Source organism: Pongo abelii, chromosome 4 (assembly GCF_028885655.2).
Source record: "Pongo abelii isolate AG06213 chromosome 4, NHGRI_mPonAbe1-v2.0_pri, whole genome shotgun sequence".
Classification (NCBI taxonomy): domain Eukaryota; kingdom Metazoa; phylum Chordata; class Mammalia; order Primates; family Hominidae; genus Pongo; species Pongo abelii.
In genome coordinates, this window is record NC_071989.2 from 12,330,752 (window position 1) to 12,402,840 (window position 72,089).

Below are 72,089 nucleotides of genomic sequence, written 5' to 3' on the forward strand. Positions count from 1 at the left end.
GTCTGGGAATTAGGACAGGAACATTTTGGAAGTGCGTCTCAGCCTACCAACCACCCTGAATTGTGCCATCAGTTGAGCTTTCTGTGGTGACTACAAAAGACAAGGGCCTTGACCTCGTGAACTTCACAGTAGGGCAGGAATTTTAATAAATCCTAACAAGGTGATGTAGGACAATAAATAATATATGGCAAGTGGTAGACACAAAATCCTTACCTAGTCATTAATATTTAAAGAAAGAAAATGAGAAAGGCAATGCTCTGCATAGTCCACACTAAAAAGTAATACTAATTTTAAAATGGAAAGTAATTAAAAATGTTTCTGTAAAACTTATATGGAGAGATGAGAACAATAGCAGAGAATGCCACTCCAGTAATAATTTTTATAATTTTTTCTGGTTAAGATTAAAGTAGGAACGTGTTTATGTATAATAAAATTAAGGAAATATATGTAGCAGATTTTTTTGAGTACTTTTTATTGGCAGAATCTATTATTTACCCAAACATTGGTATCTAAAAGATAGATCTACAATTTGGAAGATAAGCCCGTGAGCCTGAGAGAGCCCACTCAAAATGGTTGGGACCCAGGACTCAGCATGAGTTGGGCCACAGTATAAGCTTTCTGGGGTACTGCTCTTTTAAGAGCAAATTAGTTTGTGATGTTCTGGGTGAAGAACATGGAAGAAAATGTTAAAGCAAAATGAAACATCAATTAGCTGACAAATACATGTAATCAGGGGTGTCATGGTGATGGTGCTAACAAGAGGAAAACAAGAGGCTCCAGGAGTGCCACTGCCGTATTCAACATTTCAGTTAAGTCATGATTTGAACAGCTTTGCTGTTAACATTGAACCAAGTGATTTTCTTTACCAGAGATTTTTTTTTGACAGAAATCTGTGTTTTCAGCCAATTTATTCAAATATATAGAGAAAATTGCACCTGTACTTTTTAAGATATCTTGTGATTTCTTAAGAGTAAACTCCAAAAAAAATGTATTGCATTGAAGGGTCATCGTTTTAATGAGCTTTCAAATTAGTCTGACACTTTTTTTTTCTTTTTAACAAATTAAGAATTTTACAAGTATCTTGGAAAATTTGATGATACATACATTTTATTCTGCTTTCCCGTTGGTTTTTGTGTGTTATGAAGCCTGGGGAAATTGTCCTAAGATATTTAGTAGCCCTAGAAAGAATATGAGTTTATATTTTTTTATCTACAACTTATTATATTGAAAATTTCAGACATATAGAAACATTTAAGTGAATGGCTTGTGTCCATGAATGCTTTACCTACCACAATTATTATATTTTGTCATATTTATTTAACCTTTTGAGATATTATTTAAGATAATCTTTTGAGGTATTTTGAGATAATCATATTTTTCTTTGGTGAACCATTGGAGAAAAAGTAAGTTGTAGACATAATGACATTTCACCTCTAAATACTTTAGCAATAATTTTCTAAGAACCAGGATATTCTCTCTGATGTAGCCATAATACAGTTATCACATTCAAGGAATTTAATGTTAGTAACATATTCATGTTTGTTCAACTTTTTTTTTTTTTTTTTTGATACAGAGTCTCGCTCAGTCACCCAGGCTGGAGTGCAGTGGCGCGATCTCGGCTCACTGCAAGCTCCGCCTCCTGGGTTCACGCCATTCTCCTGCCTCAGCCTCCCAAGTAGCTGGGATTACAGGCACCCGCCACCACGCCCGGCTAATTTTTTTTGAATTTTTTTAGTAGAGACGGGGTTTCACCGTGTTAGCCAGGATGATCTCAATCTCCTGACCTTGTGATCCGCCCGCTTCGGCCTCCCAAAGTGCTGGGATTACAGGCTTGAGCCATCGCGCCCGGCCTGTTCAACTTTCTAATAAAATATTTTATAGTATTTTTGATACTGAATTCACTTAAAGAGTAAACGCTATCGTTAATTTTTACATTTATTTAACTTTCTTTAATTTAGAATAATTATCCAGGCTTATTTTGTTCATTGCGTTGATAATTTGGAAGTACCGAGGTCACTTGCTGCACAACTGGATTTTTCTCTCCTCATTATTCAATTCATACAGTGTGAGTTTGTGCCATCATTAGCGATGTTAAGTTGGATCCCTTGGTTTTCTTCATTGTTAAAAGTGTCATTTTCTCTTTGTAATGACTAAGTCATCTATAGGATATTTTGAGATTGTGATTATCCTGTTTGCCAACAACATTTTTACTCAATGGTTTAGTATCCATTGCTGATTCTTCCCTCATTAATCATTACTTGGATATTTGGCATTTATCATGCTGCATCTTTCTGAAAAAAGAAAGAGAGCTTTACTGTTTCTCTTTTTTTTTATAGTTTTTATTATAATTATGGATTCGTGAATTAAAAAAAAAATACATTGTAAACCATACTGTCATGATTCCTTTAGATCCTGGAATTTTCTCATATTTTGTGAGTGGGGACCCTGTAAAGTGATTCTTGCGTTTTCTGAAATGCCTGCATCAGTTTTTGAGTGCTTCCTTTTTTCCCAGCAAAACAGAATCTTTCAGATACATCAGTGATTGTTACTGCCTTACATCTGGAACCTGTTATTTCTTCAAGGAACCCTTCTTGCTTTTATTAGGGAATGATATTACAGCCCAATATCTAGGCACTAGGTGTGCTCACTCGTACTGGGATATCAGTGCCTCTAGGTCATTTCAGTCAACTAAGCTAGAAAAAAATACTAAAAATTGTTAAGTTCACACTGATACCTTCTCGGTCAATTTAACAACAGAGGATTATTTCTCTCCTTCTCTTTTCAACATTTATATGATATTTCTCCCACAATAATCTCTCTACTTTCCCAAATGACAGTATGTTCACTAGTCAACATTATAATATAAACAATACATACAAAATCGTTTGAATTTAGTAAACTAATGTTATTAAAACAATTTTAAATTTAGTTCAAGGAGTTTTTTTTTTACAATTAGAATGTATCTAACTGATATCATTTTGTAAGATCACTGTGTAAAAATTAATTTTTTTCTTTGTTCTCTTTTCAATTTTATATACAATTAGATTTTTATTTTTATGGTTATATTTAATTGTATTCCTCCTATTCTTAATTTAATTTTGTTTTATGAATATGTAAAACAACAAAATCAAAATCAAAACCATAGTAAAACATATCCTTATAAAGGTTTTACTTCACTTTTTAGAATTAGATTGCGAATCTATTTCAGGTCACTTCATTATTATGTAAAGTAAGGATTAAAATTTACCTATTATCAATTAGCTATCCTTTTGTTCAAGTACCATTTATTGAAAAATCCAACTTTTTTGGATTGATTGCAAATTATTCATATACATGTTAATGTGACGTTTTTCTGAATTGGTCCATATCTATATACTACTAGTACAAACATGCTTAGTTTATTTTAACAGACGAGTAAAACCAATGTAAATTTATTGACATAACTGATATCTTTAATCTGAAACGTCTTTGTCTCTATGTAGATTTAAATATATATGTATAAATGTACAAATATTCTCCTTTGATTTCTCCATATTATACTTCAAAAAATATTTCTATATTGTTCTGATATTCAGAAAGGTTTCATATTTTTTATTCTAATGCTTACCTTTATATTAAGACCTTACATAATACTATAAGTCCCAGTTATTATTAACTAGTTTTCTATTCTGTGGATTTCTGTTTTATCAGATATTCTTTGACACAAACCTATTAGCTATGGTGTAGTCAGTGAGGTTATCTTACTATACAATTTTTCTAAATTTTCTACTCGTATCTTGTATTTCTTTTCAGCTGGAGCATACAATATTTGTTATTCTTCCACTTTATCTCCACTTTGTTTTAATCTTATATCTGCTATAAATACATGAATTGCTTACTGTTAGTCTTTTTGCTAAAATTTTCCCCACTAACACCGGGGTGTCAAAGTTTGTTCTCTAGGAAATTTTTTTTTAAGAAATGGTTTCAGAATATGGTATTTATGGAGTTATTGCATATATAAAACTCATTTTCTAAGACCTTGGTGCTTGAAATACAGCTTTGTCTAATATATAGTTCTTGGCTTACCCTTTTCATGTTTTAATTTCTTGCAAATCTACCTCATTTCATTCTTGCAAAAAGTCTGATACCAAGTTGATTTTTATTTTCTCCTCCTCTAATTTCATTTTTCTTGGTGGGGTGATAAATGACTTAGCATCTTTTTCCTGGTGGACCTGACAGTTTTTGTTTGCTTGTTTGTTGTTAGCTTTAAATTCTGATCGTTTTATTAAGGTAGGATATATCACTGAGATGACCATTTCAGATTAATTTCCCTAGATATACTAAGAACACATTCTATATGGAGGTTCAAGTCTTAATTTATTTGCATAAAGCTTTCTTAGACAGTTTTAAATTATGTCCTATTCCACTATTTTGTTTTTAATGGACTCTATGCACATTATATAGCGTATATTCTTATCTTGTATATCGATCAATAAATCTTTTCACTTCTTTGTTTCATGTTTTTTTAACCTCGTTATTTCCTTCTCATTGTCTCGACTGTTGACTTTCTTCACTGACCCTCATAATTTAGTCATTATTTCTAAGATTATTTGGAGTTATTTAAAATTTCTTCATTTATTATAGACAGTTGTTAATTTATATCATCTTATTTCTTCTATTATCAGTTTTTGACACCGTAACACAAGGCATTCTATAGTATGCAAATTATTTAAGGAGTTTTTTTTGTTACAATTTTCTTCTGCTTCATGGGGAAGACTTTTACCAGCTGAAGTGTTATTTATCATTTTCTGTTTTTTCTCACAATGCATTTGTATGAATGATTTTCATCAATAAAAGTGATGTGCGGTTATGGTGAGGATTTGGGTTAGTTTATTTCCCAGGTTATGCCTGAACAACAGACTCTGAAGTAGTTTCACCTGCAGAATATTTATTAAGGGGCACTCGAGATTAACACCTGGGAAGTAGTGAAAAAAAGAATATTTATTAAGGGGCACTCAAGATTAACACCTGGGAAGTAGTGAAAAAAAGCCGTAATGGGTGGCAGAGGGAGAAAGAGATATGTAATTCAGGCTCAAGGACAGATTTGGCTGTCCCCATGGGGAGATTTGGAGCTAGAATGGCCTTTCAGAGTTGCCCGAAATTGAAGGAAATGGCCAGGTCTTTATACTCTTGCTTCAAAATGTCTTGGATGGGAGCCGCTGGGAAAGAAGTGTGACCTTTCATGAGGAATCTCTCTGCCTCTGGACACTCCCGAGAAGCTGACACTTGAATCCATCTGCCAATAACATTGATATAGCCAAGTATAGTTTTATAGAACTGATTATGCTCATTGGAGAAGGGTGAAGTGTTTTAGTATGTTTATGGCTCAGCATTCTTTATTGTTTTTCATAAGATATTTGACTTCGTCCATCTGCCTTTTTTTCCATTTACCACCACGTCTCCAAAGAGCAACTCACATTACAACTTACATTCATCCCCTGAAGCACTTCTTCCTCCTATGAACTCATGAATTTCAAGTTTCTTTCTTTGAATTCCCCCAGAAGCTAGTTATTTTGGCTTGGATTCTCCAGAAAATATATATATGCCCACACACGCAAGCACGCCTGCATACACGTATTCTGAAGGAAACTGGCAAGGAAGTTTAGAGAGCAGGACGGGAATAAAAAGGAAGCCAGGCAAACTTGTGATAACTGGCAAAGTTCCATGATACTCAGAAACGTCCTGATCATCAGCGGCAGGGCTGGGCTGGCACACTCCACAGTCTTCAATTCTTGGTGAAGGGCCACCTGTAGTTCTGTGTGCCCGCAAGCAAAGAGGGATCCAGAAGTCTGACTGAGAGTCTCTGGCAAAGCATCTATAAAGATGTTGGCTGTTGGATGGAGTGAGATAGAGGTAGGAGCACATAAAAATGCCATCAGAAGGAAGCTAAGAGGATCTGGGCGGAGTGCTGCCATTATCCAATGACATTATTCACTAAGCTCAGCCAAGTCTGAGAACTGTTCTCAGATTTTCTGTACTCATTCTGGATTCTCAATGTTTTGGGGTGACTGTATTTTTTCTCTCGAAGGTGTCCCTCCCCTTTTGTGTTTTCTACAAAGTGCCTCTTAGTCCATTTTCTGTTGCTTGTAACAGACTACCAAAAACAGGGCAATTTATAAAGAAAAGAAGTTTATTTCTTACGTTATGGAAGCAGAGAAATACAAGAGTGAGAGGAAACATCTGGTGAGAGCATTCTTGCTGGGGAAAACTGTCTTCAGAGTCCTGGAGCAGCACAGGCCATCCCGTGGCCAGGGGTCTGAGCATCTCATGTGTCAGCTCAGGTCTCCCTTCGTCTTCTTATAAAGCCACCAGTTTCACTCCATTAATAACCCATTAATTCACTAACCCATTAATCCATGAATGGATTAATCTATTCATGTGGGCAGAGCCCTCATGACCCAATCACCTGTTCCCACCTCTCAATACTGCTATATTGGGGATTGAATTTCAACATGAATTTTGGGAGGGACATTCAAACCATGCCAGGTTTGAATGAACTCCTACAACGGCTTTGCTGGATTAGGGTGTTTGATCCTTATTCACACATTATTAGAAGTTTGGAATCGTCTCTGTCTCTTAGCTGTGGTATTTACCTTGATTAAATATGCCTTTTTGTTTTGCTTTGTTTTGTTAGGTGAGTGAATTTATAAAAGATAATCCGTATAAGTGTTTGGAGTTTGCAAGGAAAGACGTGGATTTAGGCTATTATCAGTATTTTAGAAGATTTGGGGAATTGTTTTCTTAGTGTCTTCATATAATAGTTATTATCTCTGACATAAATTTACTGCTTTATGTAATATGCAAACATTTAAAATTCATTATTTTCTTCAATACACATAAGCAAATTTTTATATTTTTATTAATACTACATTTTCAAAATGAGGAACTTGTGGATCAATAAGCTTAAATTATTTGCTCTAGGAAGTATGAGTGAAACTCAATAATTCAGGATTTGTTACCTAAGGGATTATAGTAATCTACCACTGAGTTAAAACATATGTAGGCAAACTCATATGTCATGAATCTAAAAGTTTAGCATTCTGATTAGTGGCTCTAGTTTAAGCAAACACGTGAAAAGCTCCAGTTAGTTTGAAACGGACATCAATAAATTCATCAATTCAAGCAATTATTGAATTTTTAATTATAGTTTTTTATATTTCTAAATTTCTCAAAAAAGTTTTTTCTAGCCTTACATACTTCCAAAGTTTTACTAAAAATACTGCTATATATTTAGCTTAATTTTGTAACATCATTGGAGTTCTGGTTACATCACTTCTTCCTACATCGTCCTTGGATTTACCCTTGTAAGAATACGTTAGGGCCGAGTGTGGTAGCTCATGCCTGTTAATCTCAGCACTCTGTAAGGTGGAGGTGGGAGAATCACTTGAGGCCAGAAGTTCAGGACTAGTCTGGGCAACATAGTGAGACCCCATCTTTACAAAAAAAAAAAAATTAGCTGGGTGAGGTCACGGACACCTGTGGTCTCTCGGGCGGCTGAGGCAGGAGGATCACTTGAGCCTGGGTGGTCAAGGCTGCAGTGAGCTGTGATCATGTGACTGCACTCCCACCTGGGCAATAGAGAAAGACCCGTCTCAAATATATATTAGTTTCATGAAGTATTTATAAGATTATTTCGCTTAAATAGAATCCATTATGTAATCAGTCTTTGAAATTGTTAGCATTAATAATCAAACTCGATGTTATTATATTTTTGTATCATATGTTCTTATGATTTTTCCAGTAACCAAAAGATTTTAGTCCTCCCAATAAATCCATTATTGTAATTCAGCCAACATTTTTCTTATTGTAGATAAAAATTGGACTCAGCTTTAAATATAATCTTAGCTCTATTGAAGTTGGCAGATCCTCTGCTGGTTTCTAAAATTTAAAGGCCACATTTTGGGGGGGTTAAATTTTCTGCTATAGATTTCAATAGGGTGGATTTTATAAAAATGTAGGACAAAGCAATAATTATCTGTTATATTCATTTTCCCTTTCCGTTGAGTCTTCTCTCAGGTATTACAATTCCTACTACAGTTTTCTGGGATTGCTTCATTTCACAGATCCTTGATGAATCCCTGCTAAACTGTCAGGTGCTAACCACCAATAAAGACTTAAGTTATGCTCTCTCCGAAGTATGTGCAAAATAGGCAAATCCTAATGACTAAAAATTTTGAAAGCTCAAAGACCTAAATCATCATTATGAAGACTCCACGCTAGTAAAACTTTTCTTATGAAATGATGAATGCAAAAGGAGTGTTTTATAGTACCATTGTACTATCAAAAGTGTGAATGTCTGGAGCAGAGACACTGAGTTACATTTTTGCATAAACCTGGGACTAATACAAGCCAGAGTGGGTTGTTGAATAATTTATTGGATAAATAACTTCGTTAATACATCCAGATTCTTTATTGAGTGAGCCCTGTCTTCCAATATTTCAAGGGAAACCTATTTTTCTTCTGTTTTAATCAGTTTCAATAATATTAATGAGATCTAAAATCTGCCAATATTTCAAGTGGAGTTAAACATAAATTAATAGTAATGACTCCATTTTCATTTTATTCATTTATTAATGATCTTTTCAATCACATTTTTGAAAGGATTTTTTGCTCTAATACCATATGGCTTAAACATCTGCAATTAACCATTTTATTATATCAAATGCACAGTGTGAAGTGAATATACTAACCAAATCTAAATGCAACTATTCAGGGGGGGAGATGTATTATTTACAAATGTTTTAAGCAAATTTCCTTGAATATTATTCAAAGTATTCTGTTCAGTTCAAAAACCTTCAGTTCTCTTTGACTTTTTAAATAAGATATGTATTGATATTTTCAAGATTCTAGAAATATGGTTTAGTTTTCCATCTCAAATCTCCATATATCTGAAAGAAAATTAATTTTGTTTGTTGGGTATACATATAGCTGTTTCAACAAATATATTTTCATTTATTTAAGAAAATTAAATTCAATGGAATAACCTTAAATTATTTAATTTTTAATCTTCTGGATTGATTTCAATTTCATCCGTTATTTATTCCTAAGTCTGGTCCTTCTGCTTCTGTGGCAATAACATTAAAATTCTTTAAAATATTAAATAGCAGTCTAAGCTATTATGAGGAATTCAGCATATTGCATAAGAGACAGTTCCTAGAATTAGATCATTCTGCCATCAACAATCATCTCCAGGTGAACATTTGGATAAATCAAGTGACAGAGATCCAAAGCTTATGCTGTAAGTCTATTGTTCTTGAACATCTGATGTCTGTGTACATTCGAATCATCTGGAGTGCTTTTCAAAAGTACTTTTCACAGATGACAGCCCCAACTCCAGAGCTTCTGACTTAGTAAGTTTTGGTTGGAACTCAAAGCTTTATATTTATAATATGTTTCCAGGTGTTGCTGCTGATGCCACCAGTCCAGGGACCACACCATGGGTAAAAACTCTAAATCCAGGTGCTCTAAATAAGCCCCCTTTTCAGCTTTGCAGTAATTATTTGAAAGGGGCAAAGGGAGACTTTGGAACTCTGTGCTCCTGGCAAGTGTCCACTGAACACTCTTCACCAGTCAGTCATAGGCTTACTATCTCATCTGCCATAGAGAGACCACGAAGATTAGTCACATGAGTGTCACAATGATAAGGATGGCTCAGGACTCCAGGTCACCTGTTATTTGTTGCACTCCAATTCCCCTGCACCTCTACACTTTCCTGTTTCACTTTCCTTACTCTATCTTTCCCTAATTTCTGAAACCTTTCAAATGCATCCCCCGGAACTGAACTTTGAACATCAGAAAAGTACCCTCGGTTCTCAAGGGCTCCACTTTTACTTTTTGCTTTAACTGAAATTGGGCTTTTCACTGAAGCCATTGCTTTCTCTGTAGTGCCTTCAAGTAATATCTGTTTTTTCTCCCATACCTCCCACTATGTGGCCTGGAGGTGGAATAGCTACCTTAGTTTCTCTTCATTGCCGTTTCCAAATTATTTTCCCCTCCTTTTTCCTTAATTCCATCTCCACTTGTTTATGACACTGACATTACATTTTGAATACGGAAAACATTTGATGTGGCTTTTCTGTTGAGCCAGCATAAGAATCAGGATGTGAAGGACTATGTAAAAACTTTAAAAAATAGATAATTATAACCCGTGTGAGATCCAGAGTACCTCATACAAAGTGTGTTCACATGTGAGCACACACACCCCTCTCTGGGTATGGGTATATATGCCTGTGTGTATGTGCATATGGGTGGACATGGTGACAGTGATTATGTATCTGCAGTGACACAGAACATTATCCACAAAGTTTCTTGCCACCCAGTTTTTCTTTCCACAATGCCAAATCAATAGCCCAGTTTTATTTGTTTATTTATCGTGAAGTTGAAATATCTGTGTATCTGCACGTTTCCCATTCCGTTCCAGATACCTAGTCACTATTGTCAGTGGGGACCTTTTATGTTTATACACTGCTTTACCATTTAGCATAATGCTCAGCAGATTAGGCCCACTATAAACATATATTAATTGAATAAATACACTTCCAAAAATTCTAAAATGTTGAAAAGTTAAGATAAAGACAGTAAGAATTTTGTAACTTTTCATAGCATACTTTAAATATGTGCTTTCATTTCACCTAAATGTTTTCATTCAAAAACTAAAATTTTAAAAATATTTTTTAATTTAATTTTACAAATCCATGAAAAGTTATTGAAAGATGTTTAAGATACCTGGAATGTAGCATCAACTTTTTGGGACTTTCGGCTATTAATCTCATTCGATATATACTTGATACCATTTTCAGAATAAAGCCAATCAGGCAAATGGAAGATATGTGTTATTCTATGTGGAATTTACAATATTCTTATAATTCCAAGGGATACGTAAACCAAATTGTTTTTAAGCTCTGTATTTATTGACAGATATTTATATCTCATCGCTTCTGGAAAAATGTTTTTGCATTCTCTAGGAAATAACTCATATGGCATATTAAAGTACCATATTTAAATATACTCTCAAATTTATAGGATTTTTCTTACCAAGGATGTATAATGATTTTCATACATTTTTCAATTAATGGGTAATAGATTTGTTCCTATAATGATGCCTGTCTCATGGCAATAGCTGTTTGATCTGTATTCTATTTTTCATGTGTTTTATTGACAAACACTTTAAAATAGCTTCATCAAATATGAATTACAGTGATTAATTTAATGCAGCATCCAGAGTGAAATAGGAATAAGCATTTACATTTAAAAAAATTGTCATAATTCAACACAAGGACAAAGTGGTTTCCTTGGCAACAAGAGATAGTAAAAATTTATTTGTGAATTTAAAATTATATTACCTCATAATTTGATGCACATTCTCGTTGTTTTAGTTTTATTATGGGGAAATTCTTTTGTAATAAACAAAACTAGATAAAAGAACTCTGTCTTTATAAAAGAAAAAATGTTAAATTTACCCAGATCCAGAGACCACAAAAGAAATGTTGTTAAGCACAATAGGCTTGGTTCAATTTAAATAAAAACAGTCATAAAAATATTAACTGACTATTTTTGAAAACACTCAACAGTTTTATATGAATAAGTATGTAATCAAATGAACCTGAGATTAAGATTATGTAAATTTGTTGGTCTCCAGACACATGCTAGATGTAGGTTCTTTCACAAAAGAAAAAATAAGACAATGAACTTTAATTATTTTGATTATCAGTTATCATTATTAACTTTCATTGGAAAATAATATTACTGGCAGGGTGCGGTGGCTCATGCCTGTAATCCTAACACTCTGGGAGGCCGAAGCGGGCGGATCACGAGGTCAGGAGATTGAGACCATTCTGCTAACACGGTGAAACCCCGTCTCTACTAAAAAATACAAAAAAACAAATTACCCGGGCGTGGTGGCGGGCGCCTGTAGTCCCAGCTACTCAGGAGGCTGAGGCAGGAGAATGACGTGAACCCGGGAGGCAGAGGTTGCAGTGAGCCGAGATCGCGCCACTGGCTGTAGTGAGCCAAGATCACGCCACGCTGCACTCCAGCCTGGGCGACAGAGCAAGACTCCGTCTCAGGAAAAAAAAAAAAATGCAAAATAGAACTACTGTATCTGTGAATTAGTCAAATTTCCTCAGAAAAACAGAACCAGTAGGATACATATACTTTAAGAGATTTATTTTAAGAAATTGGCTCACAGGATTGTGTGGACTGGCAAGTCCAAAAATCTGTAGGGCAAACTGGCAGGTTGGAGATTCAATTAAGAGTTGGTGTTGTAGTCTTGAGTCTGAAGACTGGGAACTCAGGCAGAATTTCCACGTTGCAGTCTAGATGCAGAATTTCTTCTTCCTTGAGAAGCCTCAGTCGTTATTTTTGAGGCCTTTTCTGATTGAATGCAGCCCACTGACATTATGGAGGGTCATCTACTTTACTTAGAGTAAACTGAATGTAAATGTTAATTACATCTAAAAAAAAATAAAATATTTTCACAGCAACATCCATCTAGATAAGTGTCAAGTAAATGCTCACCAAAATCTAGTCAAGTTCATACATTAAATTAATCATCACATTAATAATAAGGATTTCAATTTCAAGTAATTGAAGCACAAACTCAAAGTGACTTGAATAGAAGGGATACTTACTATCTCTCACCAAAGTAAATCCAACATGACCCCAGTATTGGTTTAACCAGATTCTTTCTTTCCTTCCAGGCTTGGATTTTTTTTGACTTCATCTTCAGACTTATGACAAGATAGCTATAGCATTTTGAGGCTTCACAATCCAGAAGCAGAAGAAAAAGACTGTTTTTTTTTTGTTTTGTTTTTGGTTTTTCCTATATCTCTTTCTTAGGATTAAGAAATACTTTCCACTATCAGACTTCCTCCCACATCTCAATGGCCAGAATCAGGTCACATGCTGATTTCTGCTCAACACTGTCAAGAAGAATGACAAAACTGCATGGCTTAGACTGATCATCTGACGAGTAATAGGTATTTTGGAGTCATCCACAATGTCTTCCATAATCAATTATATTTTAATTTACTCTTTCATATTTTTTGGAGGTACACTTATTTGTAGCTCTTGCTGTTGATCTAAAATAAATGCTGATAACTCACAGATACGAGTTACATATCTTGCACTTTCTTGTGTCTGCTAAGCATTTTTACCTGAATCTAACATACTTTCTGAAATTCAACATTTTGAAATAAGCTCTTAGTCTTCCTCTTTAATCTAGAATGACTTTTTGTTAGTGGGTAGGATCACTATCCACTCAGTTACTTTACAGAGAAAATTTAGAGTCAACTCAGACAACATATATTCTCACACACCTATACCTAACCATTTACTAAATCTAGTTGGTTTTGCCCCAAACTATTGACTCAGTCTTCTCTCTATTCCCATTACTGCTTTCCTGGTCTAGACCATTTCATTCTAAATGCTGAAGGGGCATGGTATTTTCAAATGCCTCCCACCTCTGAGGCATACTGAGGCATATATATATATACACACACATACATATATATGTATATATATATGGAGGCTGTAGGCTGTAAATAATATATACACACATATATAATATATATACACATAAAATGCATATGCACGCAAATATGTGCATGCATGTATATTTTATGTGTCTATATAACGTGTGTATACATATATTCTTTACAGCCTCCTATCTCATTACTGACTCTCATATAAAATAGTGCTTGAAACATGTAAACTACTACTACTAATTCCTTAAGCATAATTTGTGTCAGCTCTGGCTTCTTCTTAGGTTAAGTTTCAGCTTAGATGAAAATTCCCTTCTCTGGAATTGTCTATGTTCTTATTAGTAAATTTTATTTACACAATCCAAATAGATAATAGATAAGCTTCAGGTCACTTGCTAAATCTTCCTAAATTCTTTGCCTTGCTCCACAGAGAATAAAGAACTACTATTTCTCTTTGTTATCTATAGATTTCTACTTCATCTAGTAGGCTGTGGCAAACCCGAGGGCAGAAACGAACATTCAACTTTGCATCTCAGAGGCTAACATAGTGTCTGCCACATACCTATGTTTTATTGTATCACAACTTTTACTTAAGGTTCAGGGGTACATGTGCAGGTTTCTTATATAGGTAAACTGCATGTTATGGGGGTTTGGTGTACAGATTATTTCATCCCCCCAAGTAATAAGCATAGTACCCCATAGATATATATTTTTTTCTGATCCTCTCCCTTCATCCCTCTACTCTTGAGGATGCCCTGGTGTCTGTCGCTCCCGTCTTTGTGTCCATGTGTTCTTGTTGTTTAGCTCTCAACTCTTACTTATAAGTTAGAACACACAGTGTTGAGTTTTCTGTTCCTTCATTAGTTTGCTTAGGATTGTGGCCTCCAGTTCCATCCATGTTGCCGCAAAGAACATGATCTCATTCTTATTTTATAGCTGTGTAGTATTCCAAATGTGGAATATGTACCACATTTCTTTACCCAGTCCACTCTGTGTATATGTAGCACATTTTATTTATCCAATCTACTCTGATGAGTATTTAGATTGATTCCATATCTTTGCTATTGTGAATAATGCTTCCATGAACATAGCATGCATGTGTCTTTATGGTAGAATAATTTATATTATTTTGGATATACAACCAATAATAGAATCACTGGGTTGAATGGTAGTTCTGTTTTGAGTTCTTTGAAGAATCATCACACTTCTTTCCAAAATGAATGAACGAATTTACAGTCCCACCAGCAGTGTATAAGCATTTCTTTTTCTCCATAACCTCACCAGCATCTGTTATTTCTTGCCATTTTAATAATAGCCATTCTGACTGGTGTAAGATGATATCTCATGGTGGTTTTGACTTGGATTTCTCTATTGATTAGTAATGTTGAGCTTCTTTTATATGCTTGTTGGCCACATGTATGTCCTCTTTTGAGAAGTGTCTGCTCATGTCCTTTAACCCACATTTTAATGCTGTTTTTTTCTTGTTAATTTGTTTAAGTTCACTATAGGTTCAGGATATTACACCTTTGTTTGATGCACAGTTTGAAAATATTTTCTCCATTTGTGTATGATGTCTGTTTACTCTGTTGATAGTTTCTTATGCTATGTAGGAGCTCTTTAGCTTAGTTAGGTCCCATGTCAATTTTTGCTTTTGTTGCAATTGTTTTTGGCATCTTCATCAAGAAATCTTTGTCAGATCTTATGTCCAGAATGGTATTTCCTAGGTTATCTTCCAGGGTCTTCATGGTTTTAGGTTTCAAATTTAAGTCTTTAATTCATCTTGAGTTGATTTTTGTATATGGTGTAAGGTAGGGGGTCCAGACTCAATCTTCTGCCTATGACTTAACAGTTCTCCCAGCACCACTTATTCAATAGGGATTCCTTTCTCCATTGCTTGTTTTTGTGGGCTTTTCTGAAGATCAGATGGTTGTCGGTGTGCACCCTTATTTCTGGTTTCCCCATTCTGTTCCTTTGGTCTATGTTTCTATTTTTGTACCACTACCATGCTGTTTGGATTACTATAGCCCTGTAATATCCTTTGAAGTCAGATAACAAGATGCCTCCAGCTTTGTTCTTTTTGCTTAGGATTGCCTTGGCTATATGAACCCTTTTTTGGTTCCATATGAATTTCTAAATAGTTTTTTCTAATTCTTTGAAGAATGTCATTAATTTTTTGATAGGGATAGCATTGAATCTGTAAATTGCTTTAAGTAGTATGGCCATTTTAATGACATTGATGCTTCCTATCCATGAAGAGGGAATACTTTTTCATTTGTTTGTGTAATCTCTGATTTATTTGAACAATGTTTGGTAATCATCATTGTAGAAAGCTTTCACCTCCCTGGTTAGCTGTATTCCTGGTAATTTTATTCTTTTTGTGGCAATTGTGAATGGGATTGCATTGCTGATTTGGCTCTCAGCTTGGATATTGTTGCTGTATAGGAATGCTACTAATTTTTGATGTTGATTTTGCATCCTGAAACTTTGCCAAAGCTGTTTACCAGCTAAAAGAGCTTTTGGGCAGAGACCACGGGATTTTCTAGATATAGAATTATGTCATCTGCAAACAGGTATCCTTTGACTCCCTCTCTTTCTATTTAAACGTCTTTTATTCATTTATCTTATCTGATTGCTGTGGCCAGGACTTCCAGTTATATGTTGAATAAGCGGTGATAGAGCTCATCCTTGTCTCGCTCCTGTTTTAAAGGGGAATGCGTCCAGCTTTTGCCCATTGAATATAATGTTGACTGTGGGTTTTTGATAGATGGCTCTTATTATTTTGAAGTAAGTTCCTTCAATGCCTAAGCATGAAGTAATGTTGAATTTTATCAAAAGCCTTTTCTGCATCTGTTGAGATGATCATGTGGTTTTCATTTTTAGTTCTGTTTATATGATGAGTCATACTTATTGATTTGCATATGTTAAACCAACCTTACTTCCTAGGAATAAAGCCTACTTGATTGTGGAGGATTAGCTTTTTGATGTGCTGCTGGATTTGGTTTGCTTGTATTTTGTTGAGTATTTTTGCATCAATGTTCATCAAGGATATTGGCCTGAAGTTTTCTTTTGTTGTTGTGTCTCTCCAGGTTTTTGGTATCAGGATGATTTTGACCTCATAGAATGAGTTGGGGAATAGTTTCTTCCTTCCTTCCTTCCTTCCTTCCTTCCTCTTTCCCTCCCCCACTCCCTTCCTTCCTTCCTCTTTCCCTCCCCCACTCCCTTCCTTCCTTCCTTCCTTCTTTTTGTTTGACGGAGTCTTGCTTTGTCGCCCAAGCTGGAGTGCAGTGGCATGATCTTGGCTCACTGCAACCTCTGCCTCCCGGGTTCAAGCAATTCTCCTACCTCAGCCTCCTGAGTAGCTGGGACTACAGGCATGTGCCACCATGCCCGGCTAATTTTTGTATTTTTAGTAGAGATTGGGTTTCATCACATTGGCCAGGCTGGTCTAGAACTCCTGACCTCATGATCTGCCTGCCTCAGCCTCCCAAAGTTCTGGGATTACAGGCATGAGCCACCGTGCCCAGCCTAGTTTCATTTTTTTGGAATAGTTTCAGCAGTAATGGTATCAGTCCTTCTTTATACATCTGGTAGCATTTGGCAGTAAATTTGTCTGGTCCTAGTTTCAGCAGTAATGGTATCAGTCCTTCTTTATACATCTGGTAGCATTTGGCGGTAAATTTGTCTGGTCCTAGTTTCAGCAGTAATGGTATCAGTCCTTCTTTATACATCTGGTAGCATTTGGCAGTAAATTTGTCTGGTCCTAGTTTCAGCAGTAATGGTATCAGTCCTTCTTTATACATCTGGTAGCATTTGGCGGTAAATTTGTCTGGTCCTAGTTTCAGCAGTAATGGTATCAGTCCTTCTTTATACATCTGGTAGCATTTGGCGGTAAATTTGTCTGGTCCTAGTTTCAGCAGTAATGGTATCAGTCCTTCTTTATACATCTGGTAGCATTTGGCGGTAAATTTGTCTGGTCCTAGTTTCAGCAGTAATGGTATCAGTCCTTCTTTATACATCTGGTAGCATTTGGCGGTAAATTTGTCTGGTCCTAGTTTCAGCAGTAATGGTATCAGTCCTTCTTTATACATCTGGTAGCATTTGGCGGTAAATTTGTCTGGTCCTAGGCTTTTGTTTTGTTGGTAGGCTTTTTATTACTAATTCAATTATGAAACTTGCTATTAGTCTGATCAGAGATTCAATTTATTTCTGTTTTAGCCTTGGGAGGTTGTATGTGTCCAGGAATGTATCCACTTGTTCTAGATTTTCTGGTTTGTATGCACAGAAGTTCTCATAGTAGTCTCTGAGGGTTATTTTTTCTATTTCTGTGAGGTCAGTGGTAATGTCCCCATGTCATTTGTAGTTGTGTTTCTTTATATGTTGTCTCTTTTTTTCTTTATTAGTATACCTAGTGGTCTATCTTGTTAATCTTTTTCAAATAATCAACTCACAGATTAGATAATCTTTTGTATTTTTTTTGTGTCTCAATTTCCTTCAGTTTATCTCTGATTTTGGTTATTTCTTGTCTTCTGATAACTTTGAGGTTGGTTTCTTCTTGTTTCCATGGTTCCTCTAGTTATGATGTTAACTTGAAACTTTTCTCTGTTTTTGATGTGAGTATTTAGTGCTATAAATTTCTTTCTCAACACTGCCTTAGCTGTATCCCAGAGATGCTGGTATGTTGTATCTTTGTTCTCATTAGTTTCAAAAAACTTTTTGATTTCTGCCTTAATTTACTATCTACCCTATAGTAATTCAGAGGCAGATTGTTTAATTTCCATGTTATTGTATGGTTTTGAGTGACTTTCTTGGTATTGATTTATATGTTTCTTGCACTGTGGTTTAAGAGTATGGTTGGTATGATTTCATCTTTTTAAAAAAATTTGCTGAGGATTGTTTTATGTCTGGTTGTGTGTTTGATTTTAGAGTATGTGTCGTGTGGTGATGAGAAGACTGTGTATTCTGTTCTATTTGGGTGGAGAATTCTGTAGATGTCTATTAGGTCCAGTTGGTTCAGGGTTGAGTTCAGGTCCTAAAGATCTATGTTAATTTTCTGCATCAGTGTTGTGATACTGCCAGTGGGGTGTTAAACTCTCCCTTCATTACTGTTTGGGAATCTGTGTCTCTTCTTCATAGGTCTCTAAGAACTTGCTTCATGAATCAGGGTATTCCTGTGTTAAATGTGTGTATATTTAGGTTAGTTAGGTCTTGTATTGAATCTTTTATCATTATGTAATACCCTTCTTTGTCTTCTTTGATCTTTGCTGGCATAAAGTCTATTTTGTCTGAATTTAGAATATCAATCCCTGAATTTTACTGTTTTCCATTTTCTTGGTAGATTTTTCTTGATCCTTTTATTTTAAGACTATATATGTCATTGCATGTGAGATGGGTCTCTTGTAGAGAGCATAGCATTGGGTATCACTTGTTTATCCAGTTTGTCACTGTGTTTTTATGAGGGTGCTTAGCCTGTTTCCATTCAAGATTAGTGTTGACAGATGCAGATTTGATCCTGTAATCATGTTACTGGGTTATCATGCAGACTTGTTTGTATGGTTGCTTTATATTATTACTGGTCTGTGTTCTTAAGTATGTTTTTGAAGTGGTTGATAATGGTCTTTCCTTTTCATATTTAGTACTCCTTTCAGGACCTCTTGTAAGGCAGGTCTGGTGGTAATGAATTTCCTTAGCATTTGCTTGTGTGAAAAGAGTGTTATTTCTCCTTCACTTATGAAGCTTAGTTTGACTGGATATAAAATGCTTGGTTAGAAGTTATTTTCTTTAAGAATGTTGAATATGGGTCCCTAGTCTCTTCTGGTTTGCAGGGTTTCTGCTGAGAGATTTGCTATTAGCCAGATGGGGTTCCTGTTGTAGATAATCTGACCCTTCTCTCTAGCTCCTTTAACATTTTTAATTTCATTTCAACCTTGGAGAATCTGATGATTATGTGTCTTGGGGATGGTCTTCTTCTGTAGTATCTCACAAGGATTCTCTGCATTTTCTGAATTTAAATGTTGGCCTCTCTAGTGAGGTTGAGGAAGTTTCATGGATGATACCTGGAAATATGTTTTCCAAGTTGCTTGCTTTCTCCTTGACTTCTTCAGGGATGTCAATGAGTTGTACATGTGGTCTCTTTACGTAATCCCTTATTTCCAGGGGGTTTTGTTCATTCTATTTAATTCATTTTCTTTATTTTTTTCTGACTGATTTATTTCAGAAGCCAGTTTTTGAGCTCTGAGACATTTTACTCAGCTTGGTCTATTTGCTGTTCATACTTTTGCTTATAAAACTCTTGTAGTGTGTTTTTCAGCTCTGTCAGATCAGTTTTTTTTATAATAGCTATTTTGTCCACCAGCTCCTGTATGATTTTATTGTACTCCTTAGATTCCTTGGATGAGGTATTGACACTCTCCTGGATCCTGATGTTTTTCTTTATTGTTCATTTTCTGAATTCTTTTTCTGTCATTTCAGCCCAATTAACAACCTTTCTGAGGGACTAGTGCAGTTGATTGGAGAAAAAAAGCCAGTCTGGCTTTTTGAGTTGCCAAAGTTCTTGTACTTGTTCTTTCTCATCTGCGTGAACTGGTGTTCCTTTAACTGTAGCATAATTTGAGTACAGTCAGTAGACCTCTTTTCTGGATGATTTCAGAGGAACAAGGCTTTGTGCTGGGTCATTATTTGCAGCTGAATTCTTATTCTGGATTTTCTGGTGGTCAGGTGGTACATTTGCAAAGTATTTTTGATGTTGACGTTTTGGTCTGTGATGCAGTACATGGTACTTAAGCATAATGGCCAGTAGGCAAGTAGTATCTTGCTCAGCCACTTTGCTCCTCTGTATTTCTTATCGTTGCAGCCAGGCTCCCACTTAGTGCTCCGTGTTCTTAGAGTGTAGGCTCCTCTCCCACTCAAGTGCTGGCTGTAGATTTCATCTTGGCACTCCCAGGCTGTACACTGAGGCTCTGGGGTGAGCTCAGGCTTTATGTTCCCTCCTCAGCTTGGAGGCAGCAGGGGAAGGGACCTTAGCAGTGGTTGTGGCAGAGAGTCTTTCACTTGTCTCTTGTGGATCCACACCAGAGAGATGTGGAGCCACTGTCAATCGATGTGATCAGCCTGGAATGGGGTGGCTGCACTGTGGACCTAAGGTGGGGGGCTCTGCCTGGTAATAAGCAGGAGAGGTGGTTGGTTCATAGGGCAGATAAACTGGTCTATTTTCCTTAGGGAAGCTGCAGCTTATTGGAGGTGTAGTTAATCTTCCCAGTCTTTGCTCTTTCCCTAGTCCGAGAGCAGCAAGGGCAGTACCACTGCAGTGGCAGTGGGAGGGGGGCTTTTGGTTGCTTCTTGGAGCTCCACCTCAGAGAAACACTGAGCAGCTGCTGCTGGGAATGTTCAGCCAGGAAGTGGGGTGGTTGTGCTGCTGCCCTGAGCTGCCGGCTCTGCTTGTTGACGAGTGTGGAGGTCAAGGGCTCACAAGGAGGAGAGACTGAGCTCTTCTTCATATAGTGTGTGTGGCATGCTGGGAGCAGGGGTGAAGCCCTCAGGATCTTTATTTCTTCCCTATACTAAAGGCAGCAGGGGTAGAACCACAGCTGTGGCAGTAGCAGAGGGGCTCAGTTGCCACTGGAAGCCCTCCCTAGGGAAACTCAGAACCATTACCAATGGGAGTGCTCAGCTGTGGGTGGAGTGGCTGATCTGTGGTTCTGAACCAGGGGCTCTGCCTGCTGAAGAGTGGGAGCCAGGGACGCACAGGGACGAGGCACTGAACTCTTCTCCGTATGGTGGCTGCCGTGTGCTGGAGGTTCAAGTTTAGTGACTAGGCCCTTTGTTCCTTCTCCAGCCCTAGGGTTAGTAGGCAGGAATGACAGAGGGCCTGTGGGTTGTCTCTGGGATTTCCTCCTCAGAGAACTGCAGAGCTGTCTCCAACTAAAGTGTTCAGGTGGGGCAGGGTAGTTGTGCTTGAGTTACAGGTTGGGAGGCCCTACCCGGTCAGGAGAAGTGGGGTCCAGGACCTGCATGGAAAATAGCCTGGCTGCTTTTTTCTGTGGAGCAGCTGTGTTGTGCTGGGGATCTGTCCAGTCCCAGTCCTAGCACACAGTTTTCAGAGCCTGAAGCGAACAGCAGCAAGGTCTACAAGACAGCAAAAAATGAAGCTTGCCTCTCCATCCCAGAGAAGTGCAGAGCTGCTACTCGTCCAAGAGCCCCAGCGGGGTGGGGGCAGGAGTCCTGCGTTGAGAGGTCCTGCGAAGTGAGAAGCAGGATTGTGGACCCAAGTAAAAAAATCTGCTTGTTTTTTTTTTTTTTTCTTCCAAAGGGAAGCTGTGATGCGCTGGGGATCCACACCGGTCCCTAGTCACCATGCACTCTCTGGGGACTGAAGGCAGCATCAGCAAGGTGTGTGAAACAGCAAAAATGGCAGCTTTCTTCTCCCTCTAGGAGCTTCATCCCAGGAAAGTGCAGAGCTGCTACCAGCCTGATAGCCCCAGCAGAGGGTGGCTGAAGTCCTAGGCTAGTGGGCCTTAACCTGGGAGATGCAGTGGAGGTGAGGCCTGCAGTCCATCACTGCTCAGCCCTCTGGATCTGGAGTCCATCACTGCTCAGCACTTTGGATTTGGCCCCTTTCCTGTGGGTGTGCAAGGGAACCTGACTTCCCCTGTTGCTGGAGCTGTTGCCACTAAGCCAGAATGCCGGGGCATCCAAGGCTCCCTGGATTCCACATGTGCCTGAGCAAGGACTCTGCCCAGACTCTATGCAGCTCTGCATGTCAGTCTGAAAGCCCTGGTCAGGTGCAGAGATCTCCTAAGCCCAAGGTTGCAAAAGTCTATGGGAAAAGTGTGGGTCCCCAGGGACTCTCACTCACTCACCCACTCACCATTTCCCCACAGTGGGGAAGCCTCCCCTGTCTCTGTGCCATTCCTGAGTGAGTGGTCGTCCTGTCTCTCCTCTCATTCTCTTTGGGTTGAGTTGTTTCCTTGATTAATCCCATTGTGTCCTCCTGGATGTTTCAGTAGAAGATCTAGTATTTACTTGCCACTTTTTCTTTTCTCCATAAGAGTGGCACACACTGGCTCCTTCTAGTCAGCTTTCTTGGCTTTTGCCTCTGCTATATTGATAATGTAGATAGGTCCAGTGGATAGTTGTGATAACATTTAGAAAAATCTTATTTGTGCTTTCAGAGGCTATACAAATTGCTGAATAACTGTAATGGATTATACTATCTAGTGACCATAATAACCCTATGAGTCATTTGATATTACCCTTGGAAGGATCTAGGTGTTAATGTCAATTGTAGTAAAGGCAGGACTCAAACTAAATCCAGTGTCTGTGGACATAATCATGACCCTGGTTGTCACCATGAATAAACAAGTCATTGTGTAAATGGCTTTGCCCAGTTGTTTCAGCATCATCCAGAAAAATTCTCTCAAAACCACTAGGTGTCTGGCCAGGCGCAGTGGCTCATGCTTGTAATCCCTGCTCTTTGGGAGGCTGTGGTAGGTAGATAACTTGAGGCCAGGAGTTCGAGATCAGCCTGGCCAATGTGATGAAACCCCATCTCTACAAAAAATACAAAAATTAGCCTGGCATGGTGGTGCACGCCTGTAATCCCAGCTACTCAGGAGGCTGAGGCATGACAATAACTTCAGCCCGGAAGGCAGATGTAGCAGTGAGCCAAGATCATGCCACTGCACTACAGCCTAGACAACAGAGAGATACTCTGTCTCTACAACAACAACAAAAACATAACACTACATCTCTTTTCTAATTGCTGGTTGATATACTTGTCCTCTGATTTTCTAATAGTGTAAATAATTACAAATATAAAATAATTTTATGTAAAATTCTATAGCAATTAGCAGGTTGCTTGCATGCATTCATTCCTAAAATATTTGTTGATTCTGTATTTTTTTCTAAACACTGTACTTTGTGATTATCCTTCATTTCCCATGAATGACCTAGAAAAATCATGACTACTTCCTATTTCAAGCCTAAACTCATGTTGCCAGGCTACTGAAAGGCATTTACTTTATTAATTTTTTATTCTTTATACTCAGTCCTCTACCCCTTACATGAACATAGGTTACCATATTATCGCTTAGATTATTTAAAATTGAGGATTTGTGTGTATGTGTGTGTTATATGTGTTACTGCCTACATTTGGAAATATGTTTATGCTTATTGCCTTCAAATAATAAGTAATACTTTACCTGTTTTAAAACAAGAGCTGAAAGAATAAGAAAAATAGCCATAGAAACAACTGAACAAATACTACTTTTAAAAAAGACCTCTGTAAATGAACATTTTGTATGGAACTATAATTTATTTCTTTCTGGAAAATGATGATATAATCACCACTAGGGATAAATATTACCATGAGAAATACATCTTAATCACTTTTTCCAAGCTAAAGGAAGTTTATTAATGACTTTTTAAAAAAATAGCTGATGTGATCAAGACTAGCCAGTTCTTCAAGTTTCAAAAATTTACAGAAAGTAAAGTTGAGAATGGATCAATAAATTTATCTAGAAAGATACTTTGTTCTTTCTAAATAAAGATATCTTGCTCTTATTGTTTTATTTTTTATTGTTAGAATAAGATACCTTAAATAAGATTAATGTCTGCACTATGAAACATACTTTACTAGGTAAATGTGCACAAAAGTACCATGTTTAAACACAGGGAGTTCAAAAGTGTTTGTTATATGTCATATATGAATAAGGGTAAAGCAAAATCTAGACATTACTATAATCAGAAATTAAGAAAATAAAATTATTTTTACAGGAAACACATGAACAGAAGGTATCCTAGAATTAGATCAGAGGTTTCATACACTGAACATTCTTGGACTGCCTATCTCTGCCATCAATATCAATAATAAATTAACTGATCATTAACTCCTCTCTGTCTTCTAAGTGAAACAGCAAGTCAATGAGAGCAGAGGTTCCTCCTTTGAAGTTAGGCAAAGTGGCTGCTGCAGTCCTGTCTTCTGATCATCCTCAGACAGTGGCTGTCAACTGCCCCTACTTTTGTTACCTATCTCATTCAAACTATGGGAGTCCACTGATGGGAAAGGAATTCAGTGTCTCTTGGACAAGAGCTCGTTTCATTGCACTTCCCTTGTTTTCATCAAAGACAGCCACAAGCTCAGGACACTACAGGTGTCTCATCTATGAGGTTCTTCCTCATGGAGAAACCTAGGAAAGAGAGTCTTCAGAATTTCGTATCGTGTTACAGAGTTGGAGTGTTTCCCTCTACCTGTGCAGGTTCCATTGAAAAAAGACTTCTAAATTCTTCGTGCAACTTGCTCCTCATGGACTCTGCAGAAAATGGAAATTATATGTCCTTGATGACTTCAGCATCAGGATATGAAAATGGGCTATCTTTTCTTTCTGTCTTCTGATATCACAATGAAACTCTTGACCATGCCACAAACTTTGTAAAAAAGTTTCTGTAGCTATAGAAAATAAGATCAATTCAGAAGGTGTTAGGACCTTTTGTGTTGGCAAAGAACATTGACAACACAGTGTTGTTTTTTAAAATGAAATATGTAGAGAGGGACTGAGGATTCTGGAGTGGACAAGGTAGGCAGTATTCCACGTGTAGACACAGACCATAATAGTTCTTGACCTTGGCTTCAAATAACCATTTCTAGTGTGCAATACTCACTGCTGTTTTTTTTTGTTGTTGCTTCCATTTGAATATTTGGCTTCTACCCAGAATATCTAAGCAAGTGACATGCTGGGTTAAGGAAGCTTGTAATGTTACAATATAAAATAATAAGATATTTTTATATAGCCAAGAGGCTGTTTTTATAGTGTCTAGATGATATATGTAGGTTGTTAAAAAATATAGCAGGCAGGGCATATGAGACCTTAGACCAGCAGCAGAAAACCTGTCCTGGGTAGTGATAAAATAGCCCAAGGAATCTGGGGACTTTAGCTGGCACAAGATTTGTGTGCAAACTGCTGTGGCATGTCTAGAAACAACACATGTGCCTGTCTCAGTACATAGAGAAATAAACTGAGAGGGAGCTTTATAAGAATTCTGTAGTCAACACTGCTTTAATTAGTAAACAGCTGATTCAATTGAATCCTTGTGAATTTAAACATATATCAATAGAAAATGTCAAATTAAAATACAAACAGACAAATAGTTACAAATAATAACAAGAACAGAGTATCCAAGAGCTGTGGGACAATATAAAGTGTGCTAATATACATTCATCTAAAGTCTCAAAAGAATAAGAGACAGAGAAAAGGACAAGATAAATATTTGAAAAGATAATAACTTACATGTTTTCAAATATAATTAAAAAATCAAAGAAAAATTTAATAAGCATTTTTTCAAACATAATAATTGCATAAATATAAAAGTTCTAAAAGTGTCAATTTAAGTTAGCAATTTTTAGGTTTGATAAAAAAATCAAGACCCAACTATATAGAAGAAAATATATTTTAAATATAAAACAGAAAATTAACATTGCAAACATTAATCAAAAATTGATATAGCTATGTATCTGATGAAGTAGACTTCAGAACAATGAATATAATTGGAAATGACAGATCATTCCATAATATTAATGGGCTAATTTACCAGGAAGGAATACAATCATAATGTGTATGCACCTAACAAAAATAGCCTTAAGATACATAAATCTGGAACTGAAAGAAAAAAACTGCAGTGACATCTACAGTTATATTTGGAGACTTCAATACTCCACTCAGGTAATCACAAAACAAGTTGAAAGAACATAAGAGAATAAAAGACTGCAACGATACTTGAAGACAGTTTGACTGAACTGACATTTTTAGAGCAGCAATCACATTAGGATGCACATTCTTTTTAAGTGTACATAGAGAATTCATCATTTAAGGTCCATATTCTGAACCATAGAACAAACCTGGAAAAATTAAAAGAAATAAAATCATATAGTGTATGTTTTCTGATTATAGTGAAATTGCATTAGAAATCAAGAGTGGAAAAATATAAAAGAAAATCCCTCATATATTTGGAAATTAAATAACATATTTTTAAATAACTCACAGAATAAAGTGTCAGATCATCAGAAAGAAACTCATGAATTTTTTTTAATTGAATGAAAATAAAAAGACTCAAAATTTGTAGGATGCTCCATAAGCAGTTTGTAGAAGGAGGTTTATTGTACCAAATGTTCAGAACAGAAAAAAAAAAAAAAGGTGTTTTTGTTTTTGTTTTTGAGACAGTCTCGCTCTGTCGCCTAGGCTAGATAGAGTGCAGTGGCGCTATCTCGGCTCACTGCAAGTTCCGCCTCCCGGGTTCACGCCATTCTCCTGACTCAGCCTCCTGAGTAGCTGGGACTCCAGGCGCCCGCCACCACGCCCGGCTAATTTTTTGCATTTTTAGTAGAGACGGGGTTTCACCGTCTTAGCCAGGATGGTCTCCTCGATCTCCTGACCTCGTGATCCGCCCGCCTCGGCCTCCCAAAGTGCTGGGACTACAGGCGTGAGCCACGGCGCCCGGCAACAAAAAAGGTTTTAAATCAATAAGATAAATCTTAAGGAACTAGAGAAAGAAGAGCAAAATCAACTCCAAACAGGAAGAAATTAGGAAATAATAAGGACTATAACTCTATAAAATAGAAGACAGAACAAAAAAGTAGAGAAAATAAATGAAACCAAGGCTGATTATTGGAAACAATCAATAAAATTAATAAACTTCTATCCAGATACATTGAGTGAATATGGAAAGAATACACAACCATTATCAATATTATAAAGATAGCGGGCACATCTCTACAGATACTACAGACATAAAAGGAAAACAAGGGAATACTGTGAACAACTTTTCAAAATCTTTGCAAATTGAGTCACCCCTCCAGTAATCAGTAGTACCTCTAAATCTCTGTTATGGTCCCTTATAACTATAAGAGAGCTCATAACAAGAGGTTATAAGCTTACAACTTATAACACTAAGTACTGTGTTCTGGGATTACGAGATTCCTTGGGATAGCTGCTGTAAGAATTGGCCGTCAGACACATACTTTAAATTTGGTTAGTTGTGTCCTGAATTGGGAAATCGCTATACATTTATTAAAACTTTAGAAGTCCAATGTGCTATCCATAGCACCCTGTAGTCTAGACACTTTAAAAAGTGAAAAATGCATCTGGGTTTGGCATTGAGCTAATAAAACTTCTGAGACTATAAAAAAGCCATTCTTATCCAGTGAGATGTGGCCAGGCTGCAGTTGCTGTAGGGACAGCACCTCCCTTTAAGCATCACGAGAATTTCTGGATAAAAGTTAATAGAAGAAGAAAATGTTTCATGGGGGCAGACTTGTTTGTTTAAGATATGCATTTTTTTTTTTTTTAATTCTGGGGTTTACCTCATAAGAATGAGATAGTTTTATTTTGGACTTTAACTTCCTTGGATTTTCAGCACTTTAAGAGGCTATAATAATTACATAACAGAATCAAAAATTTGGGTATTTTTTAATGTAGTTGTGTTTTATTAAAATATCTTTATGTAGCATTTAACCTTATGGCAGGTCTCTGATTGGCTATCTACAACAATGTGGCATAAGATACAGTATGTAGAGCACATTTTCTATCTTGAATGAAGAGAGCATCAACATTTATTGATATACATTTTAGAACCATTTGGGAGTAAATAATTACTAACAAATAGCAATTCCTGGGAGATACGGAAGAATGAGTTGGTTAATTTGGGGTCAGTGGGGCTTTGTGAATGTTAGAACAAGATGGCCATGATATGGTTCTGATTACCTCTCCAAGGAGGATATAAAAAAAAAAACAGGTAAACATAGGAGAAGTTAAAGCCCATATTTATACATAATTAAGAATATTGTCTAATGTTAAAATGGGGCTTAGCTTTCTCTAAGCCTTATTATATCTATACAATAGAATTTTTATTAAACAATACTCGTTTCTGGCACCTTTTTACCTATGGGAGGAAGAGTCAGAGTCTGGCAGAAGAAGCTTTGAAGGTAGAGATCAGCTCCCTGGGAGCCAGCTGTCGAAATTGTTTTCTCCTGCAGGAATTCAGTTTTATAAGGAGCAGGTTCCACTATTAGGAGCCGTTAGGTTGTCCAGCTGTGCCCAAGAAAGGCTGAATATAGCACAATATTAAGACGCCTAGTGTTAATTTGCAACCAAGCCATGTTCTCCACCATAAGCTTTATGAACAATAATACAAATATATTCCTCCCCATTTTGACTTCTTATTCTTTAAATTTCAACTGGTTCAGATATTAGGATGTGGTGAAAGAGGGCTATTTAGCCATTTTCTTGTGACCTTTCCATTTTCTTTTCCATCTCTGAGCTATCCATTACCAAGAAATGAACGTGAGATGGCAAAACTTACCTCTGGGCTCCATAAGTCACATCAATTTGTTCCATGAAGGAATTAGTTTATTATCAACATTAATACTTTGAACTATATGTTAAAGGAATAAATGTCTAATACCTAGCTGTTAATGTATAATTTTAAAATTCAATAATATTTATCCTAAATATTTTAAAGTTAGTATTTTATATAACGATTAGAAACATACTATTTGTTCACATTTTATTTAGCTATCTTTTATTTGCAAAGGAAACTTTCTCAATTACTACATTGTAGAAAAGTTATAGTATCTTAGTTCCATTTTAACACTTGGACTTGTAATATATATATATATATTATTTTAAAAGAGTCTTTGCTTTCCAACCTTTAGCTACTAATTATAATTACCATACTTTGAAAGGATTCAAACTATTATCAATGTTTGTATCTGCATAATTTCGAACAATTGATTTTGCATCTTAAGATTTAAAAGAGGAGTATCAACACCTCAAACTTTCATGAGGAAAACTGTTATAAAAGTGTTTAGTGAGTATGCTTTGTATGGCACTATTATAAAAGATGTTATAATTATGTATATCTATAAGTGTATATTTTAAATGATAGTATTGCAGTGTGTGAGAAAATCCTACAAACAACGCATTTCCCTGCTGGCAGAAGTACTATGTAAACTTCAGTGGTAAACTCTTCTTCTGCCTCTTGTACTAGGCTGGCTATCTCAAGGTCAATACTCTTACTGGGCTCTTGAATGATCCACTTATTAAATAGTTAACTGGCATAATCAATCAATGCATTTTTGTGAATAACTTTATAATAATGTACAAATATTTACAATATTTACAATAATATACAGTTTTTAAATTTTAATATACATGTATTAAAGTATATTTTATATAATATACAAATATTAATATATGATCTACAAAATATTACAATATTGTATATTAATATTATACAATATTTTATTAATGTACAATAAACAAATATTAGTAACATGCAAATATTAAAATATAATAACATACAAATATTTTTAAATTTCTGCCAGTGCTGTCTAATACAGCTAAAGCTATGAGTAGGACAAGTGCTTTCTCTGATATCATGGAGCTTACAGCTGCCTCTTCATCCACTTCCTGCAAAAAATCCAGTTGTGCACCGAAAGTGAAAGCATTTTTGGCATTTGAAAAATTCTGTCCAACAATCATTTTTTTTTCTTTTTATGCAATTGGCATATTTTACAGATGGGATCACATTTTTCTTGAAAAATCATTAAAATAGAGAGGGAGCTACACAATAAAAAATATTTGTTTTGGATTTCCTACATTAGAGTAACATTCAACAATGTTTTGTGTATCCTAGTAAACATATAAAAATGAAGAAAATACATATTTTACCTTTGTTAATTACATTATGAGAAACTGCTTAATTTCTTTTAACTTACTTTTCCATGTAAATATTTAACTTAGAGCTATTTCCCTGTCAATTCATGTAGCACTCATTTATTATAACTACTGTCCTTGTAGTCCACAATGTGCTTGTACAGTAGACTTTTAAAGTCATTTCAGAGTAGCAATTTAGTATCTCTCCAAGGTTTTACTATCGCAAACAACAACATAGGGAATGTGGCTGTACAGGTCTCTGTGCACATTGCAAGTAGTTGTTTTGGATATATGCCTAGAAGAAGATTTGCTAAATCAAATGACACATATACTCAAATTTTGCTAGAGATGTGACGTTGCCAACCAGAAGAAAATCAGTATCAAATTAAACCTTTTGCCAACAATGTATGAAATTATGCACTTTCCATCACCATGTTCCATAATGAATTTTATCACATTACAAAATTTTGAAAGAAAAATGATGAAAGAAAATTATATACCATATTTTCTTGAAATACACACTTTCTTTATAAATACTGAGGTTGAATATCTTTTTATACACGTATTGGCCATTAACACATCTTGTGTATTTAATCTGTAAATTTGCTTTCATATTCCTTGCTTGTTGTTTTTACTTATCATTAATTAATTACTTAAAATTATAGGCAATTAAAATACCAAAAAAGAGGTAAAAATCAACCCAAATCCCACAAGGAAAGATAAAATGATTTTCAGCTTGATTTTAAATGTCCTTTTTATGCAATTACATAAATTAAAAAGGATCTTATTATGCATGTAATTTTTCAAGAGCCTTTTATTTTATTCAAACTTAAGATGTGGTCCTTTATTATATGAATTACCATAGAAATTCAACTATTTTAAAATGGTAAACTATTCACCTTTTGTATGGATGTACTTAATTTCTTTAACTAATGTCCTATGGATGAACATTTTGAATGTGGACATTTATTTGATAATATAGGCAGCATTTCATAGACAATCCTTATGTGTGTATGTATTTGTGTGTATACAAGCACACACACACACCCTTTCTACATTATCATCTTAGGAAATGTTCACTGACCAGAAGCAGCTGAAGCAAATGATACGCACATTTTTAAATTGGCATATATTATAGAACTGCTTTTTATAAAGCTTGCAAAAATTTGCAAATTACTACAGAACTCAGAACTGGTTTTCACGTCAAAATAACAAATTCCCGAACTACATAGTTACTTTTTCTCATTCAATGATCAGTTACAAAGCTAAAGTATTTCATTATTGTTTTTGCTTGAACTGATTTGTTAATGTGGTTAATACATGTTGAATATTTATTGGACAATTGAGTTATATTTATTTCTTTATGAGTTATTTATTCACGTTCTTTGGCTACATCTCTCTTTAGAATTGATCTTTTTAATACATATTTATGAGAGTGCTTAAAATTTTACCAGTGATAAGACTGGATAGATATTTCTCAGTTTATCATTTTTAAAACATATTTGCACCATATAGAATTTGGAATATTTACATATTTTCATCTAGAGTAGCATTACTAATAGGTCCAATTAGTATTTTCATCACTTGGACAACTAATTTTTCTGGCTCAGCATTTTAAAATTAAATAGCAATTATTTGTTGCTATATTTCCAGATTAATTACATCTATAGGTCTTGCACTAGTATACTATTATTTAATTAAATTTATTATAATGCATTTTGAGAACTGGGTAAAAACTTTTATTAGTGTTTCAGACTTATTTTTATTAGTTTATATTTTATCTCTATTTTTGTCTTCTTATATTAGTCTATTAGCCATATTATTTAATTAAATTTATTAAAATGTGTTTTGATAAATGGATAAATATCTCCCTATATTAGTCATTGTTTTAGAGATTTGAGGCTATTTTATATATTTTGCTTTCAAAGATGAATGTTAAAATCATTTACGATTGAAAAATGGACAAAGGATCTGAACAGACATTTCTGAAAAGAAGACACACAAATGGCCAATACATGTATGAAAAAATGCTCAACATCATTAATCATCAGGGAGCTGCAAGTCAAAGCCACAATTGAGTATCATCTCACTCCAGTTAGGATGGTTATTATCAGAAGCAAAAAATATTATCAGAAGCAAATGGTAGTGAGAATACGGAGAAAAGGGAACTCATATGCTTTCGGTGGGAATGTAAAGTAGTATGGGCACTTTGGAGAACAGTATGGACATTCCTCAGAAAACTACAGATAGAATTACCATATGGGTCCAGCAATCCCACTCCTGGGCATTCATCCAAAGGAAAGGAAATTAGTGTATCTAAGAGGCATCTGCACCCCCGTGTTTACTGGAGCACTATTCACAGTAGCCAAGATATGGAAATGAACCTAGGTGTCCAACAGCAGATGAGTGGGTAAAGAAAATGTGGTATATGTACACAATGGAGTACTGTTCAGCCATAAAAAGTATGAAATCCTGTCATTTGTGACAACATGGATGGAACTGGAGGACATTATGTTAAGTGAAATAAGCCAGGAACAGAAAGTTAAACACTACATGTTCTCACTCAGATGTGCAAGCTCAAACAAGTTGATCTCATAGAAGTGAAAAGTACAGCAGAGGTTACGAGGGGCTGGGAAGGGTAGGGGGAAGGGAGAGGATGGGGGAGATTTGTTAAAGGATACAAAATTACAACTAGATGGAAGGAATAAGTTCCAGTGTTCTATACCACTGTTGGATGAGTACAGTTAACAATAATTTACTGTTTTAAATAGCTAGAAGGAGGATATTTAATGTTCCTAACACAAACAAATGACAAATGGTTGAGATGGTGGATATGCTAATTATCCTGATCTAATCACTATACACTATATGTATAGAAACATCACCATGTACCCTACAAATATGTACAATTATTATGTGTCAATTTAAAAAAATAAAATTAAAAAAACATATTTGTAAAGTATCGAGCAAATCTAAAACTCATGAAAGCATTTTAATGTAGAAAAGTATTATTGGGCCAGGGGTGATGGCTCACGCCTGTAACCCTAGCACTTTGGGAGGCCAAGGCGGGCAGATCACATGAGGTCAGGAGTTTCAGATGAGCCTGGCCAACATGGCAAAACCCCATCTCTACTAAAAATACAAAAAAATTAGGTGGGCGTGGTGGTGGGCACCTGTAATCCCAGCTACTTGAGAGGCTGAGGCATGAGAACTGCTTGAACCTGGGAGGCAGAGGTTGCAGTGAGCCATGATCGTGCCACTGCACTCCAGCCTGGTTGACAAAGTGAGATTGTCTCAAAACAACAACAACAAAAATATTATTGACAAATTCAACGAAATCTCAATGAAACTACAACAGATTTTCTGGATAGAAATCCACAAACAAATTCAAAACTTATGTGAAAATGCAAAGTACCTGGAAGAGCAGAAACAATTTTGTAAAAAAAACAAAACAGGAAGGCTTATACTTCATTAACTTGTCTTAATAATGCTAAGACTTGTTATAAACCAAAATCATTGTGGCATTAGTGTAAAATAGACAAGTAGAGCGATAGACAGAATATATTGTCTAGATTGGTTCATGTCTATATAGTAAACTGATTTTTAACAAAAGTACTAAGATAATTCTATGGTGAAAATGTAATATTTTCAATAAATGATTTTATTTATTAATAAATGTTTATTTATTAAAATAAACAAAATACAGGGATGCTGGATCATCCACTGAATATCCTTTAGGAAAAAAAATAAAATTTTACCCTTACTTCATAGCATGCACAAAAATTAACTTTTAATGTGTCTTATGATGATCCTTGGACATAACACTTAGAAGCATAAAACTTTCCAAAGATTATATTTGCAAATTTAGGGTGGCCAAAGATTTCTTGACAAAACATAAAAAGCTCAAGCAGAAAAAAAAAAATGATAAGTTAAACTTGATCACAATTAGAAACTTCTGTTTTTCAAGAGCTACTGTTAAGAAAGCAAACGAGGCCGGGTGCAGTGGCTCACACCAGTAATCCCAGCACTTTGGGAGGCCGAGGCGGGCAGATCACAAGGTCAGGAGATAGAGACCATCCTGGCTAACACGCTGAAACCCTGTCTCTACTAAAAATACAAAAAATTAGCCGGGCGTGGTGGCAGGCGCCTGTAGTCCCAGCTACTGGGGAGGCTGAGGCAGGAGAATGGCGTGAACCTGGGAGGTGGAGCTTGCGGTGAGCCGAGATGGTGCCACTGCACTCCAGCCTAGGCGACAGAGCGAGACTCCATCTCAAAAAAAAAAAAAAAGAAAGCAAACAGGGAAGCCCCAGACTTGGAGACAATATCTGTTACACATGTATCTGACCAAGGGTTTGTATCCATAATACATAAATAATTATTTTTTACAATAAAGAATTCTTACCAGTCAGAAAGTGAATTTCAAATTTTAAAAATTGGGTAAAATATCTGAACAGAAATTTCACAAAATGAGACATAGAAGTTGCCAATAAGCACTTATTATTCTTCAGGAAAGTGAAAATTAACATAATGAAATAAAACTGCACAGTGATGAGAATGATTAAAATGAAAATGACTGGTGAAATGTTGTGATTGGTAGATCTTAGATGACCCCTAAGTGTTCTCACATTTTCACATAAATGCTCTTGTGTAAACTCCTACTCTTGAATAACTTCCTTCTAATCAATAGAATACGGCAATGTGGAAGCAATACAACTTTCAAGTTGTGAGGAGAAGGGCTTATACCGTTGTAGTCTTTGTATTAGTTACCTAGGGCTGCCATAACAAATGATCACAAACTACGTCATTTGAAATAACAGGAATGTATTTTCTCATGGTTCTGTAGGCGAGAAGCCTAAAATCCCAGTGTCGCAGGGCCCCGCTCCCCCTGAAGGCCACAGGGGACAAACCTTCCTTGCCTCTCCCAACTTCGGTGGTTACTGGCCACACTTGATGCCCCCTGGCTTACAGCAGCATCATCTAATCCTGGTGTTTGCCATCATATGATGTTACCCCTTTTGGGGATGTGTATATGGCTAAATTTTCCTCTACTTATAAGAACACCATTTGTTGAATTTAGAGTCTACTCTAATTCAGTGTGACCTCATCTTAACTGACGACAAAGCCCCTGCCAGGACCCTATTTGCGAGTAAAGATCCAACTCAACAGGTTCCGGGTGAATGTGAATTTTGCTAGGATTCTATTCAGCCTGTTATAATCTCCTTTCAATAAACCTATGATCCCAGTTTAATAATGAGAAAAACATCAAACAAACTAAAACTGAGGGACATTCCACAAAATATGTCACCAGTACTCCTCCAAACTGCTAAAATTGTGAAAAACAAGACAAAATAAATAAATAAATAAATAAAAATAAAAAATAAAAAAAGCTGTCACAGTTCAGAGGAAGGAAAGAAAACATAATGACTAAATATAGTATGGTAACCTGGTTTGAATCCTGGTACAGAGAAAAAGGATATTAGTGGGGAAATTGGCAGAATCTCAATAAAGCCTGGAGTTTAGCTGATAGTAAGTTTTTAAAGTGTTTGATAGAGAGCCGTGGTGGCTCAGGCCTGTTGTCTTGGCACATAAAGAGGTGAAGCTAGGCGTTTGAGGCCAGCCTGGGCAATATAGAAACCTCTCATCTATATAACCAAAAGTTTTTGACAAATATAGTATGGGTATGGTGAGGGTTATATGGGAACAATCTTATTCTTTCTTTTAAATACATCTAAAATGATTCCAAAAGAAATGACTGATTTTTTTAAATGCAAGCTATAGGATAGACTTGAGAAATTTAATTTAGATTGGATGGTTTCAGACAGCTTTTTTGTGAGAACTTTAAGCTGCAAATAGAAATACAAATCCAGCCAATCCTACCAGTAGTGGGGGATGAAGTCTCCTGGGCAGAACACATGGCCAGTGAACAGGTACTGTGAGTGAAATATGCTTGCAGTACTGGAAAGGATGAAAAAAACTCAGAGTGACAGAAGACAAGTAGGTGAGACGGAGCCTGGCATAAAATTAAACTGAGCAGCAGGCTTCGAACAGGCCACATAAAAAATTAGAATTAAAAAGAAAGAAAGAAAGACATTGCTATAGCACTTCCTATGTGCCAAAACTATTTTAAGCATTTTTCACACACTAGCACTTTTCATTCTTGCCGCAACTATATATGGTGTGTACTCTTATTATCTTCCATTTCTCTGGTAGAAAAACTGGTTCAGAGAGTTAGTCACTTGTCTGAAGTCATTCCATTACTAAAAGGCAGAGCTGTGGCCATCTGGCTCCACAGTTTGTATTTATCCACTACACTCTTGCCCTGAATATAATGGAAGCCATGCTGACTCATTCTTCCTTAAAAGACTAACCTATCAACTCAGAAGAGAGATGAAGGTGATTGGGGTGAGATGGAGAGAAGTGGATGAGCTTGAGGAAACTTCCAGGTAAAATCAAATGCAACTGATGATATATTAGAGGCAGGTAATGAGAGAGAAGACCATATCAAGAATGACCATCCAACTTCCGGCTTGATTGGGTATTTACTAAAGTAGGAAATGGCAAAAGAAGATGTTTGCTGAGGGACCTTATGTTATCAGTGGCAAATCCATGTGGGTCTGCACAACCTCAATTCTTGACTCTCAGAAGAAAGAATTTGACCACGGGGGCATAAGGCAGAGGGGGAGACTGGGATAAGTTCTAGAGTAGGAATGAAAGTTTATTAACAAGTTTTAGAGTAGGAATGAAAGGAAGTAAAGCACACTTGGATGAGGGCCAAGCAGGCAACTTGAGAGAATCAAGTGCCTGGTTTGACCTTTGACTTGGGGTTTTATACACTGGCATTCTGCGTGTGTGTCGGCATGCCAGCGCTTAGGAGAGGCTGCATGTGCAGTGTGTTTACTGAAGTTACCTGTATGCTCACTTGAGGTGTTCTCCCCTTACCAGTTGAGCATTCCTAGAGGAAGTTCACGTACCAGTCAAACTCCACCATCTTGCCTCTTAGCGTACATGCTTGAGTCTGCTTGCCCCAATTCTGAGATCTTATCATCTTACCAAGAAGCTACTGATCATCAGTTCCAGGTGTTTTCTATTGGGAGACTGCCTGTCCGTGGCACAGGTTGCAACCAATTATTATTTTGGAGAGAAAGTTTAACCAACCACCTGACCATCGCCTGATGGTCACTTGACATTCCTTGAGGCGGGGTGGGGAGTTTGGGGGGCTCTCTCTTGCCCAATAAAACTTATATTTGACTACCTACCTATTCTGACAATTACAGATTTCTTTTCCATTAAGTCTGAGATGCTAAAGAAACATCAAGATAGATGTGTCTCAAGCCCAAGTATTGGATCATTTTCACCCTACTTTCCCAACATGAAGTAGAAGTATGTGAGAAGTATTGTCTGACTTCCCAGAGGATGGGAAGGTAGCCACAGTCTCATGGACAGGTGCTCAGACTGCCCTCCAGGTCACCGCAAGTCACTGTCCCTGGTAGCTCCTCAGGTGTATTCTCTGAGAGCTCTGTCTATAGTGGATATAGTGAATTCTTTGCCTTGAGGCCGGCTTGCTTTGTCTCTCTGACTAGGTCATTTCTCCCTTATTGTTTGGGATGCAGCTCCTCATGAACACATTGCAGGCATGTTGATTTATGCATGAGGTCCTCCTGTGACCTATTTAGGAAACAGCATCCCTTTCTCGGATGTAGGAGTAGAGAGAGGTTCCATATACATAAGAATTTTCCAGACAAACAGAACCAGGCCGGGAGCATTGGCTCACGCCTGTAATCCCAGCACTTTGGGAGGCTGAGGCAGGTGGATCATGAGGTCAGGAGACCAACACCATCCCAGCTAACACGGTGAAACCCCGTCTCTACTAAAAATACAAAAAATTAGCCGGGCGTGGTGGCGGGCACCTGTAGTGCCAGCTACTCGGGAGGCTGAGGCAGGAGAATGGCGTGAACCAGGGAGGCGGAGCTTACAGTGAGCTGAGATGGCGCCACTGCACTCCAGCCCAGGCGACAGAGCAAGACTCCATCTCAAAAAACAAAAACAAAAACAAAACAAACAAACCAGAACCGATAGGAGATAGATACGGATTGATAGATCATTAGATAGGTAGATAATAGATCGTTGGGGCCTAGCGCGGTGGCTCACGCTTGTAATCTCAGCACTTTGGGAGGCCGAGGAGGGCAGATTACCTGAGGTCAGGAGTTCGAGAGCAGCCTGGCCAACATGGTGAAACCCTGTCTCTACCAATAATACAAACATTTAGCTGGGCATGGTGGTGTGCCCCTGTAGTCCCAATTACCTCAGGGAGGCAGGAGAATTGCTTGAACTCGGGAGGTAGTTGTTGCAGTGAGCCAAGATAAGCCACTGCACTCCAGCCTGGGTGACACTCCATCTCAAAAAAAAAAAAAAAAAAAAAGAATGTTGGATAGATAGGTAGATTCATTTTAAAGAATTGACTCATAATTATGGAGGCTGAAATGTTCTAAAATCTGCCTTCTGAAAGCAGGAAACTCAGGAAAGCTGGTGCAATTGTCTGATCTTGAAAACCAGAGAAGACTATGGCGTAAATCCCAGTCTGATGACAGAAGATGACATGAGCTGTCTTAGTTAAAGCTCTGAGGGAGGAAAAAAGGGATAAAGGTCTCTTTTCTCTGTCTTTTGTTCTATTCAGGCCCTCAAAGGATTGGATGACGCCTAACCGCCTTGAGGAAGGCATTCTACTTTACTGAATTTACTCATTCTAATGCTAATTTCAAAGGTGGTTGGTTCTCAGGATGTGAGGGGAAATGGTGGGGAAGGGGAAAATGTTGATGAAAGGGTGTAAAGTTAGAGTTAGTGTGGAGGAATGAGTTTTAGTGCTTGATTGCATTGCATGGTGACCACAATTAATTTAATAGTATATTGTATATTTTTAAATTGATGAAAGAATAGATTTTTAATGTTCTCAACACAAGAAAGTTAAATTGGTGAGGTTATGGATATGTTAATTAGCTTCATTGACTCTACAATGTATATGTAGATCAAAACATTACTTTGTATCCCATAATATACACAATTATTATTTGTCAATTAAAACAACAACCACAATAACAAATGCTAATCTCACCTGGAAACATCCTCACAGACATACCCAGAAACAATGTGTACTCCGGGCACACTTTGGCCAGTCAAGCTGACACGTAAAATTTACCCTCACAGGTTCAGAGGTGCTTAATCAGGTCCTCCCATTAGACACAAGGCCATTGTTAAACTGTGATGTAGGCAACCCACGTGTAGAGAGCCAGGGAATGAGACCATTTGTTGTCAGCTGTGCCCTCAACCTATTTTCACTCTGAAGGGGGAAATCAGAACACCTAGTGAACTGCCTGACTTCCCTTCCTCTCTACTCTGGAATCAGAGAGAATTAGTTTCTCATTCCTTAATGCCTGGGACTTCACTGTACCTTATGTTCTTTTTTTCAAAGCTCATAACCCTCATCCCTTCTCTCTGGGTTACTGAATGCTGAAATATCTTTAGGAGAACATGAATCACTGAGAGAATGAAGATACACATCTCCAAAAATACAGTTTAGGCCGGGCGTGGTGGTTCACACCTGTAACCCCAGCACTTTGGGAGGCCGAAGCGGGTGGATCACCTGAGGTCAGGAGTTCAAGAACAGCCTGGCCAATGTGGTGAAACCCCGTCTCTACTAAAAATATAAAAATTAGCTGGACATGGTGGTGGGCGCCTGTAAGCCCAGCTACTCAAGAGGCTGAGGCAGGAAAATCACTTGAACCCAGGAGGTGGAGTTTGCAGTGAGCCGAGATCGCACCATTTCACACCAGCCTGGGCAACAAGAACAAAACTCAATCTCAAAAACTACAAAAAACAAACAAACAAAAAAAAAAGTTTAATTATTTCAAAATAATTTTTTTATTGCACCGATTATTCACAAATGTGTTTTCATTATCATCCCTTCATTACTCAGCAGGAATTTAGATATTATATTAGAAAGATGTTTTCTAGCCATTGTTACTACTCCTCAGTTTTAGGTACAAATTAGAAAATTGGATGAGTCTTTTAACTTCCCAAATAAGAGAATGTTTAAAGGAGTCCAGTGAATTTAGAGAGTGGATATACTTGAGTAAAAAGGTCTGTAGTTTACAGACTGAAGATGAGATGAGACAAATGGTATATATCTTGGGATATTGAGAAGTTAAATTTATTCAACACAACGTTTTGATGTTTGATGATTGCTGTATTTAACTCAGCATCCTACTGTGCTTTGATAGAGATACCCTGTAAGAACTGCTGTTTCAAACCATAAAATACAAATATAAAATTTATTTTGTTAGTTTGTGAAACTTCAAATCATGTGTTGAATTTCTGTGATTTGATATGTTTTCAGATTTCTCTGTCAATAAGGTATCCTAGAAATCTCTACAGACATTGATTAAGTCAATCTTGGCTTATTCAACACAAATTACATTTTATTTCTATTGCATTATGTTTATACCCAACAGTAAGATATAAGGCACCTTTGTAAATAATCTCCTAAATTCTGTTTTCGTGAATCTATTAAAATCTAACAAACTTCCTGAGATCAACATTCACGGGTGTCTGCCTATCCTCTAATTTTGCATTACTTTCATTACGTCTTTTGGCTTCAACCTCCTTCCTCATTTATAGTAAAAAGAAATCTTCCTTAGGCTCATCATGCTACATTATCTTTTTTGAAGAAAGAAAACTGTATTTATTTTACTGAGGAGACAAATAGAAGGTAGTGAAGTAATTTGTTTACAGTCATAGGTTTTCCATGCTAGGAATATTATTTCTTAGTTCCTCTGGTAAGTCAATTCCATCATTCTTTCATCATCTAGTTTTTCTAAATCTAAAACAACTCTCATGCTCCTTTACCTTTCTTTTAAAAAATATTTTTAATTTTTAATTTTTGTGGGCACATACTAAGTGTATATATTTATGGGGTACGTTAGATATTTTGATACAGGAATACAATGTGTAATAATCACATCAGGATAAATGGGGAATTCATTACCTCTAGCATTTATTTTTCCTTTGTGTTAAAAACAATACAATTATACTCTTAGAGTTATTTAAAATATACAATAAATTATTGTTAACTGTAGTCACTCTGTTATGCTATCAAATACTAGGTCTTATTCATTCGTTCTAACTATATTTTTGTCTAACTATATTTTTGCACCCATTAACCATCTCCACTTCCCCTCACCATTACCCTTCCCTGCCTCTGATAAACAGCCTTCCTATAACCATGGGTTCTATTGTTTTAGTGTTTAGCTCTCACAGATAAGTGAGACCATATGATGTTTCTCTTTCTGTGCCTGGCTTTTTTTATTTAACATAATGAGCTCCAGTTCCATCCATGTTGTTGCAAATGACATTCTTTGTTATGGCTGAATAGTACTCCATTGTGTATGTTACCACATTTTCTTTATCCATTCCTCTGTTCATTGACATTAGGGTTGCTTCCAAATGGTGGCTATTGTGAATAGTGCCACAATAAAACGAGAATGCAGACTTCTGGGGGTATATGAGTGGGATTGCTGAATCATATGGTAGTTCTATTTTTAGAGTTTGAGGAACCTTCAAACTGTTCTGCAAAGTGGTTGTACTAATTTACACATTCACCAACAGTGTAGGCAGGTTCCCTTTCCTCTATATCCTCGCCAGCATTTGTTATTGCCTGTCTTTTGGATAAAAGCCATGTTAACTGGGGTGAGCTGATATTTCATTATAGTTTCAATTTGCATTTCTCTAATAATCGGTGACGTTGAGCACATTTTCATATACCTGTTTGCCATTTATATATCCTCTTTGGAGTAATATCTATTTAGATATTTTGCCTATGTTTTAATTGGATTATTAGATTTTTTTTCTATAGAGTTGTTTGAGAGCTATATATATATATATACATCCTTATATATATTAATACAAGGGTATTAATCCCTTGTCAGATAGATTGTTTGCAAATATTTTCTCCGATTCTGTTAATTGTCTCTTCACTTTGTTGACTGTTTCCTTTGCTGTGCAGAAGCTTTCAAATGATGTTATTTCATTTGTTCATTTTTGCTTTGGTTGCATGTGCTTGTGAAGCATTACTCAAGAAATCTTTGTCTAGTCCAACTTCTTGGAGAGTTTCCCCAATGGTCTCTTTCACTAGTTTCAGAGTTTGAGGTGTTAGACTTATTCTTTAACCCATTTTGATTTAATGTTTCTGTATGGCAAGAGATAGGGGTTTAGTTTCAGTCTTTTGCATATGGATATCCAGTTCTCCCAGCATGATTTATTGAAGAGACTGTCCTTTTCCCATTGTATATTCTTGGCAACTTTGTTAAAAATGGTCTCACTGTAGACCTGTGGATTTATTTCTGGGTTCTCTATTCTGTTCCATTGGTCTATGTCTCTGTTTTTGTACCAGTACCATGCTAGTTTGTTTACTATAGTTCTGTAGTATAATTTGAGGTCAGGTATGTGATTCATCCAGTTTTGTTCTTTTTGCTCACAATAGCTTTGACTATTCTGGGTCTGTTGTGGTTTTGTATAAAATTTTAGGATTCGTTTTCCTATTTTTGTGAAGAATGTCATTGGTATTTTAATACGGATTGCATTAAATCTGTAGATTGCTTTGAGTAGTATGAAAATTTTAACAATGTTGATTCTTCCAATCCATAAATATGGAATATCTTTCCATGTTGTGTGTCCTCTTCAATTTCTTTCATCAATGTTTTATAGTTTCATTGTAGATATATTTTATTTAGTCAGTTAACTGGTAGATATTTAATTTTATTTATAGCTATTTAAATGTGATTACCTTCTTGATCTCTTCTTCAGATTGTTCACTGTTACCATATAGAAATGCTACTAATTTTTGTATGTTGATTTTGTATCCTGCAACTTTACTACATTTGTTCTAATAGTTTTTTGGTAGGTTCTTTAGGTTTTTTCAAATATAAGATCATATCATCTGTAAACAAGGATAATATGACTTATTGTCTTCCAATTTGGATGCCTTTTATTTCTTTCTCTTGTCTGATTACTGTAGCAAAGGCATTCAGTCTATGTTGCATAACAGTGGTGAAAGTAGGCATCCTTGTTGTGTTCCAGATCTTAGAAAAAACCACTTTTAGTTTTTCCTCATTTGGCATGATACTAGCTGTGGTTCTGTGGTATATGGCTTTTATTGTGTTCAGGTATATTCCTTCTATAACCAGGTTTTTGTGGGTTAGTATCATGAAGGGATGTTAAATTTTATCAAATGGTTTCTCAGCCTTCAGTTGAAATGATCGTATGATTTTTGTCCTTCATTCTGTTGATATGATGTATCACATTGATTTAATTGTGTATGTTGGATCATCTTTGCATCCCTGGGATAAATCTCATTTGGTCAAGATGTGTTTTTAATTGTTTTGTGGAATTTAGCTTGCTAGCATGAGAATATTTGCATCAATCTTCATCAGGGATATTGGTATATAGTTTTCTTTTTTGGATACGTCTTTGGTTTTGTTATCAGGTAATACTGGCCTCGTAGAATGAGTTTGGAAGGATTTCCTCCTCTATTTTTCAGAATAGTTTGCATAAGGTTGGTATTAGTCCTTCTCTAAATGTTTTGCAGAATTTAACAGTGTAACCATTGGGTCCTGGGCTTTTCTTTGCTGGGATACTTTTTATCACACTTTCAATCTCATTATTTGTTATTGGTCTGTTTGGGTTATTGATTTTTTCATGCTTCAATCTTGTTTAGTTTTATGTGTCCAGGAAATTATCAATTTCTTCCAGGATTTCTAATTTATTGGTACATAGTTGCTCATAGTAGCCACTAATGATCCTTTGAATGGTTGTAATATTTCATTTTTCATCTCTGATCTTATTTATTTGGGTCTTTTCTATTTTTTTTATTATTTATTGGCAAAAACCACAATTACTTTTGCATCAACCTAATAGTCTGGCTACAGGTTTGTCAAGTTTGTTCATCTTTTCAAAAAAGCAACTTCTCTGTTCCTTGATCTTTTGTACTGTTTTCTTCACTTCAATTTCATTTATTTCTGCTCTGATTTTTATTATTTCTTGTCTTCTACCAATTTAGGTTTTGGTTTGCTCTTGCTTTCCTGATTCTTTAAGATGCGTCGTTAGGTGGTTTATTTGAAATTTTTCTACTTTTTCGGTATATGCACTTATAGCTATAAACTTCCCACTTTGTACTGCTTTTGCTGTATCCCATAGGTTTCAGTATGTTGTGTTTCCATTATCACTTGGTTCAAAATATTTTTTAAATTTCTGCTTAATTTCTTCATTGACTCAGTAGTCATTCAGGGGCATATTGTTTAATTCCCATGTGTTTGCATAGTTTCCAAAATTCCTCAGTTATTGATTTCTAGTTTTATTCCTTTGTGGTCAGAGAAGATACTTGATATAATTTTAATTTCTTTTGAATTTGTAAAGATTTTTATGTGGCTTAACGTACAGTTTATCCTTGAGAATGACCCATATGCTGAGGAGAACAATGTGTATTCTGTAGCCATCGGATGAAATGTTTTATAAATATCTATCAGTTGCATTTGATCTGTAGTGCAGATTAAGTCCAATGTTTCTTGGTTGATTTTTCTGGGTAATCTGTCTAATGCTGAAAATGGGGTGTTGAAGTCTCCAGTCATTATTGTATTGGAGTCTATCTCTCTCCTTAGCTCAAATAATATTTATGTTATCTATCTGGATGTTTTATCCTCTTGTTGAATTGAACCCTTTATTATTATATAATGAACTTTTTGTCTCTTTTTATGTTTTGTCTTGAAATCTATTTTGTCTGATATAAGTATACTACTCCCGCTTTTTTCTGGTTTTCATTGACATGGAATATCTTTTTCCATCCCTTTATTTTCAGTCTATGTGCATCTTTATAGCTGAAGTGTGTTTCTTGCATGCAACAGATTGTTGAGTCTTGTTTTTTATTCATTTAGCCACCTATCTTTTGATTGGGGAGTTTAACTCCCTTACTCTCAATGTTAGAATCAATAAGTAATAAGTTATTCATGCCAGTTTGCTATTTGTTTACTGGTTATTTTGTTGTCTGTCTGCCTTCATTCCTTCCTTCCTCTGTTCTGTGTAGTGAAGGTCATTTTTCTCTAGTAGTATGCTTCAATTTCTTGCTTTTTTATTTTTTGTGTATTTTTTGGATTTTTTTATTTGATATTACCATGAATCTTGCAAATAATATTTTATAACCCATTATTTTAAACTTATGATAACTTAACACCGATTGCATAAGCAAACAAATTACCACACAAACAAAGAAAAAACTAATAAAAACTCTCACTTTATCCCCTGGCTTTTTAACTTTTTGTGGTTTTTATTTATATCTTATTACATTGCCTATGTCTTTAAAAGTTGTTGTAATTTTTTGATATGTTCATCTTTTAGTCTTTCTACTCAAGATATGAACAGTTTATATATAACAATTACGGTATAATAATATTCTGTGTTTTTCATGTACTTACTGCTACCAGTGAGTTTTATAACTTTAGATAGTTTCTTTGCTCATTAACATTCTTTTCCTTGAGATTGAAGAACTCCTTATAGCATTTCTTGCAAGAAAAATTTGGTGTTGATGAAATCCCTCAGCTTCTGTTTCTCTGGGAAGTCTTTATTTCTCCTTCATGTTTGAAGGATATTTTCACTGGATATATTATTCTAGGATGAAAGATTTTTTATTTCCTTCATCACTTTAAATATGTCATACTCCTCTTTCCTGGACTGTAAGGTTTCCACTGAGAAGTCTGCTGCTGGACATACTGGAGATCTGTTGTATGTTATTTGTTTCTTTTCTCTTGCTGCTTTTAGAATCCTTTCTTTTTTCTTGACTTTTGGGAATTTACTTATTAAATGTCTTGAGACAGTCTTATTTGAGTTAATTTTTCTTGGTGTTCTATAACCTTCTTGTGCCTAAATATTGATCTCTTTCTCTAGGTTTGAGAACTTTTCTGTTATTATTCGTTTGAATACACTTTTTACCAATATCTCTTTCTCTGCCTCCTCTTTAAGGCCAATAACTTTTAGATTTGCTCTTTTGGGGCTATTTTCTAGATTTTGTAGATATGTTTCATTATTTTACAATTTTTTTTCTTTTTTCTCCTCTGACTGTGTATTTTCAATTAGCCTATCTTCAAATTTACTAATATTTATTTCCTTTGCCAATTCTGCCATTAAAATAACTCTGATGGATTCTTTAGAATGTCATTTGCATTTATCATCTCTAGAATTTATGCTTGATTATTTTTAGTTATTTTAATCTCTTTGTTAAATTTATCTTATAGAATTCTAAATTTCTTCTCTGTGCTATCTTGAATTTTATTGAGTTTCGTCAAAACAGTTATTTTGAATTCTCTGAAAGGTTGCATATTTTTGTTTCTCCAGGATTGGTCCCTGGTGTCTTATTTGGCCTGTTTGGTGAGGTCATGTTTTCCTGGATGTTTTTGGTGCTTGTGGATGTTCACTGATGTCTGAGCATTGAAGAGTTGGGTATTTATCATAGTCTTCACTGTCTGGGCTTTTTATACTTGTTCTTCTTGGGAAGGCTTTTAACTGCTTGAAGGGATTTGGGAGTTGTGATATAAGTTTTTGGTCATTACAGCCATATCTACATTAGGGGGAACCCCAAGACCAGTAATGCTATGGCTCTTTCATACTCATAGGGATACCACCTTGGTGGTCTTGGATAAGTTATGGAAGAATTATCTGGATTACCAGGCAGAGACTCTTGTTCTCTTCTCTTACTTTCTCCCAAACAAATGGAGTTTCTCTCTGCAGTGGGCTGCCTGGAGCTGGGGAAGGGATGACACAAACACTGCAGTGGACACCGCCACTGGGACTATGTTGAGTTAGGCCTGAAGCCAGCACAGCACTGGTTCTCACCAAGGCCTGCATTAACCACTGCTGTCTACCACCTATGTTTGTTCTAGGACCTAGGGCTCTACAGTCAGCATGTGGTGAATGAAGCCAGTCAGGCTTGGGTCCTCCTCTTCAGGGTGGTAAACTCCCCCTGGTCCTGGGTAGATCCAGATATGCTGTGCAGGAGTCAGGGCCTGGCGTTGGAAACCTTTGGAGTCTACCTGCTATTCTATTCTATTGTGGCTGATGTGGCAATGAAACCACAGAAGGAGCTCCTTCCCAATTTTCTATATCCTTTCCACAAGAAGAGACCACCACCATCCCAGGACTGTGGCAAATACTGCCCGGAGATGACCGATGTTCCCCCATGGCCCAAGGGCTCTTCGGTCATCTTGTGGCGAATGCTGCCAGACCTGGGACTCTCCCTTCAGGGCAGTGGGCTCCCGTCTGGCCCACGGTAGGTTCAGAAATGTTATCCAGGAGGCAAGGCCTGGAATCAAGGATTCCAATTGCCTGTTTGGTGCTCCATCCTACTGTGGCCAAGCTGGTACCTATGCTGCAAAACAAAGTTCCCTTTACTCTTTCCTCTCCATTTCTCAAGCAGAAGGAGTTTTTTCCCATAGTTACTATAGCTGGGAATATGTTGGGTCAACCCAAAGCTAACACATATCTGAGTCTCACACAAAGCCCATATCAGTACCATCTGGCTACTGCTGCTTCTTATTCATGGCCCAATTGCTCTTTAGTCAGCAGGTAATAAATCCTGCAAGGACTAGGCTCTTCCCTCCAAGGCAACAGATCACATTTTGGCCCAGGGTGTGTCTAGAAATATCATCCAGAAGCTATGGCCTGGAATGGAGTCCCCAGGACTCAGCCTGTTGCCCTATCCTACTGTGGCTGAAGGGCTAGCTAAGTTGCAAGACCAAGTCCTCTTTACTCTTCCATCTCCTCTCCTTAAGCAGAGGAAAGGGGTCTACCCTGGAGAGGCGAGCTGCGCTGCCTTGGGTTGTAGGAATGGTGGTACAAGCACTCCCTTGGCTTCCCCGGCTGTTGTATCACGAGTTTGTGTGACTGACTGGCTCTCAGTCTGGTACGGCACTAGGACTTGCCAAGGCATTAAAGTTCTTGTTCTCTAGACTGCGTTTCAAGATTATCTGGGACTCCAGAACACTTTGGTTCTCAGTGGCAAGGCTTACCAGAAATCAGGTTCTTACCACTGGGATGAATGAGCCTCCTCTGGCTACAGACATCATGGAGCTCTAAACGCTCCTTCCAAGGGGCTCCAGCTGAGTTCTTCCTGGTGTGTTTTCCACTGTGACAGGCAGCACTAAGTACCAATGCAAAATCTCACAATCACTGTGCTCTCCCTCCCTCAAGCATACAGATTCTCTCTGCATGCCACACAGCTACTCCCAGAGAATTGGTGGTGTTGGCAATTGAAGACTTTCTTTCATGTCTTCTTCAGTGCCTCTTTTTCATATACATAAAGATATTTCCATTAAAAAAAACAAAAAGGATAGAAATACAGAATAGGTATCTAATTTATATTAATTCGATTGCTATTAGTCTCAATTGCTTTCCCAGGCTCCTTAATGCTGATGTGACTGATATCTACCCCCTCCTATGTGGCAACATGCTCAAAACAATCTTAGTTCCTGAGGCAGCCTCAAATGCTGTAGAACCTGTGTCAATGGGCTTACTGCCCCTGACTCCCTCTCAAAATACAACAAAAACAAAGAGAACAGGGACCTGAGATCAATTCATTGTGTCTGGATATAGATTAATGAAATTGCTATGGGTTTGTTTCTATATTGCTTCTGGTGTCTACTTTGCATTTGATCATTCCAAGTTCCCTCTTAATCTCCTTTTCCCCTTTGTGATGGCCAAATGAATACATGTAGTTCTAGAATAGTTTCTACTCTGAAGACTGTCAACCTGCTTTGTATGAATAGGCAATAACTTTCATTTGAGGGAATTTTATTCTTTATTAAATACCTTTTATATAAAAGAGAAATATCTCATTTTTGTTTGGATGGCTATGATTATGAATGAGAGTATATTTTAAGCAGTTTGAATACCCTTAGAAAATTATCTCTCTGACTTTCATCCATCCAACCCTAGCCATTTCTGGGAACTTTCCCCAAGGGTTTCATTGTACTTTGCTCTTCACATTAGAGGACGTTTTGCTCCAAGTGATGATTGCTTGGCTTTCTTCAAGTTTGCATTGTCTTGATGTCCAAGCCTGTGATAGATGCATCTGAATGGCTAACTCTAGCAATTAGGGTCTCAGAGGTGCTTAAAAAAAAAAAATGAGCAGTTGATAATTTCAGGTAAAGCCTCTTTTTGTCTTCAGCTTGCAGGTGATTTTATTTTCCAACATTAAAGAAATATAAATAAAGTTCCTTATTTAATTTCAAGCAGAAAGTCACTTGCTTTAATCAAATACACAGCACTACAATATAAACAGATAACTACAGAATGAATATTTGGAAACACAGTGAGTACTCTAGATGGATGTCTGAAAATAGAATACATAATTCTTAAATAAGTGATTTATGTGGTAATTTGGAATATATACTCAAGAGGAGAAAATGGACACATCTATTATAGAGCTATTAGTTTCTCAATATGGACAATTTTACTTGAAAATCCTTTTCATCTTCATTGATTTGTGCCTGTGGCTATTAATTGGATATAGAATTCTTTGAGAAACACAGATATGTAAACTGTGTGATTGTTCATAAAATTAATACATTTTTTGCAAAGATATTTTATATATATAACTATTTTATAGTTAAATTAGATCCTTACATGAGAAAATTGGTTAAATGACACAGCAAAGTCTTTTCATTGTTAATTCAGGGGAATCGACAACATATGCTTTTTATGATTTGACCAGAATATGGTTTTTTAAAGTTTTAATTCATGCTCCTTCTGCTTTGAAAACAGAATTATAATCTGTGCTTTTGCTGAGTATATACAATTCTTGCTTACTGTAAAAATTTTAAATGCCCTAAAATGTATTCTCTTGTTTATCCTCTAGAAATAACAAGTGTTATTTTATTATTTACAATGCTCAGACTTTGGCAATTGTGTGTACAACATACACAAGACCATTCTAAATATTCTTTAGTGTTTTACATTTTTCTTTAAATAAGGGGTAATTTTCAGTGCCAACACAAATATTTCTACCTTATAATTTTAATGGCTACTAAGTATTCCATTGAATAGAAACACTACAGTTCCTATCCACCTCCCAGCTCTTGAATGCTTAGACTGTTTTTAATTTTTCATTAAGAGTGGAGGGTGAGGACAGAGTAAGTACCTATTGGATACTATGCTTATTACCTGAGTGACAAAAAATTTACATATAACAAACTTGCACATGTACCACTGAACTTAAATTTTAAAAAATAATAAAATACACTTTGAGGCAATCTGAGTAAATTATGTTAATACTTTTAAATGGAGGGATAACATACATATAATACAGTACATCCCAAATGCTAATCTGAAGTGTGTAGCTTATTGATTTTACATATGTACACACAGATGTACACAGGCTTAACAACCACCAACATCAAGATACAGAACATATCCAGGATCATGTATGATTCACTCGTATGTGTTGCTATTTTATAGAATACACATACGCACCCCAAAACTAACAGATATTTTGATATTCTGACTTCCATGTTTTATTAGATATGTCTGTGTCTGAATCTTTCATTATATCATATATTATATACTTGTTTATATCTGGTGTCTTTCACCCAATGTATTTTCTGTGAAATTTACCCACGTTGTACGTACCAATAGTCCATTCCCTCCTGTTGTTGCTCTGTATTCCACTGTATAAATATTCCATTAATCTCTTTTTTTGGGTTTTTTTTTTTTTTTTTTTGAGACAGTCTCACTCTGTCGCCCAGGCTGGAGTGTAGTGGCGCGATCTCGGCTCACTGCAAGCTCCGCCTCTCCGGTTCACGCCATTCTCCTGCCTCAGCCTCCCAAGTAGCTGGGACTATAGGCGCCCGCCACCACACCCGGCTAATTTTTTTTTTTTTTTTTTTTGTATTTTTAGTAGAGACGGAGTTTCACCGTGTTAGCCATGATGGTCTCGATCTCCTGACCTCGTGATCCGCCCGCCTTGGCCTCCCAAAGTGCTGGGATTACAGGCGTGAGCCACCGCGCCCGGCCTCCATATAACTTCTTGATGGCTGCTTGGTTTTGGCTGAAGATGCTACTGCGGTTATGAGCATTCACGCTCAAGTCCTTGTGTAGATCTGGGCATTGATTTTTTGTAGGGGTAGACTTGTTAGGCCGTGGAATAAGAGTATGTTTCACTATATGAGACTCTCAGATTATTTTTACAAGTAGTGCTACCATTTTACACCCATGCTACATATGTAAGAGGTTTTGTTTTGTTATTCATACTCACCACTGCTTGACATTGTTAGCCATTTTAGCCACTTTGATGAGCGTAGTGAAGACGTACTTTTTTGCATGAGAGAAGGAATAAAAGCAAGAGTAGCTTATTAGGAGCATGTAAAACATGAGGTCTCTTTAGAGTTCTTGAGCTATTTAATGCTCTATACACATGTATTTTGAAGTTATTCCTGGCTTCCATGTATTTTGAGATTTTTAGAAACATTTTAGCCTTTGTGTTCTTCGGATTGAAAATGTTTCCTGCTGTTATTAGTTATGTGGCAATCACTTTACGGTCATCATTTCTTATCTGCACCGAAAATCTTGGTCCTAGCTGTTCATATTGGTCTCTACAGTTGAAGTTAAGCTACATACACTGTGTTTAATTGCCTTTCGGAAAAAAAGGGTTACACTGTTATTTGGTGCTAAAGAGAAGTTACTGTGTATAGTAATGGCATAGAAACAGAGCAGTGGACAAATATTGCTTTTAGTGACAATAATATTTATTGTAGGAAGAACATCTTCAATTGTCCCCCTTTTTGGCCAATGTCTAACATGTTTGTATTTTAATTTTTTTCTATGAAAAAGGGACATAAATGATAAAACTCTTTGTATAAATAATTCAAAAAGAGCTCTCAGGATAAGAACAAAAAATAAAAATCATCATAGGAAAATAGCATGTCACAGTTTGTTATGTTTTTCTTCTTAATGCTACATCAAAGAATGTGACGTTGTAAAATGTATGACATGTTATATTAGGTGAATTATCACATTGCCATCTACTCTTTCAAGTTATTTATGCTTTTCAGTGCCTTCTATATTTCCCCATCTTCCTTCCTCCAGGTTCAATTTGGGCTGGTGTCTTAGCAAAGAAATGCGAGCTCTCCATCTGGGAATGAGAAAATATATCTATTTTCTAGATAAAGGTCATTTAGCAAGTTGAGGACTGTCTACACACAGCATTTATGGAGTGAGAAATTCAGGCAAATGGAAAACCTAGTGACAATCATTCCAATTTGCTACTTTTCTGAATTCACCTGCCCATTTTTTTGTGTGATTCTTTTGGCTACTATGGCAACCTTCTCTCTCTGACTTCTTCAACTGTATGTCAGTTGTTTTCTGTAGTATTTATAATTGCAAGGGATAAAATTTCACATTTGGAGGCTTATATTTTTCAGAGGCATTTTGAGTTCAGTGTTGCTAATTTCTCTACTCTTTTACAACAGACCTCATGATTTTTCTCCTCATGTTGAATTACAGAATCTGCACTTCCCATGTGGTCTGAATAGCTGGTAACAAATCCCCAAGAAAGGTTTTTCCTTTTGCTTACCTGTGTGCAGGGCAGTGTGGTCATCATGTGACCCCACCACGTTTTTAGCTTGAAGTTAAATCGTACAAGGAATCTTCACTTGCTGAACTCTATACAAAACTCTATACATTGGAAAGCATTTCCATTTTTAGTGGGTGATTCTTGTTGATTGAAGAAATTGACAGATCAATCCAGAAATTATGTTTCAGAGAATTTCTTAAGCCAAAAATATTTTTCATATATTGGGCTTCATTATTGCTGTTTGGTGAATATTTTGTAATACAGTGTATTTTGACCTTTAATATATGCTGATAGATGCCTTTTATTTTATCCCCAAACTTTAAAATTGATCTACACATGGTATACAGTGTTGAGGTAGGTAGGGAAGAGGGAGAAAAGATGAAGATAATTACATTTCTGTTTATCCTTTCTTCCTGGTAAGTCTAATGTAGGTGAAATTTTTCATACTATGATGTCTTATTTTGAGGAATTCTGCATAATCTTGATATTATGTATTAGTTTGAGTCATAATAAATTGCTGTTTTGTAGGTCACAGATGATCACAAATGGCCATTTCAAATGGTTCAACATAACACAAAGGAAGAAAAGTTAAATTCTGCAAAAATGTAATAAAAATGATAAATACCAATGTTTTAATTATTATGATAGAGAACTAGAAATTAAGAGACTATTTGCTACTCATGTGGATATAATTTTTTTCTCTGTGTTATATATGTGTGTGTATGTGTGTGTAATTAGCAATTAGGTTAATACCTCTAAAGTAAAGAAATATGTTTATATAGCTAAGTAATTACTGTCAGAGTTGAATGTCTAATAACATTGGAAAATTCACTTAACTCTCCAGAGCTTGTTTTCCATTTTTAGTAAAATGATGAAAATAAAACTCTGCTTTCCTACTGTTGATAGTAGATGATAAAAGGAAATAAATCAAAGACATACATAACTCAATAGATAATTAGAATTCTGTCCTCCCTAACAGTTTATTTAAAGAAGTAAGATAAATTTGTGAACTTTTTGTTGATGTTACCTGGAGAAAACATTTGAAGCTGGCTAAGATTTATTTATCACTATTCATGTGTCAGATTTTGCTATAGATGATTCATTTAATTTAACCCTCACAATAACTCCATGATCATTATGATTCTGGTGCTATTAAGATTTCCCTTTTATAGATGAGTAAACTGAGTCTCAGAGTAGTAAGCAAATTTCTTAAGACTACACAGCTAGGAAGGCCCAGACTGCGGTCAAGCCTGGACAGTCTAACTCAGGAGATAGGCCCTTTAACCCCATGTCAGACAGATGTCCTTCCTGCCTTGCAATACTATTGCCCTCCATCCTTCATAATTTTCCTTTACAATTTTAAGTTATTTTTCTGTTCTTAACATTTCCTTCCCTTCCCATATACCCTAATTTACGCAGAAATATTTGAATTCAGTTATCACTAGACCGAATGTGGGATACCGGGTGTTGAAGCTTTGCCTGTGTCGCCACCCCAGCGCATCAGCTGAGATTGCTGCGATGGGCGGAGCTTTTGCCCGCGTGACTGCTTTCCCTGTGGTTAATAGTCAACAGAGAGATTTAGACCTCAGACTAAAGAAAATGGTGGGAGAGATACAGCATATAGAAAGAATTAGAGGTTAGAGGGACTGCTTGTGATACAAGCTACTCCCCTCTACACTTGTACAAGGCAAGTAACCCTTAGGGGAAAGGTAAACTGACATTGGAATGTATGTATGTAAAGAAGAACTTTTACATGGCTTGAAAGCTTTAGTGAAAAAACATTTCAAGAAAGACGAAGTGGCAAACTTCCAAAAATAAAATCAAACATGTTCTGTGAATTTTTCTTTCTCATTTTAGATGATTCGATAGCTGATCCACTAAACTGATGTATAATGTATTTTTAATGCTTAAAAATCATTTTTTTCAGTACTTCATAATTATCAGGCTAAATATAACAGAATAATTTACTTTATTGTTAAATTTCATATCTTGTAACTCATGGTCTTTTCCACCGGCAGCCTCGCAAGAGATTTTCATAGCTTCCTTCTGCATGTGAAGCTTATTCAGTATTACAAAAGCTACTTCTTTAAACTTGACAATCACAAAAGGGCATTGCAAGGTTGAGATCCTGGGTGTGAGAGTGTCTTCAACTTGTTATGAAAGAAGAATTAATGTCTTGGCTGAGATCGTCATTCTCAGATACTCTTACTTTTCTTGGCTTTTGAAAGTCTATAGCTGATTTGTGTTTCCAAGTGTAAGCCATCCAAAGCCATAACAAAGATCACAGGCAGTCTCGTCTGTGCCTCACTCTTGTGATGCAATGTTTTCAGCAACCCCCAGTGCCAACCCAGCATACACTAAGTGAGGTCACAGTATTTCATTTTACTTTTTATATAATTTTCAGCTGGAAAAATGTCTATTCCTAATCTGCAGACCCTCAAAAATGTTACCTTAAATTGCATTTTCTTTTTTCTTTTTTTTTTTCACTTGGATTCTTTGTAACCAGTGTTGTGTGCTCTTTTATTTACTGTGTAGCTTTTAGGTAATAAAAACACTATTTTATAGGCACTGCTTCCTGCATTAATTAATGTCTATATTCACTCTCTTATTGCTTTTTCTCTACTATGGTGCACTTAATTTGTGGTGGTGAGATTGCCTAGATTCATATTAGATGTTACATGAGTATTACCTAGTTAAGGACGTTAAACTTCCTTTCAGTTTGTCTCCAATGATAAGGGTGTCTGTGTTAAACCTCCTTTATGTCATCACCTAAGAATATTATAAAGCTAAAATAGTTATTAATCCAACTCAGGTATTGTATATAGATACAGGCAAGGTCAACAGTCTTTTCAATAAAATGGAAAAAAAATGATGGTGCATACACCTCTTGTGATTCCATTCAAATATTTATTCAACTTTCCAAAAATAATTGGTGAGCAGCTTCTTTGCCCCAGTCACCTGTATGGGGAATCAGGATTCAATTGTAGACACTAGAGATTAAAATCAGTCCCTTGACAGAGATTAGTGACATAGGAGTTCACTGTCCTAGAAGTCAAAGAACTGTGTTAGATGTTTCCTATATACCTTCTCTAACCATAGGGAAATATTAAGTAATAATATTACTAAAATTTTGGAGGAAAACATAAAAATAAACCTGAATATTATAAAAGGTATCAAAGAGTGATATTATTTATCCAATATCATCATAATGTGACAGATATATGCCCATTTATATTTTAAAATAATTTATATTTGGTTAAAAATTAATTTTAATTATAAATGGATGCATGCCATTTTTAAAAACTGCAATAAAATAGAGAAATATAGTTGCTGGATAATATTTTGAAATAATATTCCATGGTTTTGCACTCTCAGTAATTAATCTTAGCTTATAAAACTTCCATTATTATGACTGGATTATGGAGTTGTAAGTTTCTTTAGGAAAATGTTGACTCCTAAATCTTGTATCAAATTTGTGGCAGAGCACATACATGTCTTTCAGTTTATCTAGTTGCAATACTGCCACCTGAATGTATTTAGTTAAAATAATGAAGTTACGTTAACTGGTATCTAGATATCAGAATTATTAACTATGACAAAATTGATATCTTGGTGGCTATAATATGAGGCTAAGGAATGGAAGGTGTAGCTTGAAATCATCTCTTGCCATCAGTGGCATCCCATGTGGTTGTTGGTGGAGGACAGAGTTTAGAGCTTATACCTGATATTTTTCAAGAGCTTCTAAGGCATCTGCTTTTGGTTGTGTGCTCTTTTGTCTCTTTCATATCTTTTACAGTTAAAGAAACTAATGTCTGGAATATATTATGTTATATAAATCTTTTTGTATCATATAAAAAATTTTGATAATTTCAAACCAAGGACGGAAGGATAGCATGTCAGTGGTCATGTAACTTGTAAGTAAATTTTCCAAAACATTCACTTCATCCATATATAATAATTGTATCTAATCCAGGAAAATAAGATCTTGCAAAAAAAAATAGGTAATAAGTGTCTACAATAAGAAGAAAATAGGACATGAAAAATTAAAATATAGTAGATGATAAAAATTCTCCATAAATGTAAATCACAAAGAAGAAAAAAAAGTTACCATCCCTGAAACCAAATTACATAATTTTAAATAAGCAGTTGCAGATATGATAAAATTACTTATCCATTACTACAAAAACAAAAACAAAACCACTGGAAGCATATATGAACAAAATCAAAATAAATAAGCAAATTAGAAAGAAATGAAATGAAAAATTAAACAACCCAAGACATAAATTGGAAAAGAAGGCCAAATCATTATATTGTGCCAAATTACAGAATAACCAAAGCAGAAATAAATTTGACCAAAAATGTGATAAAGTCACTGAAAATAAAAATAAATGGAATACATTATCTTAAATGATATAAAATGTATCAGAACGATAATTTTCTATGTAGAAGATAAGTTCAAAAATCCATTATATTTTAAAAGAAACTTTGACAGAAAAAAACCCTACATCAACATTTAATACTTTAATCAAATAATTACTTTGGGAGCAAAATATGTGAATCTACATTTTATTTTATTTTTAATTTAAATTTTTGAGACAAGCTCTTGGTCTTGTTCTGTCACCCACAATGAAGTGCGGTGACTTGATCATAGCTTACTGCAGCCTTGAACTCCTGGGATCAAGGGATTCTCCTACCTCAGCTTGCCAAGTAGCTAGGACTACAGGCCTATGCCACCACTCCCAGCTAATTTTTAAAATTTTTTGTAGAGACGGGGTCTTGCTATATTCCCAAGTTGGTCTTCAACTCCTGTTCTCAAGTGACCCTCCCATCTCAGTCTTCCAAAGTGCTATTACAGGCATGAATCACTGCACTCAGCCAGAATCTACATTTTTAGAAGACTATCCTGTACCTTCAAAAATGTGTCCAGAGTTTTACAGTCAAGACATATATTTATAAAATTATTAGATGTTAGTAATAGATAGAAATAAATTATCAGGGCCCTACACAAAAAGACCACATTTTCCTCAATGGAAGGAAAATCAAGTTGGCATTACACTCTAATGAAATCAGCTCTTTCAATAAAATCAAGGGAAAATTTTGAAGAAAAATTTTATATCCTGCTAAGATGTCCTTCAAAGTTTAAGTCCGTAAAATAGTTTTCAGTGTGCACAAATAAAGGGAATATGGACTCATGAAAATGCCAAGAATTCCACTAAGAGACCTGGCTCTTTCAATCAGGAGTTGATGGGAGAAATTTTCAAAAGAACTGGTGGAGGGAAGTGAATATATGTAATTGCAGATATAATACTAAAACAAATGTGGGAAAATAATATATAAAAGTGATATAACAACACGGAAACATTGCAATGTAAAAACTGAAAATGTGTAGGGTAAACAAAAAGAGAAAGTAACATAATTCTTACTCATTGTCACATAGTTAAGAGATAGGAGTCAAGTAAGTCACATAAAACTGAAACCAGATTTTAGACGCAAAATAAGAAAAAGGGATTGAAAGCACTATAAAACACATTAGTCCATATAGAGAAAACAACACAAAAATGCAAGCATCTGTAATGACTCAAAATAAAGCTAAATAACTAAATAAATTAATTAAAGCCCGCATGGAGAAAAAAATCACACAAACAAAATAATTTGATGGAGTGAGAACAATAAAATCATTTATGTAAATAAACGCCAACGGATTTCATTCAGTTATTAAGATATAGAGATGTTCAACTCGGCTTACAAAACACAACCCCAAAAATGCTATACACCAGAAACACCCCTAAAATGAAGGAAATCAGAAAGCTAAAAATTAGAGAATAGGTTAAAAAAAATAAAGTGGGGTTGAGGGAAATAATAGGAAGGCAGAAATTATAATCCTCATGTCAGGAAAAAAATCAGTATTCAGACCACAAAGCATTAAATATGACAAAGAAGGATAGTGTTATGCTAAATATTATAATCAAAATGAAGCTATAAAATGATTGATATCTGTGCAAAAGTAGCACAGAAGCCAACTTATTTAAAGTTGTGGTTCCAGACATTATAAGAAATATTAACATGGCTTCTACATTCAAAATAAAGAAATAAGGGTATGATATAATCAACATAATTAATAATTGCTTTCTGTGATATATGTAATATACAAATTTACTGTAAAATTGATATAGTTTGGCTCTGTGTCCCCAGGGAAATCTCATCTCAAATTCTAATCCTCATAATCCCCATTTGTGGAGGGGGTCCTGGTGGGAGGTGATTGGATCATGGGGGTGGTTTCCCCCATGCTGTTCTCATGAAAGTGAGTGAGGTCTCACAAGATCGGATGGCTTTATGAGTTTGACAGTTCCTCCTTAACACATTCTTCTCTCTCCTGTCACCATGTGAAGAAAGTCTTTACTCCCTCTTCTCCTTTTGACATGATTGTAAGTTTCCTGAAGTCTCACCAGCCATGTGGAGCTGTGGGTCCGTTTAACCTCTTTTCTTTATAAATTACCCAGTCTCTGATATTTCTTTATAGCAGTGTGAAAACAGACTAACACAAAAATTTAGCTTATATATCAAATATATATCTTTTGCATATATTTATATTTTATATTATTCAATAAAGAATATATTCTCAAATGTAAAACAATTACTTAAAAATCATCAAGTAATAGTTTACATGGAAAAAAATAGTGGAATAAAATAAAGCTCTTAGAACACAATTAAAGTATAAGTTAAGGACAAAAAAAGTTCTTCCATCTGGAAACTTTAAAATTCTCTAACAAATTTTTGGAGAATATGGACATGAAAATTAAAATTATTTTAAAAAATTAAAAACACTATGTATCCAAATTATAGGATTTATTTTAAACTATGAAAAAAGAAAAACTCATAGTCAGAAGCATGTATTTCAATAAAAATGAGAGAGTTAAATTAGTTTAAATAAATTTCTAACTTGAAAAGCTGGGAAAAGAAAAACGTGAAAGCAAACATAATATCGAAAAATAAATTAAAATTATAATATTATTTAGATAGGAATCAGAGAACAACATAATTAATCACTAAATAAAATTTGTGTTTATATAATTAGGAAAATTCAAACCACTATCTAACCTACTCAATAAGAAAAAAGAAAGCAAAAACAAAGTGTGAAAATGATAATAAGGAAATAACCATTTAAATAAAAAAAATTTTTAATTGAGATATTATTTTAAACACCTCTCTGGAGGTAAATAGAATAAATAGACAGTTTCTTTTTAATGTGTAATAAACTGAAAGTGAGATGACTAGAAGTGGAAACAAATTTTCAAGAAAATTGTAGACTAATTACAAATATGAATATCTACACAAAACTTCTAAATAAAATAGCAAATGAAGCAAAAAGTCAGGGTACTTTGTAGACAAATAGGCTTATTTCAGAAAGGTAAGCATGTTCATTATGAAAATCATTGATAAAGTTCTCTAAATGATTAAATCAAAGGAGAAAAGCCATTCTCCTTTTAAATGCTGAAAAGACCTTCAGTAAAATACTAACGTGTTGATAAAATGCTAATACCCCCAATATATTTTTTAAAACACATAAAAACATGGAAAGATCGCAAGAACAAATAATGAATCTGACCAAAGTAAAGAAATATGGTCACTTCAGTCATAATAATTAAAATGCAGGTCGAAACTGTATATAAAAATAGCATTGCTCCTTTTGCACGTTGAGAAAAATTGTAAAAGCTGGATAACATAATTCTGCCGGCATTGCTGTGGAGATACCTGCCTTCTCATTCATTGCTGGTGTTAGTGCCAGATGGTATGCCTTATGAAGAGGAATTGTGTGATATCTCATCAATGTACATTGCCAATTTGCCCTTTGCAGTAGCGACTTCATTTCTAAGAATTAACATCAAAGGTAGAAGGTGGGGAGAAATATGTTCAAATGATTATTCATTGTGACATTATTGCTAGCTGTGAAATATTAGAAACTACGTAAGTGCACTGTAGTCTGATTGAATTAACCATGGTATATACATGTAATGGAATGCTATGTGTCTCTTAAAAACAAAAGAGATCTATGTAGTATAGAGTGAGCTCCTGGATACATTGTCAAGTGTTAACATCGTAGATAGAGTGTGCTACCTGTCCTACCTGGTTATTTGTGTTCCTCTCTCCCTGCAAAAACCACAGGAAGAATAAGCCAGAAACAGTGATGTGCAGAAGAAATCTGGCAACATGGTACATGGGGTAGGGAAAAGAAGACAACTCCTCTGAGCATAATACTTTTGACTTTTGAAGTGTATTCCAAATCTTCAAAAAATCAAATTGAATAAACAGATAAGGAATCTTACCACTGTTAAAGAGGAAAGTCACACTGGATAAGATGAGCAGACAGAGGCTGATTTTATTCTGATATTACGGCTAGCAATAGGGTAGTGGGCACAGATCAACTCCATACCAGCAAGAGCTGGAATGTTTTTAAGATCTGGGGTTGGAGGGAATCTTAAGCCAATTTTGTTTGCCAGTTGGCCTTAACCAAAGGAAAAGTAAACTTTTTGTTTTCATGATAGGAGGTAGCTTTACAACTTAGAGCAAGGTGCCCCAATGCAGCTAGGCTGCTACCCTCCAACAGAGAGAGGGAGAGGGGTTACATCTTCCTTGATGATTACCTTTCAAAAGCATGGCTCCTAGGTCTATTCTTGAGTTGTGAAAGTGGAAAGCGGCTTTTGAAAAGATTTGCATTTCAAAAGTGCAGAGAGAGGATTTACCATGGGAAGTTTTCTGAAGTAAAGGCTTTAAGATCCTGGAGGCAGGAAGAAACCTGCCTAAAGTTTACTCAAGCTAAGGGGAATGGTAAGGCTTTCTTGGCCACTAATTAGCACTATGTCAAATTGATTAATTGATTAAGATAAAGAAGGTATATTAGTCAAGGTTCTCCAGAGAGACAATACAGGCTACGTAGATACATAGAAAGAGATTGAGCGTGAGGGATTGGCTCGCGTGATTACAGAGGCTGAAAAGTCTATGATCTGCCATCTGCAAGCTGAAGGCCCAGGAAAGCCAGTGGTGTAGTTTCAGACCCAGTCCAAAGGTTTGGAAACGGAGAAGTTGATAAGTCCCAGTCTGAGGCTGAAGGCTTGGATATCAGGAGCTCAGCTGTCAAAAGCCGGAAGAAGATGGACGTCTCAGCTCAAGCAAAGAGAGAAAATTCATCCTTTCTCTACCTTTTTGCTCTATTCAGGCCCTCGCTGGAATGAATGATGTTCACCTACATTGGTGAGGGCTTTCTATCTTCTTTACTCTGTCTACTGACTCAAATGCTAATTTCTTCAAGAAACACCCTCACAGATATACCCAGAAATAATGTTTGACCAGCTGTGCGGGCTTCCCTTACCCCAGTGAGTTGACATATAAAATTAACCATCACAGAAGGTAAAACATAATCCAAGAAAATTTTGAATGCAGTATTCTGACTGTACACTATCAGTGGAATAATTTATAAGTAAAAAAACAAATGCAAAGTAATGTTTTTATTTTAGTTCGCTTGTTATTTGGTACTGTTATGAAAGTAGTAATGTTGATAAATATTTGAGTTTATTGTAGAACTGAGCAAGTGACAACTAAATGCAAAATGCATACTGTCAGGCCTCTGAACCCAAGCTAAGTCATCATATACTCTGTGACCTGCACGTATACATCCAGATGGCCTGAAGCAACTGAAGAACCACAAAAGAAGTGAAAAAAGCCAGTTCCTGCCTTAACTGATGACATTCCACCATTGTAATTTGTTCCTGCTCCACTCCTATCTCCCTTTGCTGATTCCTTTTTCGGACTCATTCCACCTGCACCCAGGTAATTTAAAAGCTTTTATTGCTCACACAAAGCCTGTTTGGTGGTCTCTTCACACAGATGCACGTAACATGTATAGTAGGTGATTATCAAATTCTGGGATGAGGCAAGGCAGTTATCAAGGACGTTAGTGTGAAAATTAGGGAAGTTTGGGTATAAACTGTATATTGGATAATATTACCTCAATGTACTTTTGTTGTACATGATAATGGTATTTTGGTTACATAACAGGATGCCATTGTTTTTGAATACATGTTGAGATATCAAATGATCAAGTGGCATGATGTCTGCGATATATCCGTAAAATTTCAGAATAGTGGTTGAGAGACAGAGAGATAAGAGGAGAGTGAGCACAGAAATGCACAAATGTGGCAATATAAATAGTTAATGTTTACCTAGGTAAATGTAAATAAGTAATGTTTAGTGTACCATAATTTTTTTTCTTTTTTTTTGAGACAAAGTCTTGCTCCATCTCCCAAGATGGAGTGCAGTGGTGCGATCATGGCTCACTGCAACCTCAGCATCCCAGGCTCAAGTGATTTTCCTGTCTCAGCCCCCTGAGTAGCTGGGACAACAGGTGAGACAAGCACACCCACCTAATTTTTATATTTTTTGTAGAGAATAGGTTTTGACATGTTGGCCAGGCTGGTCTCTAACTCCTGAGCTCAGGTAATCCACCTTCTTCAGCCTCTGGAAGTGCTGAGATTACAGGCATGAGCCACCATGTCCGGCACGTACCATTATTTTAACTCCTCAATATGAATCAAATTTTCCAAAATTATAAGTAGGGGAAAATTAACCCCATCCCAAAATAAATTACAAAGTGCATTATAGACAAAACTGCTGAAATAATTATTTTCTAAGGTAAAATGATAAAAACTGTCTATGCAAAGGGTGTTATTCCATATTTGGTAAACACAGAAAAAACAACAACAAAAAAGAAATTATAGTCTTTGAGTTGCAAAACAGACTATTTAAATTCACAGGGAAGACAATGGCCTTAAAGAAAAAAGCTTTCCCTTGCTAGAGAGAATTTTTGATTTTTAGACAACCAGCCTTTGTGTTTCTCTGCAGGTCTTGATACATAAGTGTATTCCAAACTGCAGGAGTGTCATATTTTGGATTGCTCAATTTTATTAATGCTTGGGGCACCAACACTAATGTAGATATATATGTTTATAAATTGTATGTATATTTCCATAGTAAAGTATTATATACATTAGAAATTTTATATAATACAATTAAAAAGAAGATAAATAGAAATAGAAGTTCAAATGTGGATCACTTCAAGTGCCCCCTTAGACTCTGGACCTTAGGCTTTGAAGATGAGTATCTCAAATGTTGGCTTTAGAAATACTTCGGTTTACAGCATCAAATGAGAAAAAGTTAAATAGCTGATGGGCAATTGGAATAAACAGCAATAGATTTAACTATAGATGAACACTTCTGAAAAGTGACTCACATTCTTCAAGACAGAGCTTTGATGGGGTGTACTGAGGGGAGAAATCTGAGATAATTTTGCAGAATTTGAGTCTTGGTGGGTCTTGGGCCTATCTTCCAAAGGTATAGTCCAGAGGCATTTGTGGACTCTTTCCAGAAGCTATGTGTCCCACCTTGCATCAGAGAATACAGTCACTATGATCACATGAGCAACATGGCAGCAATGTCTGAATGAGTCCAGGGGATGAATGAAAGGGAAAATCATTATCGCAGTGTCCAGGGTTCAGTGACTGCAGCCAAAAGGCAGATAAATGTGAACAGGGTCTCAGGAGAGGAAGATGAAGATGTGAAGTGTAATGGAATTGACTGAGTTTTAATTTTCAATTGAAAATTTTTAATTACGAAATAAATTTGGGTAAAAAAAGAATGTACTGCGTTTTCCTGAAATTGAAAAGCTCATTTTTTTCTCTTATCAAATAGAGTGGAATTTAAAGTCAAACTTAATTGGTTATAAAAAAATTACATTTCACAAGATTAAAAAAGGTGATGTGAAAATCCCCATCTGTTACCTAAAGAAAATTATATTTTTCTTTCACCCTCTCACCAGAAATAGTCACCATTAGTTTTATGAGAACTTTCTTCTACTTGTTGGAATAATAAAAATAAAAGTCTTACCTACATGCATCAAATAGATAGTGCCTGAGTAATATGGATTGCCTGTTTGTCTAAGTGTTGGGGATACTATGGTAACAAAATAAGACAAAACCCCCTGTGCTCTGTTCTAGTAGAATTGTTAATAAACCTTCAAGATTACTAGTTTAATTGAGGTCAGTTGTTATACAGGTTCTGGCAGATGAAGGGCAGCACATATCTAAAAATCATGGGACCCCTTAGTCCTAGACATTTTCTTGCAAATATTGAGACTACTGTATACTGCTTTTCCTGAAGTAGAATAATAATGCACATCTTCATTACTTTCTCCTCCCTCCTTAAAAGAAAAAAAGAAAAAAGAAAGATTAGAATGTTCATGTTCTGCTCCCATCAGTAGGTCCTAAAGAAAGGTTGGGGTGAGGTAGTGGCGTGGAATTGGTAGGCCAAGACTTGGCTCACTGGCCAATGAGTTTTCAGTTCAATACCATGTTTAACAACATTACTGCTCTGGTTACCCATGAACTTGTAATGCCGTGATTTGTTGGAGTTTTATTTATTTATGTATTTATTTATTTATTTTACATTTAAAAATTGCATTTGATTATACTTTTATTTTAAGTTTACTGCTTTTAATTTACATGTAATTTTCTCAATGTTCGGGCCTGTCAAAAAATAATGGAATAATAATATTAGGTTTAAATAATTCTGAAATTGTCTAGTTACTAGCAAAATAAATTTAAACATAGGAGGCTTTTTGAAAATTCTATAATAAAGCTTCTGATTTCTATAAGCTGAAATTGAAGAATCCAATTCAAATAAATACATATTTAAATAGAGATTATGTTGACTATTCAAGGAAAACCTTTCCCTTATATTTCTATAAGCAGGCCATCTTGATCATTTCAATAAGGTTTATTTAAGACAACAATATAATATGAAAAAGAAAAAAATGACCAAATGCACGTAGATCACCTATTTTTTTTCTCATGGAGGAATTATGTTCTCTATTGGAATCTAGCAAGTTCTAAATGTCTGTCACTTCCAGGCAGAAATTGCCCCCTGGCTCTTAACAGCCCTTTGGAGACCAGTCAAATGAATTCAAAGGAATTTTTATATTATGTCAGTTCAAGTTCCTTTCAAATTTGTCTATTCTATTCTTTGCTGTTTCTAATTATTTTATAGATTTTAATGTGAATTAACTATTTTTCCTTGGGAAATAACTTTATTTTGCCCACATTCTACTAACATATCACAATTTTAAGCTCTTGATTGATTTATATATTTTTATTAATTTCATGGGGTTTTTTGTTTGCTTTTGTCTTAGTTTTTGAGACAGGGTCTCACTCTGTCACCCAGGCTGGAGTACAGTGGTGAGATCACAGTTCACTGCAGCCTCAACCTCATGAGCTCTAGTGATCTTTCCATCTCAGCTTCCCAAGTAACTGGGACTACAGGTGCAAGCCACCACTCCTGGCTAATTTTTGTATTGTTTGTAGAGGCAGTGTTTCATCATGTTGCCCAGGCTGGTCTCGAACTCCTGGTATCAAGCCATCCACCTGCCTCAGGCTCTGAAAGGTCTGGGATTACAAGGGTGAGCCACCGCACCAAGCATTAATTTCAATTTAGAAAATACTCAAGGGAATTTTCTTCTGCTTCTTGAAGTATCTTCCTCACTTTCTTATCAGATGTTTGCATTTTACATTTCTTTTAAAAATGCATGCCCATGCACTGTTCGATGAAGAGCACGTATTTGAGCACACCCTGCTCTGTGTGCCATGCATTGTGCTTGACTCTAGAGAATCAGTGAGGACCAAAGCTGACCAGGTCCATTCATCACAGTGCTTACATTTTACTGGGAAGACAGACAATTTAAAAAAAGATGAATGAAATACATAACATATCAGATAGTGAAAAGATCAAAGGAGAAAAATTAAGACAGAGAGATTTAAAGTGTTGCTAATGTTGTTAAAGTTTCAGAGAGTGGCCAGGGAAGGTATTACTGAGGATGTGACTTGTGAATGCGAACCTCATACCTCTCAGCTACAGTGGGTGGGCTTGAAGTGGCTTCCCACTTGTGGTAAAAGAGTGCCGCTGAGTTAGGACTGTCTTGTCTGGGGATATGGGCTTGGTTCGCTCTTTGGAGAGCCTCTGTGAAGGCCTTTCCACCAGCCAGCAGTTTATCACGGGCATGCCACTTCAGCACAATTCCCTACCTTATCGAGCACAGGCCTCTCGAAAATGGTCTTGGGTAGGCACTCACCCAGTAGAGTGCAAATTAGAGATTTCCCCTTGTGATGCTATTTTTTCCCCTTAGTTTTAAGAAATAATTTTAAAATTTAAATCTGTATCCATCTGGAATTTAGTGTTGAATGAAGGAATATAACTCAAACTAGGTAATATTCTTAACTATATTAAAATGAAAAGAAAAAAAAAATCTGCCAACAGAAGAAATTCTTAAAAATCCCCAAACCTATTGACCAAATAATGACTATCTGCAACATTATTGGAGACAAATAGCTTTTTGAAACCAAGTAGATAATTCCTATATGTTAATACAAAAAAAAGCAAGGGAAACCAATTAACATACGGTAAAGTAGGCATCCATGAACAGTTTACAAATATTAAATAAAAATATCTACTTCATTTAAGTATGTGAAAAGATACTAAAACTCACATATTGTAAGAAAATGAAAAAAACTACGGTGAGAGAGCATTTACTTTCAGCTCAGATTTGCAACAATAAACAAAATTCTGGTAACACACTTGGAGAGCATGTGGAGTATGAGGCTGTCTCCCATGTTTGGTAGGATTCTAAACTGATACATCTCCGTGGCGGACACACTCATGATCTGTCTCTGGGAAACTAGGCCCTTGAGTAATCTGCTTGAATGTGGAGATGACCTGTCACATCCATCTAACCAAGAGAATACAACAATATACAGGACATACTTGATTATGTGTATATGATTACACTACATAAGATGTAACTTCCTTTGGGCTGAGAGATTCTCATCCTTGCTTGTTTCGTGACACAGGTGGTCATGTGTATGTGGGGGTGTCGGGGTGGTTCACAATATAAAGAGCTGAGGATGACCCCTAGGAGCTGAGGATGACTTTCAGCCAACTCTGCAAGAAAATTAGGCTTGCAGTCCTTAGGTGCAAGATAATGAATTCAGCCCACAAACCCAGTGATCTTGGAAGAGGATCCTTTCCCAGATGGGCATTCAGATGAGATTCTAGCCTCAGCTGATACCCCAACTGTAGCCTTGTAGATAACTCGGCTAAGTCAAGCCTGGACTGCTGTTTCATAGAAGCAGTGAGAAAACAAATGTATATAGTTTTACTCTCATAAGTTTGTGATTTTTTGGTATGCAGAAATAAAAATCTAGTAAATCATCTATGCCGATAAATTCAATGATATTTATAGAAAAAAATATTAATAAACAATTTGAGCCAATAATACCTGTTTATGGAATGTGTCTTCCAGTTGTAGTATAGATATGTGCAAAGACATATGTACAAAATCATTTATTGTGGCAAGTTTTGTAATAACAGTAGTATGGAAAAAAATCCTCCATACCCATTAATAAGCGTCTCGTCATATATGGATAGATTATGGTATAAACACTAAGGAACATTATAAACAATAAGGATAGTATGAACATTTAAAACAACCTCCAAGATTATTTTTGAGTGAAAAGTAGTTTTCAGAATAGTGTGTATGAGTATGCTGACATCTGTAAAATGGCAAAATAATGCACAACATTAAGTTTGTATATATGTAGATTATCCCTGGAAAAAATGCTTTTAATTGCAAAAACCACAATAACTTTTGCACCAACCGAATAGTGTAGAATCGGTAAAATAAGTTGCCTCTTTGAAAGGGTATGGGAGACTGAAGGATAAGGTTTAGAAAACAGTTTTTACTTCATTTTGTATCTTTTATATTTTTATTATGTGTATGCATTTTATATTGAATAAATTATTGTTTTCAAATGATATGAACTAGAAATAGATTTTATAAAATAATGGTCTTAAACTTCTTCAAGAAACTACAGCTAACTAATCTTTTCTAGACTGTATGACTATAGGGATAGTAAATTATTTGATGGTTAATGTAGTTCTGAAATTCTTGATGTTGTCAATGTTGTTTCATTTACTTTTTATGTATGTGCTGCATTATTTATTTACTCAATAAATAAATATTTGAGTGTTTGCAAGATGTTCTGCTACTTTAGGTTCTGTGAGAAATTCATACATGAATAAAATAAGATCCCTAGTCCCAGGACTTTATGATCTAGCAGGGGACATGAGAGCAGCAGCAACTAACTATAATCAAGAAAATATGTGGTCAGAAACATAAATGAAGCGTGAGAGGTTTGTAGGCTTTTACAGACATTTCTATCTCCTTTCTCATGTGTTTTAGACCCAGGAAGGAGAATACATTGAATCTGATGCTAAAGTATAGATGAAATATCAAAAATTTAGGTGCATTAAAAAGGCATTTCAAACAGATGGAATGAGTCAAGCCACAGGTCTGTGGAAAACTGTCAGACAGTCCTGGGAAAATGGCACATGGGCTTTCTGGCTAGAAGGCAGAGTTCTTGTAGATGTTCTTGTAGTGAAAAGCAGGAATAATGGCAAGTAAGAATTTTTTAGTAATGGCTTGCGAGGTTCCTTGAAAGTAAGAAATTTTGTTTAATGTAAAGAAATAATGAGCAATACAAGATTTCCAAGCACAGTAATAGAATAGTCAGACCTGTGAATCAGCAATATTATTCTGACAGTGGTATTGAAGAGGCTTAGAGTGAGATCAGTTTCAGTTGCCTTGAATTTTTGTTGTTGTTGTTGTTGTTGTTATATATGACTTGTAATTGCAGCAATCATATGAACATATGAAAGTGTAACTAAGTATTGTTGAGTTATTCTAGCTGAAGATTTTGGAATAGATACGATTTTCAGAAAAGGGAGGGAAAGGGGAAAATAGCATTTTGCAATCAATCCATCATTTATTTGTTAAAGAAGTGAATAATGCAGCAAGTACATAGAAAGAAGAAAAGTAGGGACCAATGAGTCATGTTTGTGAAACATAATTTGAGGGACAAAATGAGTCATAAAAGCCTCTGGGGGAAGTATGAGGAAGAACCTGAAATCTTACAGCATTAAAGTGAGGTGAGGAATTCACAAAGAAACACTCACACGTCATAATGAATTAACATCTTGTTGTCTGTGGTATAATTTTTATTTAAAATTAAATGTGTATATGAACAATATGAACAAAAACTTATATTTCTGAAAAAATACCACAGTTTTAGCAACAGGAAAACTTCTATTAGGTTAATTACTACTATTTTTTAAATGATCAGTTTCCTATATTACACTGGAAAATATCTAACATCAATTCAATTTTATGTTGAAAATTATTTCAGCACAAAGTTTTCAATGTATAAACACATCTCTCTTTAGGGATTCACGTAGCCAAATGCATTTTTTAAAAAATTTCAAATGTAAGACTACATGGTAGTCCCAAAAACTTCCTTGCAGAGCTGATTTTTCTATTTCATAATTCAAAATACAAATATAAATTACTTGAATAGTTTATCAGTCATATTATGAGAGAAATAAAATAAAGAATTATCAATTGTTAGGTAATTTTAGAGCTTCTTTTAACAGTAAAGGGAAAAAAGGAAAAGATTAAAAAGAATCCCTCAGCAGCCTTCATTAACATTCAAATAGATTACAGTTGAATTTCCAATGAATTTCATACATTCATTTGCATGTCAAGTTTTCACAGCATGAGATAACTTCTTTTTTAACAAAAGATAAGCTGTATTTCAACCTCTATTACTGTTATCAGTGTGTCCTATCACAGTGCCAACGCTTTTTCTCAAGGCAAAATGCCACTGTACTCTAGTTTTCTTTTAGAAATTATTTCCTGTCCAATCAGCTTTGAAATCAGTCTAAATTCCTACTAAGTGAAAGAAAATCTGGTAAGCATTTATTTAGGAAAGGAGAATGTAGAGAGCATCTTTTAATGCGAAACATTATGATGGGTGTTGGAAATACCATGCTGTAGAAAGCAGACATAGTTCCTGCCTCAGAGAAATTAGGGTGTTTTTTGGTAGACAGGCATTTTGCAAATAACTGCTGACAAACTAAGGACTATGAGAATTAAGAATGCTAGCAAGGAGTTGAGGAATACTAAGATAAGATCCATTCCTGATCTCAACCATAACATCAATTGTTGGAAATAAGTTTAGAAGAAGAATTGTTTATATAAATGTTAGTGTCATTTAGAGAGGTAGAAAATACATGAGAAGATATTTGTGGTGGAGGATGTTTTAGGAAAAATTATCTCAGTAGCCTCCCAAGTATAGCATTAAGCAAGCTATTTTAGACATTATGAAAAATAAATGTTCATGGACCATTTAGATTAAGATACTAATGTTACATCCTTGTTTAATTCATTCATGACACACAAAGCCAAACAAGAAGAAAAAGATGGAGTAAGATAACTTCATGATAGGGTACAAGAGGAGGGAAGGATTATGCTACAAGAATCCTGTGTTTTCCAATGTTCATAGGTCTTAACTTTATGATAGGGTACAAGAGGAGAGAAGGACTATGGAATCCTGTGTTTTGCAATGCTCATAGGTCCTATGTCTCTGAGATACACCAATCTCCACTGGTGGGGTAACTATAAGGAGAAAACTGAGGTTAAACTAAGCAATTCAGCGGTCAAATTATGCCTGGAACCAACCAATGCTGTATTGATCAAGTATGTTGACCACGGCTGTTACTTGCTTACCAATGAGCTTGATGAATAGCTCTAAGTCTCATATGAGTTTCTGGTAGAGCATGGGGACAAAATAGGACTATCATGTCATCAAACAGTGGCCAATTTGGGAATGACATAGCTGTTTCTCTGGAGTTGGCATGATCCAGAACTCACAATTGGGCCTTTTCATCCTTTCTGTCTACAAGTAACACTTGCATTTGCCCTACCTATGTTTTTTCAATCACATATTCATTATCCTATGTACTTTTAACATGTCTTAGAGATTACTAAGTTGCTATTCATACCTACTGTATGTCTCATAAGATGCTTACTTGCTTACTGTCTCTCTAATTAACATGTCTTATAAATTTGCCTACATATCAGACTACTCATGTGTTTATTCTCTATAGTTAGCCATTCTTATGAGTTTTATTTATACTATTTGTTTTTCTTTTCTTTAAAAACATAGTAGTATTTTTACAGAAATAGAATAAAAATCTAGACAGTGGGAAAAG